We start from the raw sequence: 60,948 nt of genomic DNA, 5'->3' as shown, positions 1-60,948 counted from the left end.
TGATACCAATTGTTGCGGAAGCCAAATGTATATAGTGTGAATAAGTCACAACTACTATACCAAAAATTATGACAGCCACCAAATAATAAATAAGAAGACACAACCAAAATTTGTTATTGAGAGAAAATTGAAGATGTGGAATTTTGCCAAGGTGGAGATTTGTTGAAATTGGCAAAATGTTTGTCCCACATCGGTGGGAAAACAAAAGTTGGGGGGATTTTCCCCCTATAAAAGAAGGCTTAATGTTTAGGATTTAAACACACCTCTCATTTGCCTTCTCATCTGTTTAAGGCATTTGTATCTTCTCTCTTTAGTATTATTTCACTTGTATTTTTGGAGTGGAATAAAATATTGGTTGTGTCCGAGGAGTAGGCAAAATTAGCCGAACCTCGTAAATTCTGGTGTTCCCTTTATTGTTGCTTTATTGTCTTATTTATTATTTGGTGGCTGTCATAATTTTTGGTATAGTAGTTGTGACTTATTCACACTATATACATTTGGCTTCCGCAACAATTGGTATCAGAGCCAAGGTACTGTCTAAGTATGCTCTGTGGTTGCAGCATAGTCTGATCTTCCACATCAGAAAAGATTTATCTTGGTAACTGAGTCAAGGTTCTGTCTGAGTATGCTCTGTGGTTGCAGCTTAGTCTGATCTTCCACACCAGAAAGGAAATAATCTTGATTTGTGTCGTCAGCTATTAAATAATATTTGTGTCAAAGATGGGAGACAATAAACAAGAAGAATCTACATCAAGTGTCAACAATACGTCATCATTGGCATCTTCGCTTATGACAAGAATTGTGTCAAATGCGAAATTTGCGGTCGAAATATTTGACGGGTCCGGACATTTTGGGATGTGGCAAGGCGAGGTTCTAGATGTCCTTTTTCAACAAGGGCTAGATCTGGCCATTGAAGAAAAGAAACCAGATGTTATTGGAGAAGAAGATTGGAGAATTATCAACCGTGTTGCTTGCGGTACCATTCGATCCTACCTTGCTAGAGAGCAGAAATATCCATACACAAAGGAAACTTCTGCAAGTAAATTATGGAAAGCACTGGAGGATAAATTTTTGAAGAAAAACAGTCAAAATAAATTGTACATGAAGAAGAGACTGTTTCACTTCACCTATGTTCCTGGTACCACGATGAATGAACATATCACCAGTTTCAATAAGTTGGTCACAGATTTGCAAAAGAACCAACACAGGGATCAGAAGGAGTATCATTTTTCTCCAAGACTCATTCCAGTTCAGATCACATCATCAAATAAAATAAAAAATGAAAACCATGTCAGTTATCGATTTCCAAAATGCAATCTTTTGAATTGGGTATTTACTAGAACTATTACAAATCAATAAAGAATGTATAATTTTTTTTTTATGGACAGTGTCCAGCTTGCGCGCCCCTCAACTATTCCATCAGGTGTCTCGAACAGATACGAGATACCGAGCAACTTTGCCAACAAGGCTTAGGCAGATAAGAAGAAATCACATAATATTTTTTTGCTCTCTAGTGGGATTTGAATCTAAGATCTCATGGTTCTCCTCCGACTTTATTAACCACTAAGTCACGTCCTTGGGTGCATAACGAATGTATAAGTTTCCGGCTCATTGATAACATTTATAGTTCTTAACCTCTATGACTAAACCACATATCTTAAGAAAATCTACACTCATATGAATGAATGTAACTAGAACATCAAGAAAGTGATATGGGCAGGGCGAAACTAGAGTATAACTTACGGATTCGGCGGAACCCAGTAGTTTTAGTCCAAACTCTATATTTGTCTTAAGAAATCCATTGAGTATGTACAAATAACTACTTTAGAACCAATAATTTAAAAGAACAAGAATCCCGAACCCATAAACTTCAAATCCTGGCTCCGCCTTTGGATATTGTTCCTCGACGGTTGAAACCAGAGGGGAGTGAACCAGCAAGTCTACGGGGTTTGATATCAGCACAGCTTAATTCATAACAAAAATGCATTCTTTTGAACTGGGTATTACTAGAATCATTACAATTTACAAATGTAAAATGTGGATCTTAGCTCAACTAAACTAAGCAGAAAATGAAGATCATATATCAATTATCAATATCAAAACATGCTATTTTCAAGATTGGGTGTACAAATTAAAACTTATCACAAATGTAATACAAATGTATCAAAATACAATCTTTCTTAACGAACAATCAAGAAAATAAAGGGAGTGATTGTTAGGATTTGCACTGAATTTCTAATCTATTAGGACTCTCTTTCTTGAAGGACTAGAAAAATACTCCTAAAAGGATTAAATTTCCTTATTATGTCTTATCCTTTTCTTGGAATACAAGTTTTGCACATCTATAAATTAAGGATCTCTACTTCTCACAAGGGCACAACAAAAAATATCCACAATGTAATCATTAAAGAGTTTTGTTTAGGGGAAGATTTTTCTCTCGATAATTTTCTTCTTTTATATTAGTTTTATCATATGTAGATCAATTGACCAAACCATTATAAACTATTATGCTTAGTTTAGTATATTTTTCTTTTGTCGTTTGATTTATCGTCCACCAAACTTGTTATTGTTAGTTTCCGCATGCACCATGTTATTTCGATCCCACCAGTAGTGATAAGGGTATTGTACCTTAAATGCTGAAACCACAAGGGAGTCAACGAGCAAGTCTTAGGTAAGCTTTTCTATACTAGAAATATCAAATCTTTTGAAATGGGTATATCAAAAATCTGATCTTTGAATTGGGTGTAGTAAAAATATTGAAAATTAGTCTACTACAACAGCATATGAATTTTGTGGTTTAATGTTGGTTCAATGGCGTGAAATTACAAGAATGTACTACCGTGTCAAGAGAATAATGTGGTTACGTGGCAAGATGTGATTGGTGATCTCTTCTGTGAACCAGACGATTGTTATCGGCCCCCTCTGGACCCGTTGGATGAGTTTAGGACTAATGAAATATCTTGTTCTTTTTTCACGTAATCCTCTCTCATGGGATCTTTTATCTTTTTTTGGTCTAATAATCTTTTTTTGAATTTTTTATTGGATTAACACCCTAAAATTCCCTTAAGCTATTATATTTTTTTGTCAGTTTCCTACTAAAACGATTTGTTGTCCTCAAAATCTTCATGAATTATATTGCCCTTCATATTAAAAATCCATTGTTGATGACTTAGCGTAATGTGTGTAAATACTCGCTTGGGAGTGTGTGACGGCTGAAAAAATCCATCAAAATAGCCCACCTGACAAAAAATAATGGCTAATTAGCCTAACCATCTTTCAAATTTATTTTTTAAAAATAAATATTCTCCTTATTTCAATTATATCCACTTTTCTTCCTCATTTTTTCACCACTCTTCCTTATTTTTTTCACCTTTCTTCTTCTTTTTCACCTTCTTCATCATTTTTTAACTTTTTTTCTTCAGTTCTCCATATGAGTTTTCTCGATAAAATTTTTATCCCTCTCTTATTTCCTTTGAAATTGTTTATTCTCTTTCTTGTTTTAGTCTTGTTTCATGTTTTATACATATTATTGAAAGAATACTGATTTAAATCTTCTTATTAAACTCAATACATTGTCAAAGCCGGTTGAAGGGTAAGGCAACCCCAGCAATGGCTTTGGGACCCCAAATTCTGGGGGGTCCACTTTCTATTGGTAGTAATTATATATATATATATATATATATATTATTTAAAAAATAAAAAATTTAATACAAAAAGGAAAGAGAAAATTTTAATTTTTTACTGACATTGATTGTTGAGATTTGAATAATCTAAAGGGTATAAAGTAAATGCAACTTATAGTCGGATTTATCACAATAAATCTAACGTTCTACTTACAATAATCCATCGGATAAGAGTACGTTTTGTTCCTCTACTATCATAAATAGGCCTTATTTACCCACGGTTTAAATTTTTTATCGAAAATATCCCTACAGTTATACATTAGGTTCATATTTATCCTTTATATGTTAAAACGGGTTACATTTGCCCTTCGTTATATTTTAGGATCATATTTATTCATCTACTCTTCAAAAAGGGTTACATTTGCTCTTCGTTATACTTTCTTGACATATTTATCCTTACAATTATAATTTAAGATCATATTTGTCCCTCATCTGTTAGATCGTCATGTCTCACCTTTGTTTTCCTACATGACACCTATGTGGATTTCTTTTTCTTCCAATTTAAATATGGTCACCTATTTAAGATAATTTAATCCACCCACCTAATTTAAATAAGACTTCATTAACTTTATTATTGTGCAACTTCTCATAATTTACTTTGGTTACTGCAATAATTATGAGCTGTATTAGATTAGTGATTTTGAGTTCAAAGTTATTGTTTGTCGATATGTTGTCGATGCTATAACTATTGTATTTCGCACAATCTTCATAAATTCCGTATTAGGAAATTGCTTTTCGTGGATTAATCATGGTCAATTGACCCAGTTTAGACTTTACCGAGTTGTATCTCTACAAACACTTCAAAACATCATTGAGTGATTCATGTCTCTTAACTCCTAAGTATTAAGTGGAGACAAATTAACATAGACAAAGGTGAAATAATTAAATAAATCAATTAGAGATAACACTATAGTTTCGTTCACTCACTGTCCAAAATTTTCTCGCTCTCCGAAACATATGGAGCTGACCCGGAGGAGAGAGATGGACGGGTGGGTGGGTGGGCGTGGGGGGATTGGAAATTATGATTTCCATTTGGTTTAGTTAGTGTGTCTTATTTAAATTGGGTAAGCGGGTTAAATTATCTTAAATAGGTGACCATATTTAAATTGGAAGAAAAAGAAACCACATAGGCGCCATGTAGGAAAACAAAGGTGGGACATGGCGATCTAACAGATGAGGGGAAAATATGATACTAAAGTATAATTGTAAAGATAAATATGTCAATAAAGTATAACGAAGGGCAAATATAATCCATTTTGAAGAGTATCGGTCCTAAATTATAACAAAGGGAAAATGTAATCTTTTTAACGTGCAAGGGATAAATATGAACCTAATGTATTACGGTAAGGATATTTTTGTGATAAAAACATTAAACGGATGGTAAATAAGGCCTATTTATGATAGTAGAGTGCCAAATCAAACCCTTATCCGATAATCCATTTACTCCATTAAATTCCCAGTCATTTCTTTTAGAGAAAAGGGCAAAATATATCACTGTACTTTCAAAAAACATTTAAAATTTACCTTCGTTATACTATGAGTCCAAATATACCCCTACTGTTATACTTTGGGTGCAAATATATCCCCATTTAAACGGAGTGACACATGTCATCGTCCTTTTGGCCAATTCTGAGTATCCCCTAATTAACTAAAAGGGAAAAAGGCTAGATTTGTCCCTCTACTTTAGTAAATTATCCATGTTTGTCCCTAGTTTTACTATCCGTCCAAATACAGTCCTACCGTTAAAAAAGTAGACAAAATCGCCCCTAACCCTAAGAGAGATCCAATGTGGAACTGGGACCCTTTTCTTTGACTGCCAACTAGGCAAATTAAAAAACCCATACCCATTCAAATAACCCATTACCCGGTCAAACCCATTTTCCCTCTTAAAAACCGTCCACCCCACCCAAAACGGCCTCCAACTAGCATCACAATCCTAAAGCAAATGATTTTCCATCAATGTGAAGCTTCCTCAACAACTTCAATGCCTAGGCAAAATCGGGATTATTTCAGCCTTTGCGTTGAGGGAGTCTTTTATGATTTTTCCCTTCAACTGAAAGCCATCTCCGACAGACAAGAGAGAATTTTCTACGACACCGAAGGTGAAGGCGACGGCGGTGGCCGGGGGTGGGGGTTGGGTAGGCGTTGGTAGCTGCAACTTTTTATATAGTTCATCATTAGATATATAAATCTTCAAGTTCTTTATGTTCATATTTACAGATCTGAGATAAGGTACCTTAGGCTTTGATTTCTTTTCTTCTATTTATTCATTTTTCTGATCTTCAACTCTTCACAAAACTAAAAATAATTTTGCAGCTTAAAGGTTTGCGATTTTGAATCTCGCTTCATCTATTAAGAAGTTAAAATTTGTAAACACCACATTGTTAATTAGCACCCTTTATTTGGTAAATTGGCACTATTGAGTTGTAAAGGAACTTTAATATGATTCCATAACCATTTTTATTTCATAACAGTCCGAGGTATCAGTTTTTTTCAGATCCAGTTAAATCGGGTCATGAATAGGAGGGTCGAAGCGAGTTTTTTAAAATTGGGTTCAAAATTTGTCTAGTTGGCAGTTTAAGATAAGGCTCTCAGTGCCACGGTGGATTTGTGTTAAGCTTAGGAATGATTTTGTCTATTTTCTTAACGGTGGGGACGAATTTGGACGGATAGTAGAACTAGGGACAAACGTGAATAATTTACTAAAGTAGAGGAACAAATCTAGTCTTTTTCCCTAATTAAAAGACCCACACCAATTGTCCATACCCGAAAAACAGTTTTCTAAAGCAATTTTTTTTGTCAAAATTGAAAAAAAAACTGAAATTATTTTTACTAAAAGCTGAAAAAACGAAAATATTTTTTTTTCAATTAAAAATTACTTTTAAAAAAAATTGAAAAACTGAAAAATATTTTCTAAAGCAATCTATCTATACTATATTAAAAGCACGAAGGCCCTTAGCGAAATGTCGTTCGATTTTTTTACCCTTAAAAAATTAAGTTTATACTGGACAAAGTAGTAATTTAATTAATTTTTAATATTTAGGAATAGTAATTTAACTCATCCTAAAATTTAGGACTTCAAAATCAATTAAAGATTGCGTACCAAATCCTTTCTTATTTAAGCTGTGTAATGTAATATAACATATCTGTAAAAGATAATTGTACGTTTCGTTAACATGTAAAAATCTTTGGATGGAACACTTTCAATTCCTAAAGTCATAGGAGTATTAGGAAACGTATCAGCACTTTGGAATCCTTTTAGCTACAGGAGTCTCTTTTTTTTTTTTTAACACTAACCCATTATATTTCTATAAATATTTTAAGCAAAAGTTTAATTAAGTATTTATATATTTTTTAGGTTATAATCCATTATTTTCAATCATTTTACTTAGGAGTTTTATTAATATACTTTTGGCTAAAAGAAAGGGAGGATGAGGGTGTGAATCGGAAAAAGGAAAAAAAACATATACCAAATTATTTCTCTTAGGTAAAAACAATATATATATATATATATATATATATATATATATATATATATATATATATTCTATTACATTACATGGCCAGAAAATAGTAAATGTCTTCCGCCTTTTACCCTTTTTAACTTTTACGGAAAAGGGTTCAAAATGCCCCTAAACTATTAGAAAAGGTTTAAAAATACCCTTCATCCACCTATTTGGCTAAAAATACCCCTCCATCCACCTTTTTGGTTCACTTATGCCTTTTCACCGTTAGGTCAATGCTGAATTAAAAATAATTATTATTCTTTTTCTAAAATTTTAAAAAAAATATTTTACAAAATATTTTCGTTTTTTAAACTATTGCACCAGTAGTCCACTAATTTAGTAAAGTCCTCTTCTTCTTTTTTCTTTTTTTTTTCAGTTTTTACAAAAAACAATTCAGTTTTTACAAAAAATATTTTTTTACATTTTTTCAGTTCTTTTAAAGAATTCCTTTGTAAAAACTGATATTTTTTTTGTAAAAACAGAAAAAAATATTTCTATTAAAATATTTTCGTTTTTAAAAACTGGAAAAAAAATTTCAACAAAAAAATTGTTTTTGGAAAATATTCTTTTTTTCATTTTTCAGATTTTTAAAAAAATCAAAAATATTTTTTCTTTAAAAAAAATGAAAAACGAAAATAAAACTAAATGCTTTACAAATACTGAAAAAATGAAGAAAAAAAATATTTTTCAAAAACAAAAATATTTTGTTGAAAATATTTTTATCAGTTTTTAAAAACGAAAATATTTTATTAAAAACATTTTTTTCTATATTTACAAAAAAAAAATAGTTTTTACAAAAAAAAAAAAATTGAAAAAAATATTTTTTTGTAAAAACTGATTTTTTTTTTTGTAAAAATGAAAAAAAAAGTAGAAGAGTTTACTAAATTAGTGGACTATTGGTGCATTAGTTTAAAAAAATAAAAATATTTTGCTATTTTATTTTATGTTTTACAAAAAGAATAATAATTATTTTAATTTAGCATTGACCTAACGGTCAAAGGGCATAAGTGAACCAAAAAGGTGGATGATGGGGTATTTTTAGCCCAATAGGTAGATGAAGGGTATTTTTAAACCTTTTCCAATAGTTTAGGGGCATTTTGAACCATTTTCCATAACTTTTATAATGGACAAATTTGTAACTTCGGTTAGTTTCCTAATATTTAGGACTTTGAAATTAATTAAAATTTTGCATGTTAAATCTTTCCTTATTAAAATAGGTAGAAAATACTAATATTTAGGAGTTTAAAATTAATAAATAGTTTACCTTATGTAAATTGTACTAATGGACAATACATCCTTTGTGCAATGCGTATAAAATCAAGATGACAACAATGGCGACTTCAATTAATTTCTAATTAAAAATAAAAAAATGGAGATATAAAATTACATACATTAAATTAAAATTAAATTATTTAATACAATAACGTCTAACTAAAATTATTTCAGTGCATAATAATTAAATATGTATTCTAAGTATTCTTATTTAATCATATAAAGTAATTAATTCATGTTCAATTAAGCACCTAAATTATTATTTAATATCATACTTAATTATAACAAATTATACAAGCCTATTATCTATATTTATGTATGTCTATACTATATTAAAAGTATTAAGCCCCTATCGAAATGTCGTTCGCCTTTTTTACCCTTTAAAAGTTAATTTTATACCAGACAAAATAGTCATTTAATTATTTTTTTAATATTTAGGACTTCAAAATCAACTATTATTTTATTTAAGAAGATCCTAATATTTAGGTCTTCAAATTCAATTAAAATTTACATTATTAATTCTTTTCCTTATTTGACCAGTTTTTATAAATATTCTTTTGGAGTTTAGTACGTGGCCATTAAAATTTATTTTTTAATTCTTAGCCTCTAAAGTATATAGTAGTATTTTTCTCTCCAAATTACTAATAATTGATTACCTAAAAATATGAACTATCCATCAGCAACGTATGTTCGCTTTTTCCTGTTAAATTTTTAAGAGTTTTGATTTAATCTTAATTTTAAATTTCTAGAAGTCTGAACTAATATGGTGTTAATTTAGAAATAATTTAAGCTACAACCATACTATGTGAATTTGCAACTACAGTTAACTTTTTACTTCTAAGTTAAACTAATGTATTTGGAACTCTTGAAATAACTATAAATTGGTCATTTTCCCCTCGATAATTTTGAAAAATTGGCCTCAACATTATGAACTCTTGAAGTTTTAAAATTGTTATTAGAAGAGTGCATTCAGAGTGAGTTTAGGATAGTATTGACTTTTAATTGATATTGGATGAGCGTGCAAAGAAGAAAATTTAGAGTTAAATCAATAAGAATCTGGATAACTATTTCACACAAGAAGAGGTTCATTTGGCTATAATTTTGATTAACTTTGAATGGAGAAATATTTTTTTGCACAATGACATTATGAGCGTAGACTTTACAAAGAGATGCTGGATGAGATACAACACTATAGCATATTCGTATCTTATATAATAAAATATTTATAATGATAAATACTATAGAACTAATTACACTAAATTCATTCGGAAAATGTTGAATTCAGCTATATATTAGATTAATGTACTAATATCTTTTTCATCATTTAAACATATATTGCGTTTAGTTTTATCTCCATTGCTATTTTATTAATAATTTGTTTACGTTTTATATTGATTAACGTGATGCACACGTGCAACGCACGTGCACTAAAACTAGTATTTATAAAAACTGAAAAGCCTTTTTTTAAAATGAATTTTTTTTACTAAAAACTGAAAATAAAACGGAAAAGCAATAAGTTTAAAAAGACTGATTTTTTTTTACTAAAAACTGAAAAAAACGAAAATATTTTTTTCTTCAGTTTTTACGAAAGAATTGCTTTAAAAAAACTGGAACAAGTGAAAAATATTTTCTAAAAATAATGTTTTATTAAAGAATAAAAAAACCCGGAAAAGCAATTTTTTTTTAAAAAGCAGATATTTTTTACTAAAACTTTAAAAAACGAAAATATTTTTTTCAGTTTTTACAAAAGAATTGCCTTAAAAAACTTGATAACTGAAAAATGTTTTCTAAAACAATTTTAGGAAAAATAATTTCAAATTTTTCCAATTTTTACAAAAAGAAATTGCTTTAAAAATTGCTTTTCAGGCATGGGTAATGGGTATGCTTATGAACGAGCCTTTTTAATTAATTAGGAAATAATTAAAATTGACCAATAGAATGATAACATGTGGTACTCTGGTTAAATAAGGGGTATATTGAACCCAAAGTATAACGGCATGAATATATTTGGACTTATACTATAATATTTTTTATACATTTTTCGAAAGTACAAGGTATATTTAGCCCTTTCCATTTCTTTTACCATAGACGACGACAACCATTCAGATCCAATCTGAACCGTGGATCACACGACAAACGCGTCCAATCCAACGGTGAACATTCCATCACCAGTAATTCCTTAATCAAATCACATTTTCCAGTCTTTACCATTAGCTTCGTGTCTCGATCTTCTCGTTTGTTGTTACTCCCGACCTTTGACTGCGCACGCAGTTTAAGAAATATGAATACTTTTAAAATTTGTGGTTTTAAACAAGTAAAAAAGGGGCAGATTATTTATGTGATTATAAAAGTTTTAAGGGTAGAATTGTAAGTTTAAGCTAAATTGTTACCAAATTTAGTAAAGGTTTATTTTTTTTGGAACGGACCAAAAAGAAAATATATTTACAAAAGCTCCAAACAACTCTCTGTGTGTGTGGTGATTTAGAGAGAAGCTTCTAGAGAGAGAAAGAGGCGGAGTTTGTACTCTACGCTTTTGGATTCACTGTGTGTGTGTGTGTGTGGATCTATATCTCGGTGAGAGAAAGCTATGGAGGTAGCGAGACCTCAGTTGATTCACCGATGGATCTCGGTTTTGGTGCTGATATGTCTCTTCTCCTATGAAGCTCACTGTTTTTACCTCCCTGGTGTTGCTCCTCAGGATTTCCAGAAGGTGAATTTTCAGCTCTGTTCTCTCCAAATGTGTGTGCGTGTGTTTTTGTGTATGCGATATGTTGTAATTACATGATTCTGTAGTGAAAATCCGAGGTTAGAGCTAGCACGATAGACAGAATGATTTTCATTGTTGAATCTCGATGCTAATTTTTGTGCTATTCATTGCACACATATAGCGGTTATTTGTAAATCGGATACTTCTAATAGGAGTAGGTTATAATTGAGATGGTTTTTGGATGAATTGCTATTGTAGTACATGTGCTATTTGATGTTTGAGGTTTTGATTTGGATAATTGGCGGCTTATGTGTTGGATCTGGTATACATTAGCGATTTTGCTGATAAATCTATTAAATTTTCTGTTAGATCTATAAAAGCATCAAATGGATTTTATTGGTTTTGGTCGTTTAAGGACGGTACATTCTACTGTTTCCTCTGTTAGATTCAATGGGCTTGTTGTTGGTTGAATCTAACTTCCCTTTATACAAGTGGAACACATAAGCTTCGGACGTAAGATTGTAGTTATGGTTTAAGTGAGTGGCATCAACATTCAGTTCTGGAAAACAGTATACAAATGCTTGATCCCAGCATCCAACATTTGTTGAAATCAGGAGTTCATGGACAAAGGACACTCAGTTGCATATTGACTCGATACATTTGATTGTCTATGTCTACATATGGACCTATGGTTTTACTACAGTGCGAATGGTGCTTCATGTATTTTGTCTCTACCTTGCTTTCAGCTGATTACCGCTGTTTTCTTTTCAATGTTGTTTGTTTGTTTTACTTCTAGCCTTTGATTGATATATAAGATATCAAGTGTTTTGCTGTGTCCATAGAGGATTAGGAAATTCTTGAATATTTCAACTGAATAAAAGATAACACAAATTTCATAATCATAGAGTGTCAGTTGAATATTGGAATAACAAATCGAGCTAAATGGATTCTGAGGATTCATATAGCTGACCTCAGCTAGCTTGGAATTGAGGTGTATAAGCAGCTGTCCTTTCTTGAGACTTCTAGTTGTGGGTGCAGATATCTAGTTAGCATGCTTTGTTGTTGGAATATTCCAAGTGGTCCACAGATTATCAAAGACAGATCTTCACACAGTAGTGCAAAATATGCCTCTGATAGATTTATATTATGAAAAAAAGGAATCTTTTTAATAGCTCGTATTGTTGGTAGGAGCAATTTCAGAGCGAGACATTTTGGAGGACAGTGTTCAGTATAATGCTATAAAAGTATGAAATATATCTTGTGATTGTCCAAAGAAGTCTGGTACAAGTTTCCTGAAGTTAAACAGTGATTCTATCAACTTTTAAGAAGCTCCTTGGCACGCTAAATTTTCCACTTCAATCTGGCCAAAAATGTTATTTTGTCTGAATCAACTTCTTGTAAGATGACTTTTCACTTTTCTCTTTTTTGGGGCAGGGTGACCCTCTGATGGTGAAAGTGAACAAGTTGACCTCTACAAAAAATGCAGCTTCCTTATTCCTATTATTCCCTTGATCCCTTCCTTACTGCAAGCCGGAACAAATTGTTGACAGTGCAGAGAATCTTGGTGAAGTTCTTCGTGGTGACCATATTGAGAATTCCCCTTATGAGGTTAGTTTCTTTTCTCAGATTTGTTTTTTCCCTGATTGTTCTTTGTTCCTTTTTCTTCTTTTTTTTTGTGGGGGTGGGTTACTAGTGTGCTTTGTCTTATGCTTTGAATAAGGGGGAGTTGATTGACTGGACAATCTATTATGCAGTTCCATATGAGAGAACCACAGATGTGCAATGTTTATGTCGTACTGTTCTTAATGCAAAAACTGCAAAACAGCTGAAGGAGAAGATTGAAGATGAATATCGGGTCAACATGTGAGAGTTATCCTGTGATATCTTTGTATATTAAATTTGTTTCCTCTTTTCTGGTTGTATAATATTGCATCTAAAATGAGATGTGACGTTTTAACAGGATTTTGGATAATCTTCCTCTTGTTATGCCCATAAAAAGGCTTGGCCTGGACACTACAGTCTATCAGCATGTTTTTCATGTTGGTCTAAAGGGGCAATATGCTGGAGTATGTATCAGATTATTTCATCTTTTTCTCTGGTGGTTTGGTTTATAAATATTCTGGAGGCATCGTGAACTTATTTCCTCTGCATCTTTTCTATTCTTTAGAGCAAGGAGGAGAAGCATTTTATCCATAATCATTTGACATTCACTGTCAAGTTTCACAGGGATCCACAAACTGATGCTGCAAGCGTTGTAGGATTTGGAGACCATTCTGGTAGTTATGTGTAGTTCATATGTTTTGACTTCAATTATTGTTTCTTTGTTATGAATGTTGAATTGGATATTGTGTTTTCTTTTCCAGTGTGAAATATGAATACGATGGGGAATGGAATGACAAAAATCGGTTGACCACTTGTGATCCCCATGCCAAGTGTACTGTTACAAGTTAGGATTCTCCCCAAGAGGTTGAAGATAAAAAGGAAATCATCTTCACATATGATGTTGAATTTAAGGTAAAACACGTCTAATTATGGAGATCAGATTTTATTATCTTTCTAAGTGGCAGTTGATGTTTGAATCTACTACTGATAAAGTGCCTATTACTACAAGCTTAACTACCCTGATCAGCCATTATTTGTTATGCTCAAAATTACCTCCCATGTCCAATTAATAACTTTACCGGTGATACTACTTATTTTCTTGTTACACTCTACTTCCTATATTCTAGCCAATAGCACCTATTATTTAATGTTGAATTTCTCATGAAACTTTTTCAAGACAATATCTTAATTTTAAACAAGTTATATTTAATACGGAGTATTGAAGTTCTTTACAATGTAAAAATGCACATGCATGTGGGCTGGTTGTGATGAATTTGTATCCTTGTATCTGTTCTCCAACTCTCAGGAAAGTGATATCAATTGGGCATCGAGATGGGATACATACCTTTTAATGACCGATGATCAGATCCACTGGTTTTCAATTGTTAATTCATTGATGATTGGGCATGGTAGCAATGATCATGTCACGGACCCTCTACCGTGACATCTCCAAGTACAATCAGTTAGAGAGCCAGGAAGAGGCTCAAGAGGAAACAGGATGGAAATTGGTTCACGGGGATGTTTTTAGGCCTCCAATTAACCCAGATCTGTTGTGTGTTTATGTTGGGACTGGTGTTCAGTTCTTTGGAATGACAGTAGTTACAATGACGTTTGCTGTCCTGGGATTCTTGTCCCCTTCAAACAGGGGAGGATTGATGACCGCAATGTTGCTTCTCTGGGCATTCATGGGTGTTTTTGCTGGGTATGCTTCAGCCCGCCTTTACAAGATGTACAAAGGAACTGAGTGGAAGAAAATTACTCTCAAGACAGCACTCATGTTCCCCGGAGTTGTTTTTGTTCTTTTCTTTGTGTTGAATGCTCTAATTTGGGGAGAGAAATCATCTGGGGCAGTACCATTTGGAACCATGTTTGCATTAGTATTCTTGTGGTTTGGCATCGCAGTACCACTCGTTTTTGTTGGTAGTTATGTAGGTTTTAAGAAGTCAGCTATTCTTCATCCTCACCTCAATCTGGTTGCAGCAGTTCTATTACATATTCATTGTGCTCGTCATCCTTATCATTGCCTGTGCCGAGATCACAATTGTGCTCTGCTATTTCCAGCTATGCAGTGAGGACTACCTTTGGTGGTGGAGATCATACCTCACTTCAGGGTCATCGGCTCTCTACCTATTCCTTTATGCAGCATTCTATTTCTTTACAAAGCTCGAGATCACAAAGCCCGTATCTGGTATGCTGTACTTCGGCTACATGTTGATCGCATCATATGCTTTCTTTGTCTTGACTGGCACAATTGGGTTCTACGCATGCTTCTGGTTCGCGAGGCTCATCTACTCATCAGTGAAGATTGACTAGAAGTGTCGTGTTGCAGTTCCACGAGATTTTAGTTGACAATATGATTCTTGTACCAAAAGATTGAAAAGGATGTATTGTTTGTTAATTAGCCAGTTAATCCTCTTATTTACTTGAACTTTTATAGATGGAAATTTTGTTAATGAAGGTGTTTTAGAGATGGCAATGGGGCGGCCCGCCCCGCATAACAAAATCTTATGTTTTCAACCCGCTCCGCCCCGCCCCGCATAAACCCGCACCGCATAGTACAAAACTTTCTCTTTTCTTTTTAATTATTAATTTTAATGAGTAACTTTTCCCAAACATTTTTTTGTTAACTTGTACTAACAGAGCTAGTTGTTTTTATTTTTATTTTAGGGCTTTTAAAATCAAAAATCAAAAGCATTATTAGAAAGAAAGCAAACCCAGAAAATTGAAGGAGTAAAAGGTTTTGGTATGACGTCTCATTTTCAAATCTTCTTAGGATTAGTTTCTGGACAAATGTGAATTCAATAAAGTGAATTGGTCTTATAGTAATAATGATGATCTAAATGCATAACTGATTTGATAATGCAAACTAAATATAGCAATTTTTTTGTAATATATCAATTTAAGATGATGGAATAAACAACGGATATAATATGGTAAAGCCTAAAGGAATTGATAAGGAAGATTGATCAAAATTGCATGCTTAGCGGAAGAATTTTATAATCAGATTCTAGGAAAGATAAAATTATCCCAAAATCCGCAACCGCCCCGCAATCACGTTCATTTTCGTAAAAGAAATTCAACCTGCCCCGCGTCCATCTACCCCCGCCCCGCACCCGCCCCGCCCCGTTGCCATCCCTAAAGTGTTTGTTGTATTCACTAATTTTATATGATGTTAGCTCCAACCACCAAAAATGGAAGATGCTATCTTGATTCAGATAAAGAGCAGCAAAGTATGAGGTAGTTAAATTGGGCAATTGAGTATTCTTGAGGGGAGAAGACGGGCCAGATGCAGCAGAGCAACAACTAAGGAGCAAGTTCCTCCTATAAGGAGACCGCCGTCTCAAGGAGCATCACGACCCACATGCTAAAGGCAAAACGATTGGCTCTCTATAGCCCAATCCCCTCAGGGTTCCCCTCCTAAAAGAGTGCCAACTCAAGGCTCATCATGGCCGTTAGTTGGCCAACTTATCATGCTCTCATGATTGCAGGTTCCAATTCTGTCCCCCAAAGTCGTGAAACATTGTTCACGGAATAGAAAGCTGGCTCTAACCCTCTACAAAAGGTGATTAATGTTCAGTTTTGGTCCACCTCTTTGCAAGATGGCAACCCAATTGGCTCTATACCCCTGCAGACAATTCAATTGGCTATATACCTGAATCTAATTTACCCTTACCCCTGCTATATACCTGAATCTAATTTACCCTTAGCCCTGGGTCCTTTCTATTCCTTTATATGCTCACCATGGGAGCATAGGTAAAGTTCAATCAGGACATTATATAGGAATAATTTTTAAAAGGGGAGAGGTGGGAAGGGGTCAAAAGTTCATATCCGGACATTATGTAAATTATCATAAATAGACTTCCGCAAATTCATAGGAGGTCCAAAGTAGGTTTACACGCATGTAGAAATAGTCAAATTTTAATAAATTTGAGCAACTGTTAATGTTCCAAAATAGTTAGCACCCCTTCCCAGTCTTGTCTTATCCACAGTTGAGATATAATCCTAAAGAGTCGAAATAGGGACATACTAAACATATTTAATTACAGAAATACTGTTGCAATAACTCTCTAAACATAAATTATACATGGAAGCCTTTTGAAAACCTCACGAGACCAGTAAACAAGTCAAAACAAAAATCAAAATGAGCAGATATCTTTTTCAAGTAAAACTTCAATTTTTCTCATAAGATTATGATATTTTTTCAAGTAAAATGCATGTCCAAATATAATTTTTAGTTTTTAATATCCTTTTTAATTAACTTAACTCAAAATACTATTTTTTTCTTCTAAAACCTATACTTTTATGTCCAAATTGCAGTATTTTTTATCCATATGCTTAAAATTTAAATCCACCTAATTAAGGCATTGTTTATTTCACATATAAATCTGAGTAATTGTTAATTTGTTATAGCTCTATTAGGCGAATTAAGTACACATTTTTATGTAATATATGAGTTCTGTTATAAATATATTATATTATGGATGTTCATTTAGTACTCCATTGTAAATAAGCTTCCTGAAGAAGCTTATCCATATGGGACTCCACCGTAAATATGTTTATCTATTTAAGTACTCTATTGGAAATAAGCTTCCTGAAGAAGCTTATCACTTCGATACCCGGTTATGGATAAACATTACCCCCGGTAGAAGATTATCCATACCGGGTATAATAAGCTTATCCTTTCAGTACCCAGTTATGGATAAACATTACCCCCGGTAGAAGATTATCCATATCGGGTATAATAAGCTTATCCTTTCAGTACTCCGTTATGGATAAACATTGCTCTCAGTAGAAGATTATCCATATCTGGTATAGTAGCAGCTTACACAACAGCTTCCTTTCTTCTATAAATAGAAGAGATTTCAGTTCATTATGTACATCAGTTTGAATTCGAATAATATATCAGTTTCTCTTCTATACTTGTCTTTACTTTATAGTCTTTATTTTATAACACGTTATCAGCACGAGACTCTGCCATCTCGAGCAAATATTTTGAAAGTATCTGAGGTAAGAACTTTCTTTTCCTAAATAATGTCAAATCTTTCTAAACTTGAATTTGTAGCCCTGGATATATCGGGCAAAAGCTACATGTCTTGGGTGCTTGATGCTGAAATTCATCTTGATGCGATGGGTCTGGCAGACACCATCAAAGACAAAAATCAGGCATCAAACCAAGACCGTGCCAAAGCAATGATATTCCTACGCCATCACCTTGATGAGGGCCTGAAAATGGAATATCTTACTGTTAAAGATCCAGTCATACTGTGGAATAATTTGAAAGATAGATATGACCACCTGAAGATGGTCGTTCTTCCACAGGCACGATATGATTGGACTCATCTAAGGCTACAAGATTTTAAATCTATCAGTGAGTATAATTCTGCTATGTTCAGAATTATTTCCCAATTGAAGTTATGTGGTGATAATATTACTGATCATGATATGTTGGAGAAAACTTTCACCACTTTTCATGCCTCGAATATGCTCCTGCAGCAGCAATATCGAGAGATGGGATTTAAAAAGTATTCTGAACTTATCTCACATCTTCTTATAGCAGAGCAACATAATGGGCTATTAATGAAAAATCATGAAAGCCGACCTATTGGTTCTTGTCCATTCCCTGAAGTGAATGAGACGAACTTCCACCAAGCTAAACGTGGAAGAGGTCATGGCCCCAGTCGTGGTCATGGCCGTGGTCGGGAAAGAAACTTTAATCATGGTAATAATAATGCACCAAAGAACACTCCTCACCACCAGCAGTGGAAAAAGAAGGAACAAAAGCATGAAGCGGTGCAAACACCAAATTCAGAAAATGCATGCTATAGATGTGGAGAAAAAGGGCACTGATCACGTACCTGTCGTACGCCAAAGCACCTGGTTGAGCTTTATCAAGCCTCCCTAAAGAAGACAAAGAAAAATGCTGAAGCAAATTTTATTTCTGAAGATAATTTAGACTTCATGCATTTGGATGTAACTGATTACCTTGCACTCCCAGAAGGAGAAACAAGTCATGTAATCTGTGGTGAATATGTAGAAATGTAAATATTTTAATTTTTGTTATTTGTAATAGATAGTATGGTTATGTAATTGTTGTACATAAAGAAAAATTATGATTTGATAATGATGTTTACTATAATATATCTTGTTTATGTCATTTTGAAGAATATGGATAACATTATTAGATCAACTTAAACTCTAGCAGAGTTTGCAAGAAATATACAACCACAAGAAGTGGTTATATTTCGTATATCTCATTGTAATTATATTTTGTTAACTACCAGAAGTGGTATATGCCTATGATCACCAGAAGTGATAATTTAGGCTTTCTATGGTTACAATTGAAGATAAGCTACATAAATATTCTCTATATTAAATGCACGCCTCGATTTGCTCCTGAAGTAGTAAATATTTTAAAAGAGGTTGAGGCATCACAATTTGATGTGATTAATGCGCATTCAGATAATTATGTTCGATTTCCTGAAGGATGAGAACTTTTGATAATATTAATCCATTCCCTGAAGTGAATGTGACAATACTAATAAGTCGGGTAAATATGAACGCGCTCTTGATGTGAATACATTACAATTCACCTCCAGAAGAGTTAATATAATTGAGAGAATATATACTCAATATTTCGTATTTTAAATTTGCTCCTGAAGAAGTAACACAATTGAAATTGCCTCCTGAAGTGGAAAAATATTATGAAGAGGAGTTTTCGTGTGCTTAAACAATTGTTTTACATTGTTTATTTGATTGTGATTTTCTCTCATGACACCAGCAGTGTCTGAGCAATATTTGATAGTACAAAATGTATCAACAACTCCTGAAGAGCTAAATGTTTGCCTAAAGAATACATGACACCAGTAGTGCCAGATAAATATTAGATTGTGGATAATAAATGAAGGCTCTCGAAGAGCTTATATACAAATATGTCATTCATATTATATGATTATGGTCAAAACATATGTTGTAGTAAACCTGAAGTTTACTAATACAAATGACTATCATATTGAGACTACAAATGATTGGAAGATTGATAATCTTCATGTTTCCACAATCATAGGGGGTAAAATAATATGTATGTGAGAAGTTACCTGCCTTATTCTTTAATTTGTACTATATCATGTATCACAGTAAACCAGAAGTTTACTAAAGCAAAAGTTTATGCCATAGTAAACCAGAAGTTTACTAAGAGATAGCACATGACATGATAAACTTGAAGTTTTCATTTGCCATTTTTAAATGAGCTATTTGAGAATTCAGATAAGCATATACTAAAGAACTAGAAGATTCTTCAGGAATTCTCATGTGTTGCTTGTTCTCATAATGAATTGATTATACCAGCTAAAGTTGGGACTAAGACCCCTGATTCTGAAATATATAAAAGGTGAATATGGGCCCGTTCACCTATCATGTGAACCACTTATAGGTGCATATATGAGATGGTTACATGTGTAATTATTGTCAACCTGCAGTTTGGCATTTGGAATTGCTTTTCTCGATTAAGAGCATAATTTTCAGATTATGAAATCAAGACAGTTCATCTTGATAATGCTGGTTTATATCCAAGCTGGTTTAGCATTGAATACCTCCTATTAATGGCTAAACCATTGCTTATGAGAACAAAGCTTCATGTGTTGGTCTAAGATTTTCTAAATTGCATATAGCAGCACTTGTATGCATCAGATCAACAATATATGATAAGTCCTCCCTTCACAATTGGTTTAGGATCAGAAACCAAATATTTTTACTATCTTTTGTTGCGTGGTATATGATTAATTTCTCTACCATAATACACAAAGATATGTTTCCCAAAGATGATTGGGGATATATGTTAGTTTTTCTAACATTTGGGGGATGGAATAAACAGTTGAAAAATATGCTATATGAATCGAATTATCATGATCCTCACTTAGAAGATAATTCAAGTCGAATGCCAGAAGCATTTGCTGATCCAAAATTAAATATCATATTTCAGCTGCAAATGCTCCTATTAAAATTAAAGTCCCTGAAGGATAGAGTTTACTGTACGCATGAAGCGTGGTAGACCAATCGGTTCCAAAGGTAACAATCCTTGAAAAATAGTAGGAGCTAATGATCAAAATGATCATAATGAGGAGGAAATAAGCTCTAGAAGAGCCCACGACATAACATTTCATGAAACTCCCGAAAAAGTTCAGGTACCTGAAAATAAAGAAAGTGATGAGATCTCCACAAGTTATGTCGCTTCGGAACTGACACAAAATGATCGTCGACGATATATTTAATACAATATAGTGCACAATATTGTAAAAGATTGTGAGGATCGGACTAGCAGTCCAGACACTTGAAGATGTCATACCATTTAGATACAAGTCTTAACCTATATGACTTATTTGGCTAAATCTATATGAAGATCCTTGAAGGATTGAAAATGCCCGAAGCATATAATTCAAAGTCTTGAGAAATGTACTCGATCAAATTATAAAGATCTTTGTACGGTTTAAAGCAATCTGTGCGCGTGTGGTATAATCGCCTCAGTAAATATTTGCTGAAAGAAAGTTACATAAATTATGTTATTTGTCCATGTATTTTTATAAAGAAAATGTCATCAAAATTTGTTACACTTGTTGTTTATGTTGGTGACATAAATCTTATTGGAACTCCGGAAGAGCTCCAAGAGGGTTTTAAAAATATTTTTACATGGACAAAGTGTACCCATTAAGTACACCAATGAATATTCAATCACTTGAAGTGAATAAGGATCCGTTCCAACCTCTAGAAGAGGCTGAGGAGCTCCTTGGTCCTGAAATACTCTATCTCGGTATAGATGGTGCACTTATTTATCTTGCTAATGCTAACAAAAGTGGTGCAGATCGTATTGGTAATGCAGATGCAGGTTATTTATCCGATACCCATAAAGCTCGATTTCAAACCGGCAAGCAGGGAGTGCATATGATTGAGATCAGTGATTCATTCGAGAAACATGTGGGTTGGAATGTGATAAAAGACCCACAATATTATACGGAGACAATGTTTCATGCATAGCACTATTAAAGGGAGGATTTATAAAAGGAGATAGAACGAAGAACATTTCACCAGAATTATTCTACATACATGATCTTCAGGAAAATTGTGACATTGATGTGCATCAAATTAGTTCAAGTGACAATCCAACAGATTGTCTTTACCAACATCAATTTTTGAGAATATGGTATACAAGATTGGAATGCGGAGACTCAAATATTTGAAATAAGGTTTTCTTCAGGGGAAGTAAAATGTGCGTTGTACTCTTTTTCCCTTACTAAGGTTTTTCCCACAGGGTTTTCCTTATAAGGTTTTTAATGAGGCAACCAACAATGCGTATTACTAAATATGTGTACTCTTTTTCTTTCACTAGGATTTTTTTCCCACGTGGTTTTTCCTAGTAAGGTTTTAATGAGGCACGTTATCTTTTAATGAACATCCAAGGGGGAGTGTTATAAATATATTATATTATGAATGTTCATTTAGTACTCCGTTGTAAATAAGCTTCCTGAAGAAGCTTATCCATATGGGACTCCACCGTAAATATGTTTATCTATTTAAGTACTCTATTGGAAATAAGCTTCCTGAAGAAGCTTATCACTTCGATACCCGGTTATGGATAAACATTACCCCCGGTAGAAGATTATCCATACAAGGTATAATAAGCTTATCCTTTCAGTACCCAGTTATGGATAAATATTATCCCCGGTAGAAGATTATCCATACCGGGTATAATAAGCTTATCCTTTCAGTACCCAGTTATGAATAAACATTACCTCTGGTAGAAGATTATTCATACCGGGTATAATAAGTTTATCCTTTCAGTACCCAGTTATGGATAAACATTACCCCCGGTAGAAGATTATCCATATCGGGTATAATAAGCTTATCTTTTCAGTACTCCGTTATGGATAAACATTGCTCTCGATAGAAGATTATCCATAGCTGGTATAGTAGCAGCTTACACAACAGCTTCCTCTCTTCTATAAATAGAAGAGATTTCAGTCCATTATGTACGTCAGTTTGAATTCGAATAATATATCAGTTTCTCTCTATACTTGTCTTTACTTTATAGTCTTTATTTTATAACAAGTTCGGCCTTAGTTTTGAATAGATTGAAACAAAAGGAACAAAGAAAAGGCATGTACTCATGTAGGGGCGTAGTGGTCTTTCTACATAGCGGGGACCAAGACCAGACCTCACTCGCCGTTGGGTTATCAGTAACTTTTGTCATTTCTCTTCTGTGCAAAACTTCATTTCTTTACTGCTCCCAACTCTCACTGGTTTTATACCAACCTTCTCACTTCATTTTTTCATTGCATTTTTGTGCAAGAATATCTCTCCCTGTATATACATATTTTCTTAACGATCTCATTCACTAACTCTCTTCAGCTTCCACAGCATTTCTACATAACTCAGTGTCTTTAATTTCAGCATATACGACGATAGGTCTAAACAAAGCTTTCATTTTCTCTCTTACGATCTTCTTTTTATTTCTTACTTCAATCCTCAATCGTGCACGTGAATACTATCTCTAACTCTTTCTCTCTGTGTGTAAGTGTGTGTGTATAGACGGGAAGGGATATATGGCAGTTAGGGTTTCTTCATTTTTGATGCTGTAAGTGTTTTTCCAAAAAATAATCTTGTTTTTTTTTTCTCGGGAAAGAAAAATGGAGTACTCTAGGGTGTTCGAAATTGCAACCATTTCATGTGTTGATTCTCTTTAGTAAACTAAAATCTCCAAAACAAAACAAAAAGATCACTTCCTCTCTTTTTTTCATCTATGAATATCAAAGTTCATGAATCATGCATTTATTAGCGATTTCCGTAAGTTTACAGCCTTAGACTGATCAAGCAGCAGTTTAGTCAAAAAGCACTTGTATTTTTCACCTTTTTTATCAGTGCTTGCACTGCTTGTGTATGGATGAATATTATTATAAATATACAAATATTCAGTTGGCGTATACAGAAGAGCATGAGAGTGCTAGCAGTTTTTGTCTGTCCGTATGAGTGCTTTTGATCTTTTTGCTTTTCAGCCATTATCTTTAATGCATTGCTATTCACGGAACTGATCATTTCTGGGGAAAACAGCTCAACACCACTTCTCCACTTTTCTTTTGATTTCTGTTTTACCCAGATAGTCATTTTAAACTTTTAGAAATCTAACCCCAAAAAATCCAACTTTTTTTATGCAAATCTTTATCTTTAAGCACTCATATATAATTGTTCTTTGCTTACAGATTTTGCCAACAATGAAAGTGTACACCAGAAAAGCCAAGCTAGTAAGCAGAGGCGGATCCCTCTCTCTGTATATACGCTTTTTCTCTCTCTAAATAGGTGCACCACTTCAGGCATGGAGGTGGGTTTTTATCAGAAAAGCAGTATCTGAAAGTTTCCTTTTTTCTGTTATGCTACTCTTCGGTATGTTTATGCATATGTTAATATAATATTTTAAGTGATCATAGTGTATATAATAAACTCGTGTAGGCTGTAGAGTATATTTTGTGACATTTTTGAAGAAAAGAGAGAGAGAGAGAGTACGTGCATATATATTGTACTAGTCTGAAAGAAAGGATAATAATGGTGGCAGTGGGTGTTTGTCCTTGGTAATACAGCTTTATTTATATTATACGTACAGGAATCGGATTACCTGAAACAGAAAAAGCAAAGCAGTGTTGCCGCAGACAACCAACCTCTTCTGCCCACATCTCATCTCTGTACCCTAAAACGCAATGGTACTCACTCACTCTCTTTATGTAGTTGTACTGTATTTTAACCTCATATGAATTTCTTAAACCCCATTTCGGCAGTCTCCCCAAGAGCAAGGTGGGAAGTTTTTGGAGGGAAAGATGCGGGGGGTTTATTTGGAAACAACCTCTTTACCCCAGGTAGGGGTAAGGTCTACGTATACACTACCCTCCCCAGACCCCACTAAGTGGGATTATACTGAGTTGTTATTGTTGTCGTCGTCTTTGTGTATATATATATATATCTAATAAGTAAGCTTTTGGGTTTTCAAAAGTAGTGCGATACGCGCATAATTGGACTGGACAGAATATTAATCTTATCAAATTATGATTTAATATATCATATTATTTTAATAAATATTATTATTATTTATTATTTAATGCAGTGTACATAAATATAACAAAATTTATACAATTGGTTTATAATTCCACTTCTCTTAAAGTTGCAAGTAGTTTATTCGATTGGCTTCATCTGTAATGACTTCGTCACATAAAGCATGCACGCTATATTTTATATATTTTTATTTTTTTCGCTAATTTTCGTTTTGTTTTGTATGTGCAGAACCCGATACGAGTGCAAGTTCATCCCAACAATTAGAGTGGTTAACTATGATTACATGGAACGTTAATGCTAAATGTTCAAAAAGTGATGAGGACCAAAACAAATCTGCCCAAAAGAAGAGGTCTGGCAAACATAATGAAGAAAGCGAGGAAGAAAGTGATGAGGAGCAACACACATCTGCCCAAAAGAAGAAAAGGTCCAAACATAGTGAAGAAAGAGAGGAAGAAAGAAAGGGCAAAAGTTTAGCGATAAGAAATGTGTTGTCCCAATTTTCTCCACATATAATTATTCTACAAGAGACAAGTGAGACTCAAGGATGGGACAACACAAGATTTGAAGTTATGTCCCTAAGTGAAGGCGCCGGTATAGTTTTGTTGTGGGATAAACAACATCTCAAATGTATCGGCTAATGTCTGCAAAGTGGGAGCAAGGAAGATTTATGCCTAAGTGCAACATTTAGTTTAGTCACTAATCCAAGTGTCAAATTCAAATTTTATGGCGTGTATGGGGATTCGATACATGGCTTTCAATTTTATGGGGACAGTCTAGATTTGCATAAATGCACCGACCCTTGGATACTAATGGGTGATATTAATCTCACCAGTGATCTTGAACAAGATAAGCGGCAGGCAAAAAAGAAACACTGGAAAACTTTTCAAAAGTTCCTGGATCTACCACATGTTGTAGAACCGAAATAAATTTACACACAGAGATTTTCAGGAAGTGGAAAGACTATCTAAGATAGATTCCGTTATTTGCAGTAAAAAGTTTATTGAGCTTTTTAAGAGCTATCAAGTAGATACCTGTGCAACCAGTCTATCTGACCATAAGCCAGTAATAGCATTATGGAAATTTTAAAGTAAATAAATGTAATGGGCTAAGAGGTTTCTTCCTTAATGAAGATACGTTCAAGAAAGATTATGTTTGTGTTAGCTCTAGCTTTCCGCATTTATGTTTGCAAATAAATAAGTTTGTTTTTATGACCATTTGCATGATCGATTTTCATAATAATTTTTGTGTTTGTCGTCTTTAGTTGTGGATAAACTGGCTGAAAAGGAGGGGTGTGTAGATGGACAAGGTGTTTAGCCAAGGGGAAGAGGAGACACTATATATGTGGTAAGATCTTAATTAAGTAGAAGGGATGATTCCACATTAAATGCAGATCAAATTAAAGATAATTTGACCAAGTATATTAATCTTGTGATCTACTTTTTCTTTTTGAGATTTAATTGAAGTGAAAAAAAAAACAATTTAAGCATGCATATAATATAATTGTCATTCAACAAGAATTGGGATATGCATGTTTTATGAAACGTGTCAAACAAAGCACTTCTCTTTTTGTTTTTAGTATAATGGTTGAATCAATATATCAGCCTTTTTTGGGGTTTTAAGATTTAACCATGGAATAACTGAAACCCATGACTGATATTTACTCACCCCTATCTCTAAAGGGGCTTAGTTACACGTTTGGCCAAAAACATTTACATTTCCTAGTCATCATACATTTCTTATACATCACTTTATACAAAATATATACGTTCTTTGGCTGTAATTTTTCGCGGACGACTATTTAATTTAGTTCTGTTTCCTAATGCAGCAGATTTGTTGCAAGTTGAGGCGTTAGAGTCTTCAGTGTTTGCTCTTCCGTGGTCGTTACTTTTCAATGCCGCAGATTCAAGTTGCTACTTTTCTCTTCGGGGTCGTTTTGAAGACAAGTTATGCTGGAATTAGTTATATCGGGATTATAAGTTATTCTGCTATTATTTTTTATTGACTGTTTGGTATGTTGTATTAATCCTGCTTATCTTGAGATTGCTATTCCACCGTTTGGTAAGTATAAGTTATCCCGATACCATTTTTTATCTTGGGATAACTTATACCTGGATTAGTTCCAAACAAGGGATAAGGTGGTCTAAATTTTTATCCCAAGCAAATGACCCCCCAATTTTTTTTAATGTCTCAAATTGGATGCTGCTTATGATCTTGCTTTACTAACTTATTCATCTTGCTGCTGAAATTTAATTGATTCTTTTTACTGTGAAATAGAACATAACCTTTGAAGCACAAATGTAAATTTGCTGGAACATATGAGGCATAGTGTTAGATCTCAGATAAAGCTTGAGATGAAGGACCCTAGTAAAGGAAGAAGCATGAACATAGAGAGAATGAGTTGGAGAAGAAGAGAATGAGAGAAATATCTTTCGTATATCTTCAATGTAACAGTACAAGGTATTTATACATGTACAATTAATTAACAACTCTCTAACAGACTAGTGGTCCCTACAATATTCCTAATAACTTAATACAATATCTGTACACTAACTAACTAACTGCATCTCTCACTCTTTATCATGTTACTCCTACTGTTTCTACACTCTCCCTCAAGCTAGGTGGTATGAAAATATCAAGTAAACCTAGCTGGGACACTAAGTACTCATGTTGAGCTCTAGGCAGTCCTTTAGTTAGCACATCTGCCAACTGTTCTTTGGTTCCCACATACTTTGTCTTGATTAGCCCCTGCTGAATTTTTTGTCTTATGAAATGGAAATCAATCTCTATGTGTTTGGTCCTTTCATGAAAGACAGGGTTGACAGCTATTTGTATGGCTGCTTTACTGTCAGTGAAGATAGTAGCTGGCAATTCAAACACCACTCCAATGTCCTTGAGTAATCCAAATATTCATACTAGTTCAGCCACTATTGTTGCAATACTTCTGTACTCTGATTCTGCAGAGCTTCTAGAAATAGTGCTTTGCTTCTTTGACTTCCATGATATCAGTGAATTCCCATACTTTATGAAAAACCCAGACACATACTTCCTAGTCAATGGGCATGCTGCCTAATCAGCATCACAGAAAGCTGAGATTACTTTTCTCTTTTGGCTAGACAGAAGCACACATTGCCCAAGGTGATTCTTAACATACTTGACCACCCTGAGCGCTGTCTCCATACGAGATTTCTTAGGCTTTTGCATAAACTGACTGAGAATTTGAACACTAAATGCAATGTTTGGTCTTGTTACTGTCAGATATAGAAGTTTGCCCAGTAGCCTTTGATAGCTAGTAACATCTGGTAATAATGCATCATCTAATTAAGGTATTGATTGTGCATGTGTGTTCATTATACTCTTGAGTAGTGAGTTTCACATGTACTTCAAGAGGTGTAGTAGCAGGTTTTGCAGCACCTAAGCCAAGTTTAGAAACAAGTTCTAATGCATACTTTCTTTGATGCATTAGAATACCCTGTGATGATCTTGCAAATTCTATCCCAAGGAAGTATTTCAACTCCCCTAGGTTCTTCATCTTAAAAGTCTTCTGAAGTGTTGCTTTGGTTTCTTCTACTAAGCTCAAATCAGGTCCTGGGATGAGCATATCATCCACATAAACTAATATAACCACAATGCAACTCCTAGTCCCTTGTACAAACAAAGAGTGATCATGTTGACTTTGTATAAAGCCAAAACTAATCAGTGCCTCTGATAACTTTGCATTCCATTGCGTGAGTGCTTGTTTATAGACCATACAAGGATTTCAAGAGTCTGCAAGCTGACCTACTCTCCCTAAGGGTGTATTGTGGGCTCCCCGGTCTCGCGTGCCAAACAGGCCGGTTCAAACGGGCTGGTCCTTACCAAAAAGCCCGTGAGCCCGGGACCGGCAGGCGAGCTTGGGCCGGTTCAACTGGGCCCAACGGCTAATTTTTTAAAAAAAAAAAATTAAAAAAAAAAGGGACAACGGTCAGATATTTAAAATATAGCCATTGGACTGCATTTTTAGCCATTTGGCACTTTCAAAAATAGCCATTTGGCCCCCAAACTTTGTTTTAACCCCAAACTTTTTATAATTACACTTTTTCCCTATTCTCAACTATAAATACGTCCCCTTCTTTTATTTTTACTCACAAATTCATCAATCTCTCTCATTTCTCAAACTCAAATTGAAGTATTCAAGTCTTCACTCATCTCTCATTTCTCAAACTCCAATTCTTAATTCAAGTTAAATCATGGCCGGTGATTCTAGATTGCACCCATTTGTTTTGGAACACTTTAATGTGGTAGAAGAAAATGAAGAAGTTTACATAATAAAGTGCAAGAACTGCGTTCTCCAGACATTCGCATTTAAGATTTTAAGTTGATTTGAGATAATTTGTGTTATTTTAAAATTATTAGACGTATTATTCTTAATGTTCTAGTTTGTTAGATTAATTTAAAGTATTATGTTGAAGGTATTGAACTTTAATTTGAAGTATTAAATGTAAACTTTAATTTGCAGCTTTGATACTGAGTATTAAATGTAAACTTTAATTTGAACTATATCTATAGCTTATATATATATATATATATATATATATATATATATATATATATATATATATATATATATATTATATACTATATATATATCTATAATATATATATATATATATATAGTGCCTTATATATAGCTTATATGTATTAGATATATCTATAGCAAAGACAAGAAAATCCAAATAATGTACATGCCCAACAAAACAGTATGTGCTCTTGTATGAAAAATGAGATAATACACTAGAAAAGAATGCGTGTTTCGTTAATCTTCCCTTTTATTAAGAGGTAGAGGCCAAAACAGTTGATTCTTTCTTCATTCCCTGTTAAAGGTATCTGCACATTGTTTGCCAAAATGTGATTGAACAGTTACTGACAGAGTAATTAATTGTAGGAAAGAAGGAGAAAATAAAAGAAAGAAAGAAAAAAATAAGAGAGGAAATTTTATCTCTTTTATCTCAAATTTTTAAAAAAGTAATAATAATTCACCTATATCATTTATAATTGCGCGCGAAGCACGTCCAGTTTACTAGTACTAAATATAGTTAAGCATTCAAATACCAAATTTAACATACAATCTAATTCATTTCATAAACAACAACTAATCAATCTATTTCATAATCAATATCCAACTAATCAGAAAGTAGAACAAAACTCAAAATATCCAACATTCAACATTCAACATCTAGGTACCGTCCAAGACAAGCTAATAAAAGAAACTACTCCTTAATTATCATCAGGTGCCTGAGAACGGGGCACAGGAAATGCACCAGATGCTAAGAGGGAGTTTATCTGAGACTTGAGACTTTTAACATCACTAGTGACAAGTCTTAATGCATCGTCCTTTTGCCTCATTTCTTCCTTCCTTCGCCTTTCCTCTTCCCCTCTTCGCCTATCTTCTTCCTCCCTCCGCTTTGCCTCTTCTTCCCTTGCATCTCTTTCTTGAAGATACAACTCAGTAATTTTCGCTACTTTCCTATTCAATTCCTCAAACTCATCCAGATCAACCGAGCAATGTGAGGAAGAATAATAACCAGACAATCCAAAAGTACGACGACTGGAGACTAAACTCTGATCCAACCACATAGGAAATATTTGATGCAAGGAGATGATTTTCTAATGCAATATCCTAACTATTCTCTAGTGCTACTGCTTAAGGCACAGTGAACCCCAATATCCTTTTCATATCAATCTGCTGAATTTACGAAATTTTTGCTTACAATTATTTAAGATTATAACGTGGTGTTTGTATTGGGAAAAAACTGAGTTTATATTAAAGATGATGTGGCATGACACGTGGATTAGTTAAATGGTCAAAGCACAGCAATTGACTAAGAGGCACGGATGGAGACAGCCACGGGAAGAAGAATTTAAATAGGCACGAGACGACGTATAGATACGAGTCTCGTACCAATTTAAATTATTTATAGCCAACGGATTAGAAGGCATTGAAGGCAAATATCTGATGACAGAAAGGAGTCCAAATCCATTATTAAATACTTGATACGCTACAAAATTGGTATTTAATAGGAATGATTGTATAACGGCTTATTTAATGTCATTTATTACTCATGATTATATCATTAAAGCTGAGGCTTCATTCCTTTATCTAGAATTATCTATAAAAGGAAGAAGTATCATCATTTGTAAGGACACGGAATACTATTGAGAATTTATTGAAATACACATCTATTTGCTTTTTTACCATCGTTCTCAAAAGTATTTTATTTTTGTCTCCTGATTATCAGTAACCCGAATTTCTTTTTAGCTTTGACCAAAGACTCAGATTTTTGGTTAAACAAATTGGTTCCGTTACCGGGAATCTGATAATCTTTCCTTTTAAGCTATATCTTATCTATTGTCGTCACCATGTCAAACAACAACGCCGACAACAATAGTAATAACACATTGGGAAACCATGAGAATCAAATACATCAAAATCAAGATGACGTGGTTCCCTCTCCTCTAAATTCACCACGTCAATCTCGTGAAGGCACTCCTGTTACTGAATCCCGTGCTGATCAACAAGAGCAATCTGAACATTTTGAAGGAGTTACAACTGAAGCTTTGCAAAAGCTAATTGATGCACAGGTCGGCAAAGCTCTTCAGGCACTTGTTAGTCGATTGCCTGCTGCGCCACCTACACCAACTCCTAATAATAATACATTGGAGAACCCCCGTTCTGGTCTTGATAATTCTGGAAACGGAACAACCCCCAGTGAACCACAAGAAGGGGGACCAGGTAATTTAAATAATTCGTATTTGCAAAATTTAGTACTAACCTTGCAGAAACAGCTTAAGGAATAAAATGAGCGTATTGAACAAATCCCTGGAGTTCCGCCTGTAATAAAAGGAGTAGACATGGACAAATACTCACAACAACCATGGAAGCCTAGTGCTGCTCCCCTTCCAATTCCGAAAAAGTTCAAAATGCCTGACATCCCGAAATATGATGGTACTACAGACCCACGTGACCACGTGACTGCATTTACAACCGGCGTAAAAGGCAACGACTTGACCAAACAAGAAATTGAATCAGTATTGGTCAAGAAATTTGGAGAAACACTCACCAAGGGTGCATTAACCTGGTATTCTCTTTTATCTGAAAATTCTATTAATTCTTTTGCTGAGCTTGCAGATTCTTTTATTAAAGCACATTCGGGAGCACAAAAGGTTGAGAAAAGGATGGAAGATATTTTCAAAATCAAACAAGGGGATTCGGAGTTGCTTAGAAACTTCGTTGATAGATTCCAGCGTGAAAGAATGACTCTACCTCGTGTGCCTGACAATTGGGCTGCTATAGCTTTTGCAAGTAATTTAAATGACAAAAGTTCTGAAGCCACGAGACGACTCAAAGAAAGTCTTCGAGAATTTCCTGCAACCACATGGAATGATGTTTACAACAGGTATAGCACGAAGCTGCGAATCGAAGAAGATACCGTACCTAAGCTCCATCATGAAGAAAGGGGCGGTACCCGAAGGTCAGAAACCGAAAAAAGATCAGGTAAAAACAGGTACGATCCATATATGGGACCCGCAGGAAAGGACCCACGGTCGAAACAAGATAGCCAGCAATATGATCAAAAATCGAGGAACCGGGATTCTGGCTCTTCTTCAAAGTTCAGGAATGATCGGAACAGACAAGAATCACGAGATGATGACAGAAGTTTAAAGGCACGATTCGGTGGATATAATTTTAATGTCTCTACCTCCGAGCTCGTAGCTGTTTTAAGAAGCATGGGAAATAAGGTACGGTGGCCAAAAGAGATGCGGTCAAATCCAAGTAGACGCAATCCGGATCATTGGTGCGAATTTCACAACGATCACAGGCACAAAACTTCAGAATGTAGATTCCTGCAGAGTGAAGTGGATCATTTATTGAAGCAAGGGTACCTCACTGAGTTATTTAGTGAGAAAGGAAAACAAGCTTATATGAAAAACAGACAAGAGCCACCACAACCTCCTTCACCCAAGAGGACAGTGAATGTCATAAGCGGGGGAGAAGATATTCACGGCGTAACCTACACAGCCTCCAACAAGGTTTCAAAGGTAACGATTACACACGGCAAACGGGTGCGGCAGGTCCTTGAAAATGAAAGTATTTCGTTCGATGACGCAGATACCGAAGGAGTGACAACTCCACATAATGACGCACTGGTAATATCTTTACTTGTACATGATACTAATGTAAAACGAGTTTTGATTGATCCAGGGAGTTCTGTAAATATTATATTACTAAGGGTACTACGAGAAATGCAAGCTGAAGACAAAATGATACCCAAGGCGCACACCTTGTCAGGCTTCGACAATTCAAGTGTAGTAACAAAAGGTGAGGTATTTCTAACAACTTTTGCTATGGGTGTTGTGAAGGAAACTAAATTTCAGGTAGTTGATATGGAAATGGCCTACAATATGATCATGGGGAGACCATGGATACACGATATGGACGTTATCCCATTAACTTTACATCAGGTTATTAAATTCCCATCACCATGGGGAATTTTCCAAATTCGTGGGGATCAGCAGATGGCTAAAAGTGTCAACGTTGTAACAAGTACGAGCGCCGAAAATAAAGAAAAGTAGCAATTACAGGAAACAGTTGAAGGTAAAAAAGATCAAACTTCAACTGAACAGGAAAAGACGGATTTGGACTCAAGACCTGACACAATTCAAGAACCTGAAGAAAATGAAAGCATCAAAACGACAATTGAAGAGCTTGAGGCAGTGATGTTATTTGATCAATGGCCTGAACGGAAGGTTTATGTCGGGGCCAATTTAAGCACGAACATGCGAGGTATGATAATCGAATTTTTAAAAGCTAACTTAGACTGCTTTGCTTGGTCCCACGCTGATATGACAGGGATACCACCAAATGTGATGACTCACAAACTCAATGAGGACCCTTCTTTCACACCAATAAAGCAAAAGAAACGGAAACAAGGTGCTTTCAAGAACCAGGTGATTCAGGATGAAGTCCAAAAATTATTAAAAATCGGATCAATCCGTGAGGTAAAATATCCTACTTGGTTAGCTAACACGGTGGTTGTACCCAAGAAAAATGGTAAGTGGCGTGTTTGTGTAGATTATACCGATTTAAATAAAGCCTGTCCAAAAGATTCCTTTCCCTTACCGCATATAGACCAACTAATTGATGCAACCGCAGGTCATGAACTTTTAAGTTTTTTAGATGCATACTCGGGATATAATCAAATTAAAATGGATCCTGGTGATGAAGAAAAAACTTCTTTCATCACAGACAGGGGGACTTACTGTTATAAAGTAATGCCCTTTGGCCTCAAAAATGTTGGGGCAACCTATCAAAGGTTGGTCACCAAAATGTTCCAAGAACATTTAGGGAAAACAATGGAGGTATATATAGACGATATGCTCGTCAAAACCCAGCAATCTCATGACCATATTTCTCATCTATCTGTTACTTTTGAAATTTTGCGAAAATTTAATATGAAACTCAACCCAGAAAAATGTGCATTAGGAGTTGCATCAGGTAAGTTTTTGAGTTTTCTTGTTTCTAATCGTGGTATTGAAGTGAATCCTTCTCATATCAAAGCAATAGAAGAAATCCCGGATATCCTTACTAATAAAAAGGAAGTACAAAGATTAACGGGAAGAATTGCAGCTTTGGGGAGATTTATTTCCAAATCCTCAAAAAGGTGTTTTAAGTTTTTCTCTGCACTTAAAAAGCAAGATCATTTTGAATGGAATGAAGATTGTCAACAAGCCCTTAGAAAATTTGAAAGCTTATTTGTCAAAACCACCGTTGTTGGCAAAACCGAAGGTGGGGGAAAAACTTCTCATTTATCTGGTCGTATCTGAAGTCGCAGTAAGTGCTGTTTTAGTCCGCGAGGACCAAGGTAAACAATCTCTTATTTATTATGTAAGTAAGTCCTTATTGGAAGCTGAGACACGATACCCACAACTAGAAAAATTAGCATTAGCTTTGATCATGGCATCTAGAAAGTTAAGACCTTATTTTCAATGTCATCCCATTGTTGTAGTTACTGCTTTTCCGCTTCGAAATATTTTGCATAAACACGAACTTTCAGGAAGATTAGCAAAATGGGCTATAGAACTAAGTGAGTATGAAGTTATTTATCAACCCAGGACCGCTATAAAGTCTCAAGTACTAGCTGATTTCGTGGCTGATTTTAGCCAGGGGATGCATTTAGAAGCAGAAAAAGAATTACTAGTTTTTAATGGTGCGAACCCGGGGACTTGGGTTTTATACACTGACGGTTCATCTAATGTAAAAGGGGCAGGCCTAGGAATAGTCCTCGTACCACCTGCGGGTGAGACTATTAGACAGGCTATAAAATGTCATTCTATAACTAACAATGAAGCAGAGTATGAGGCTGTAATTGCAGGTTTAGAATTGGCACGAGAACTCGGCATAACACAGATTATAATCAAGAGTGATTCTCAACTCGTGGTTAATCAGATGCTGGGGACTTATACAGCCAGAGAGTCACGAATGCAAGAATACCTCGCAAAGGTACGGGAGTTAATAAAGCAATTCCAAACTTGGAAAGTAGTGCAGATCCCAAGAGATGAGAATGTAGAGGCAGATGCTTTAGCAAACCTTGCATCCGCAGCAGACGTGGCAAACAATACAGATGCTTCAGTCATACATCTATTTCATTCCGTTCTTGAATCTGATAAAAACGAGGTAAATTTTAATCATCTAACATGGGATTGGAGAAATGAAATTGTTGCCTTTTTACAGCACGGAACCGTGCCTAATGACAAAGGAAAGGCTTACGCGCTTCGCAAAAAAGCTGCACGATATTGTTTATATCAAGGAAATCTTTATCGAAAGATGTTCGGCGGACCACTAGCAAGGTGTCTCGGACCCTCTCAAACCGAATATGTCATGAGAGAAGTACATGAAGGACATTGTGGGAATCACGCAGGAGGACGGTCACTGGTAAGAACGTTAATTCGCACAGGATATTATTGGCCTAAGATGGAAGAAGAGGCAACCAGTTTCGTGTCCAAATGTGATAAATGTCAAAGGTACGGCAATAATATGCACAGACCAGCTGAGTTACTACATCCTGTTTTAGCCCCTTGGCCCTTTATGAAATGGGGAATGGATATCGTAGGTCCACTTCCACAAGCAAAAGGTCAGGTAAAATTTCTACTTGTACTTACAGATTATTTCACTAAATGGGTAGAAGCAGGGGCATTTAAACAGGTACGAGAAAAAGAAGTTAAAGACTTCATATGGCGAAATATAATATGCCGCTTTGGAGTACCAAAGGAGATCGTGTGTGACAATGGACCACAATTCATTGGAGCTCAAGTTACAGAATTTCTTCGAAGTTGGCAGATCAAAAGAATAATGTCTACGCCATATCATCCAGTAGGGAATGGACAAGCAGAATCAACTAACAAAGTTATTATCAATAACTTGAAAAAGAGGTTACAAGATTCAAAAGGTAATTGGCCTGAGGTGTTACCTGGAGTATTATGGGCTTATCGTACAACGACCAAAACAGGCACTGGAGAAACACCATTTTCAATGGTTTATGGTACGGAAGCCTTAATTCCAGTTGAAATAGGTGAGCCAAGCACACGATATGATCAGGCAACGGAGGAATCTAATAATGAAGAGATGCGGGTTAGCCTAGATTTACTTAAAGGAAGAAGAGAAGATGCTTTGATAAGGATGGCAGCACAAAAGCAAGTAATAGAACGATATTACAATAGGAAATCACGCCTAAGATTTTTCAAAATTGGGGACTTCGTGCTTAAAAAGGTGTTCCAATCTGTAAAAGCTGCTAACTCAGGAAAGCTAAGTCCAACATGGGAAGGACCATACAAAGTCCGTGGTATTGCGGGAAAAGGAGCATACCAGTTGGAAACAATGGATGGTAAAGTTTTACCCTCACATTGGAATGTTGTCCACTTAAAAAGATACTACTTTTGAGAAAGTACCTACGGTCAGGTATCATCGTGTTAAAATTTCTCTCTTGGTTTATTAATATTTTACTAACGATTTTAGATGCTAGGCAAAATATCCTAACTCGTGCCAAATGATGAGTCACAACCTGCAAGGCAAAATGGAGTATTCTTAAATTCCTAGCCCAGGGTTACAATTAATCTGATGGAAATACACACGAGTTAGGCGGTCTTCATCTATAATCGCACCTTCGGGTCCCGCATATCTTTCTGTTTCAGGAAAAAGGGCTAAAGTAAAAGAAATAAACAAGTGTTCGAGGCTTCATACTTCACCGCTCAAACACTTGGGGGACTACAATATTGTACACAGATACGTGTAGAAATGCAGATACGAATATCGAACGATAGAAGTCAGGTTTTGAGAAAACTTCAGCATTCATGAGAACAACGGAGTCATCTCTCAAACTCATAAACAAAGTCACCTCTCAAACCCTTCTTAATATGTAAAGATATGGTCATGACTATGTACTGAAACAGGTTATGAAGAAAAACCTTGTTTATTTTATGTTATTCACAAATCTGTTACAAGAAAAACAGTTACGAGAAAGTTGTAGATGTATTGTAATACATGTAACAGTCAAACACTTGTTAAAAGTTTATAAAAAAAACTTGCCAAAGTTGTTTCATACAAAACGTGTGTATTCCTATTTCTTTCATCGTATTATAACACCATTATGAAGTTGAGACGTCTTCTTCATTAAGTGTCGATAAAATAAAAGGGCCCTCTTTTATAAGCCTCATGTTAATAAGTCATGAGAAGAATCATAAAGCATTTTCAAAGGATAAAAATGCTAAACTACTCTATAAGTCCTAAATAAGTAAGGAAAAGGCAAGAATAGAACACATTGAAGTACTAACGAAACTTCTTAATATAATTAAAAAGACTAAGTAGAAACTTAGTCAATAAAGGTTTATACAAGTGCCCCATTATGATAACTGGGGACTTTCACCAAAAAATCCCTTAAAAACTAAGGGATAAAACCATCATCCAATTGAAGGGGTTAGCACATCCGAAGTTGCAATATTAATTTCACTTTCAGCCACAGGCACGGTGGCAACTTCTGAAGAAGCAGCAACATGAACGGTTTCAGCTGAAGCGGGAATTGTAATCCCAATTGCTGCAGTAGTCACTTCTTCATTTAAAAGTTCTTCTGTTCCAGGAACTTCAAGTGCAGGAGAAGGAGTATCAGTAGACTGTTGGCTTTTCTCGATGGTATCTACGACTTTGGCCAGTTCAGACTGCAAGTCAAAACCTTCTTGAGCAGCTTCCGTCAAAGCATCACGACGAGATTTCAGGAAAGCCCAACTCACCTCTATGTTAAAATTTTCCTCTAGAAGTCCATATTCCTTTTCCCACATAGCAAGATCGTTTTTTAAGATTTGATATTCAGCTAAATGGGAATCAAGGGAAGCTTCAAGAGAAGCATGAGAACTCTTCAAGGCATGAATCTCGTCAGAAGAAGTCTGTAAGTCAGCCTGAGCTTGAGTCAAGCTTTGCACTAACTCTCCTGCATATTCTTCCTTCCTAGCCAAAAGTGCCTTCAGCTCCCTAACTTCTTCACTAGCCCTGGATAATTGTTCTGACAAAGAGCATTCCAAAAGCTTTTTGTCTCTTTTCAATTGGCTTGAAGAGCCTTTGACAGTTGCCAGTTCAGAAGTTAAACCACGGTTTTGTTGCTCCAGGAGATTTTTATCTTCTTGCAACTCCTCTATAGTCCCTTGAGCATTCTCGAACTGCTCCTTCCAATTGGTTGCTTCAAGCTGGGCTCCCCTAGCTATTTCTTCGGCCTCGTGGACAGTCTTTTCAGACTCACGGGCTTTTTTTTCCAGTAGGGAAATTCTTCCCATTAATTCCGTGCCAATAAGGTTAGCCTACAGAGATAACTCATAGAAATGAGAGATTGAAGATAATTAAAAAAAAACTTGTTGGTAAAAATACCTTCAAAGTAGAATGAACTACGTCATTCATCAGAGTTAAGCAGCTATGGCTCTCCATCTTCTTCTTCTTCGATATCTCCAATTAGAGGTTCGAGCCAAACATCGGCTCTACCGGTCTTCCTCAAGAGGCTATGATTGGCAGGAACCTCCAAAGTAACACTTCTCATAGTCATACTTCCACTGCTAGAACCTGTCTCTGTATGATGAACAGAGGGAAGAGGAGCAATGGAAGGAATGGAAGGAAAAGATGTAGAAACCAACGCAGGAGCGAAAGCAGGTGCGGTAGAAACAGCCAAGGGAACGGATATATGAGCGGTAGAAACTCGCAAAAGAACGGAAGTCGTCAAAACTAGTAAAGAAATACTTACGGTTGGCAGAGGAATGGAGGAAATAGGAACAAATGAGAAAAGATGAGCTTCATCAAAAACAGGGTCGAGCTCGCCACTCCCGAAACCACTGTCAAAAAGATGCTGAATTGACTCATTATTATCTCTTGGTTCGGCGTCCTCGTCAGAATGAATCAAAACAGGCTCGGTGGTGGAGGTTCGAGCAGGAGTGTTTTCAATTTCATCATCAATGATTATTCGTCTCCTGACCCTTGGCCTGGTAATTAGGGAGGTACCCTCCTCTTCTTCTTCAGAACTTTCCTTTGTAGCTTTCCTTTTAGGCAGCAAGGCTCGAGCCTTATCCAAATCAAGAGCAGCATTCGCAGACATACGAATGGTCATAGCTACTTCAGCCGTCATTCCTCTAATGCCAAATCTTGGTTAAAGGATGGATATACATGATTAAAGTTGAGGAAAAAGTGCTTAACATGTAAAAAAAATTCATATAAAAAGGGGGATACCATGTGTTTTGACCTTCCAGCCATGTAAGGAAGAAATTGATTTCCAAGTTCTCTGCTCCCTAGAAGCAATCTTCAAAAGTGAGTCTACCCAACCACGGAAGTTGGGAATAGGTTCCACATCTCCCATGGTTGCTACAAAAAACCAAGAAGGGACCAGGTTAAAAACAAACTTTCTTTTGAAATTCTCAAAAGTAGGTACGGTAAATAAAAGGAAACCTACGTTCAAAATTCCACTTCTCAGGGAAGGGAATATTTGTTTCGCCAATCAAATCCACCGTACGAACAGCAACGTAACGGATATACCATCCACGATCTTTGTCATCCTCAGGATTTACCAAAACTTTTTGCTCCTTGCAGTTAAGGTAAAAAACCCATGGCGTATTAAGTTAGGATGGTATAGATGAATGAGGTGAGAAAAGGTGAAATTGACAATGGCCTTGGAGGATAAATATCTCAAACAAGCCACTGTTCTCCACACTAATAGACCAATTTGGGCCAAACAAATTGTAAAGAAACGACAAAAATCGAGAATAACTGGGTCAATCGGAGGATTAAAACCTAAAGTGAAGGGGTAAGTATAAACAGAAGAATACCCACTTCTAAAAGAGGAAATTCTTTGATTTGGGGAAGGAATTGACATTCGGAGACTATCCTTCCAGTTACAATCTCTTCTTATGGTGGGGATTGTAAGCTCGGTTACTATTGTTGGGTAAGTATCGGCTCTTTCTAAATTTTTAATTTGTTTTTGAAGAGACGTTTTGTCACTTTCAAAAGACAAATCGCTGGGAACTATATCATCAACTGAGGGTTCTTGAGAAGAATCAAGAATTTCCCTACTTTTAGAAGAAGGGGCTTTTGGGATAGAACTCCTTGAAGAAGAACCAGAGGAGCCGCCTCGCGTAGATTCTAACCCTGTTCGAAGCCTACCTCCTCCGCCTCTTCTGTGTCTAACAGGGGCGTTGGGGAATTGATCTAGAATTGGAACTTTTTTACGGTTAGGGTTTGAAGAAGACATTGTTAAGAAGGAAGTATGTGCTGAAGATTTGTGAAGAAGACAAAGGAAGAAAAAGTTATGTATAAAATGGGAACCGTTAACTTTAGAAGTGTAATGATGAAAAGCCTATAATAAAGGCAGTTATCACTTCATAAATAGTGAGAATGGAGAAGTCTCGAAAAAGGGTATGAATAGCGGAATCAATTAGAAAATGACACATGGGCAGAACATTAAATGGAAAAGACTGCCGAGACGTTAATACTGTCATGAGCATTAATTGTGGCAAAAATTCTTTTTACATGAAGATCCACTTCCCAATTATTTAATTGATAAAAAAATGGAAAGTAGGGGGACTATCTGTACTGGGAAAAAACTGAGTTTATATTAAAGATGATGTGGCATGACACGTGGATTAGTTAAATGGTCAAAACGCAGCAATTGACTAAGAGGCACGGACGGAGACAGCCACGGGAAGAAGAATTTAAATAGGCACGAGACGACGTATAGATACGAGTCTCGTACCAATTTAAATTATTTATAGTCAACGGATTAGAAGGCATTGAAGACAAAGATCTGATGACAGAAATGAGTCCGAATTCATTATTAAATACTTGATACGTTACAAAATTGGTATTTAATACGAATGATTGTATAACGGCTTATTTAATGTCATTTATTACTCATGATTATATCATTAAAGCTGAGGCTTCATTCCTTTATCTAGAATTATCTATAAAAGGAAGAAGTATCATCATTTGTAAGGACACGGAATACTATTGAGAATTTATTGAAATACACATCTATTTGCTTTTTTACCATCGTTCTCAAAAGTATTTTATTTTTGTCTCCTGATTATCAGTAACCCGAATTTCTTTTTAGCTTTGACCAAAGACTCAGATTTTTGGTTAAACAGTGTTCTTCTCTGTAACTACAATACAGAGAAGTACCCAAAAGCTAGAGTAAACATATTGAACCGACACACCTGTAGTAATTACAGCATATGTCTGAATGTGTCTGTGATGACTGACCAGAAAGGAGAAAAAAGGTATTTCTTTGATAATAATGTTGTCTTTTCCCATTTTACTATTTCCTTTAGATTAATCTTCAGGGCATACAGTCACATTAGCCGAAGCATGATCCACTGCTATCCTATTTAGAACCTTACAAGGAGAGGAAGATCTTTTTTGCTATTTCAAAAGTTCACTCGCGTTTTGCTTTGTACATCCTCCACACAAGACAAGTCAACTTCTTGCAGTTAGCATAAAAACAGAGGGAACTAATAACTACTCATATCTATTTTTTGCTAACTTTCCAACAATGTGGTAGTAGTTTCTTCAGCAAAATTAGCAAAAGAGGTAACAAGAACACAAGATTTAGAATTTTGTAGTAGACCTTATGTTCTTTGCCAACAATTTAGCAGTTGATGAAATATGAATATCTTAGGAGGTTAGATCCCCCCCCCCCCACACACACACACACACCCATACACATTCACTTTATATTATAACTTGGAAAGAGAAACATTCCAAAGATCTGTTAATACTCATTGAATTCCTGTAGGATATTGTTATCCACCAAAGAATACATGGGCTCCGAGCTATTAAATATCATAGCTTTTTAACTAGTATATATTATTTGAATGGATTGCTCTAATTTTGAACAATTGAAGGTAACTTTACAACATATTGTAGTAATTCTTGAACAGATTGTGAGGAGATTGCAGTAGCTAATCTTTTTGAGCTGCTCTTTCATTTCAACAACAATACCAACCAGAAAACAAGTTTGGCTAAATATTGAGAACAAAAGGTTTTGGTGCCTTCTTTTTAAGGAAATTAGGCCTGCAAGTATTTTGATTCTTCATCAGAATTAATTTGACATCCTGAACTATATAATGGGTTATAAAGAAATTAACTTCATGTCATAATTACGGCATCGGTTGCTCCATCGTCTGCTCAGTTAGCTAGAGGTGGGGGTCAGGAACCCAAAGGTAGTGGTTAGGGCATTACTGGTGGAGGCTAGCCATGGAAAGGCCGACCGAGAGACGAATGCCATACTGTTGGGGCTTAACTCCGTTTTTATGCATTCCTAGCTACACCCGAGGCAGAGTCATCTGGTGTGTTCGCCACAAGTATTATTCCGGCTTGACATAGAGATGTATCAGTTTTATTTGACCCGTCTCTAATTATTCATATGTGTCATCCTATTTTGCTTCATATTTAGATATGTCTCGTGATTATTTGAATGCTCCTGTTTATGTGTCTATGTCTATTTGGGATTCTATTGTGTAGAACTGGGTCTAACATGCTTGTTTGGTCACTATCGGGGGCTAGGAGACTAGGGTAGACCTTCTATTACTTGATATGGTTGATTTTGATGTGAAGGACATGGATTGGTTGTCGCTTTTATCATTCTATTTTTGGATTGTCACTCCAAGACTACTACATTAGTTATGTCGGGGTTGCCTCGATTGAATTGGGGAGAGACTCCTAGTCATTTCACTAGTAGGGTCATTTCATATGTGGAAGCTCGGCGTACGGTCGAAAAGGGGTGTCTGGCTTATTTGGTAGGGACGGCAAGTGGTGCGGTGCGGTTGCGGGACAAACCCGCATAAACCCGCGAAGATCTCAACCCGCCCTGCCCCGTATAGTATTTTCACCCGCGTACACCCGCACCCACACAGACCTGCGTCCACCCGCCCCGCATAATTTTTTTTCATTTTGTTTACTTATTTCCTTTTTATATTTTGGATGGAATTCAATTTAATCAACCAAAAAATTAAAAGTTTTTTTTTTTGTTTTTTAAGTACTGTAATACTATTTCTAATACTCTTATGAATGTATTTGCATCACAATTCAGTGCATCATTATCCAAACATTCACATTTATCGATAAAATAGTCATTTATACAACTGCATAAAATGTGTATAATCAGTATAATTGATAAAATAATCACTTACACATGATAACTCTCTACATTTCATTTCTGACATTAGTTTTTTTATGTAAATATGCTTTTTAAATTGGTATAAGGAAAAAGGCTACTTCAGAGGTATCGATTAAAGGTTACAGCGAGCCAATTGATGGCTCTAAGGGCGGTCTCAGAGACTATTCGGAATGCTCCCGTTGTCGGAAAAGGCCAGTCTCTCAACCGGATGCGGGAGCCGGAGCAATTTTTGAAGTGGGTTTTGCACAAATTCGGTAGAAGGAGAAGGAGATCGGAAATTTTAATGGGATAGGGGAAGAGAATGAGATGTATCAAAGTAGAGTGAGAGAAAGAAAATAGTGTAATTGATTAGCGTATATAGTGGCTTAGGGCTAGGAGGTAACTAAAATTAAATATTTTGCTATAAACCTTAAAATGTATCTATATAATATAATTTTTTTAAAATAAATAAAGTGTTAACCTGAGGTAAAAATTCTATTAAAGAACAGCCTTATCATTGGGTCGTGGGCCTTTATTGGTTAGTGGACTTTCACATTCCCAACCCACACAAAGACGATCCAAGCCCTTATAATTCTTCTTTAGGACTTTTACTGAAATATTTCAACTATTTTCTGCAATTGTTGCGTCAGTTGAGAGCAATTCAAAGGATCGAAGACAATGGCTTCTCAGATTGCGAGAAGACTTCTACGTAGCCGCGCTAATTCGTCGTTTAGGTATTTGGATCGGAGCTTCAGTTCGGAGTCCAATTCGAATTTGATTCGCGCTACTCTTTTCCCCGGCGATGGTATTGGCCCTGAGATCGCCGATTCCGTCAGGCAGGTCAGATTCGAAATTGTTCGATTTCCAATGGATCTGATGAATATCAACATATTTGCTTATAATCTGCTCGTTGACATGTAGTAACACACTTATTGCAATGAATAGACCAAAATTTGAACATATTTGGATGTGGTTTATAACCTGCTTCTTTTGGCTCTTTGTTAGTGCTTCATTAAATATCTATATATGTATAATTTTGTTTAACTGTAGTGTTCGGACCAGCTTTGGGATATTTTTACCTCCCGCCAACAAAACTCTGTCCACCAAGGCTTGGACAGATAGAGAAGTAATCACCTAGTGTGTGCGTCATTAAATATATGTTTCTTTTTATAACCGTGGTGTGTGGGCCATCTTTCAGCAGCTCGGCTAATTCCATGCTTGTTGCCTCGCACCAGCTGTCCACCAAGGCTTGGGCAGGAAGAAATCACTTTAGTGTATACTTCTTTAAATAGAGGTTTTTGTATTACTGTGGTGTGTGGCCAAGCTTGTGCGCATCTCGACTAATTACATTGGATACCTGTTGCCTCCCACGAGCAACAGGTACGATGTAACTCTATCTGCCAAGGCTGGGACAGAAGGGAAGAAATCACCTAGTGTTTACTTTTTTAAATAAATGGAGGAATAATTTTTTTAATATCTACAGGTTTTCAAGACTGCTGAGGTACCAATTGAATGGGAAGAACACTATGTGGGGAAGGAGATAGACCCTAGAACCAATAGTTTTCTAACATGGGAGAGTCTTGAATCAGTGAGAAGGAATAAGGTTGGTTTGAAAGGGCCAATGGCCACACCTATTGGGAAAGGTCATCGTTCCTTGAACCTTACATTGAGGAAGGAGTTAAATCTATATGCCAATGTTAGACCTTGCTACAGCCTACCTGGATACAAGACTCGCTATGATGATGTCAATCTCATCACTATCAGGGAAAATACTGAAGGAGAGTACAGTGGCCTTGAACATCAAGTAAGTCTCTCTTCTATACTACTCCCTATTATTTAACAGAAAAATAGCTTAAATTTTCTATTTCATTTGCATTTTGGTATCAGGTCGTAAGGGGTGTGGTCGAAAGTCTCAAGATCATCACTCGTCAAGCAAGCTTAAGGGTTGCGGAGTACGCATTTCACTATGCCAAGGCTCATGGAAGAGAGAGAGTGTCTGCAATTCACAAAGCGAACATCATGCAAAAGACTGATGGTCTTTTCCTTAAGTGTTGCCGAGAGGTAGCAGAGAAGTACCCTGAGATAAAATATGAGGAAGTTGTCATTGACAATTGTTGTATGATGGTACGACTAATCACTTCATTACCATTCTAGTCTTTACATCTTATTTAAATACCTAGAATAAGTTTTACAAGACTATTCAAATGACACCTCTTTTTAAATGTCCATTTCTATCTGGAAATCTCGTTGTGCATGACCTACTTCCCTTTTAATTTTTACAGCTAGTGAAAAATCCAGCACTTTTTGATGTTTTGGTGATGCCTAACCTTTATGGTGACATTATCAGCGACCTTTGTGCTGGTCTGATTGGTGGTTTGGGCTTAACTCCAAGGTATGTGCTTTTTTGACTTTGAATTCTAATGTCCCATTTGAGTTTTTGTTCGGTTTTTTCCTGAAGATGATTTTCCTCACAGTTGCAATATTGGTGAGGGAGGTATTGCTCTTGCTGAGGCTGTGCATGGTTCAGCACCTGATATTGCTGGAAAGGTTTGTATTGAAGTGGGATTTTTTTTCAGAATATTTCTTTTCCTTTCTGCATGCTGGGTCCCTATTTTCCCCCTATATAGCATTGAGCGTGAACAATGAAGACAACTGGAAAATATATTCAGGTATTGGCAGTATTAGTTAAAGCGAATGCTTCATCACTTAAGAAAGTGGTGTGAAGCAAGGGGTCATTTGCTTCTCATAGGTATAGTGAAGCTATGGTGTGTTTCAGAAGGCAAAGCGCAAAGCGATCTCTATCTTGTGTTTTCCCCTTCTTTGTTTATGAACTGTTTGTTAGGAGAATAAAAAATGATACTTGCAGGTAAAGCTAATTACTAGTACTGTTCCTAAAGCAATTAAATATGAAAGTTAGCATTGCAAATTGATCTTTCCTATGCTGATTAATTGAAAACTAAAATCAATTTTTCTATTTAAGTTATCTTGGGCTAGTGAAAGTTACATATTAATACTTAATTTGAGGAGTTGGGATGAATTTGTCTTTTTTGTATATTGGATGTTGAAATTAATGATGTTACTTGGAATTTGTCAAGTATCTTGGGGCTATTGTTCAAGGCAATGGGGAGATTGACGAGGATGTTACTCATCGTATTGGAGCAGGGTGGATGAGATGGAGGCTCGCCTCAGGGGTTTTGTGTGATAAGAATGTGCCACCTGGACTTAAGGGCAAGTTCTACAGAGTGGTGGTTAGAACGACTATGTTGTATGGGGTTGAGTGTTGGCCTATCAAGAAGTCTCATGTCCATAAGATGAAAGTAGCTGAAATGAGGATGGTGAGATGGATGTGTGGGCATTCCAGGAAGGACAGGATTAGGAATGAAGTTATTAAGGACAAGGTAGGTGTGGCATATGTGGAGGACAAGTTGCGGGAATCTAGGTTGAGATGGTTCGGGCATGTGAAGAGGAGAGACATAGATGCTCCGGTCAGGAGGTGTGAGGGGTTGTCCATGGCGGGTCTGCGAAGGGGAAGGGATAGGCCTAAGAGTTTTGGGGAGAGGTTAGTAGGACATGTCATTGCTTCAGCTTACCGATTATATGACCCACGATAGGAAGGTATGGAGGTCAAGAATTAGGGTTGTAGGTTGACAGCTAATAGTGTGTTCCTCCTAGGCTTACCGGTAGTACTAAGACTATTTTTACATTATCTTAGTCATGGTTCGTTATTATTACATGTTGTGTTCGTTGTTGTTGTGGTTGTTGTTGTGTCATTCACGCTCGTCACCATAATACATTGTTGTCATCTTTGTTTAATACTCGGTTGCTTTATCTTTATCTCTACTGTTCTTTAAGCCGAGGGTCTATCGGAAACAACCTCTCTATCTTTATAAGGTAGGGGTAAGGTCTGCGTACGCACTGCCATCCCCAGGCCCCCATTTTATGGGTTTACACTGGGTTTATTGTTGTTGTTATGTACTGAATTGCCATTTATATTTTAATAAGTTCTGGGCTTATATTAAATAAGTGTAGTGCTTCATTTCTTGCTTATAGCTCGAGAGACTTTTTGCTTTTTCCTTTGCGCTTTTCGCTTTTAAGCACACTGCATTGTGAATTGAGAGGGTCCTATTTCTAAATTGGTGTCAGTGACTAAGATGACATCCGATATAAATTGGACTATAAGAATGCAACCATTATGTGCTTGACACTCCTTCGACTATATAGTATGCTGCTAGAGATTCCTCTGCTAAATAGTTGCTTGGAAGATTTTAGATGCCAGTTGTTCATTGAGTTTTGTTCTAAATGTATTTCACTATTTGCGTCATCTGTTATGAGTTGGCATGCCATGCTTATATTTTCCTATTGAATGCTCTGCATTGACTAGACAAACAAACTTTTCTGTGTGCAGAACTTGGCAAATCCAACTGCTTTGCTTTTGAGTGCTGTAACCATGCTACGGCATTTGGAGCTTCATGATAAAGCTGATCGTATCCAAGGTGCTGTCCTAAACACAATTGCAGAGGGGAAGTACCGAACTGGTGATCTTGGTGGTACTTCATCAACTACCGACTTCACAAATGCCATCTGTGACCATCTTTAAACATGCTCGTGCATATGCACATTCAATTTTTGCAATGGTTTGACATAATTTATGTTTGTTCAAATATGCAATTGAAATAATTTATATTTGCTTCTGGTGACGCAAACAACATTACCTTGGGTTTCTCAGAAATATGCATATTAGGACTGGAATTCATTGTCAAAGAATAGCATCCACCACCTGTAATTGGTGACTCATTAGTTTGCAGGGAATAAGAGTTTAATCCTGTAATGCTTCTTGCTGTTCAATTCATAATTTCTTGCTTTTTCATTATCATATTTCTAAGTCTGGTTTTCTTCAGTATCTTGGGTGTGGTGGTGGTGGTGGTGGTGGTGGTCTTCAGTATCTGTAGGAAAATGGCATCTCTGATTGTTTTCGGTTTTTACTGTTGATGTTTCATTCATCGCTATTCATGATTTTCTGCCAACCGTTAGCATGCTTCCTTTTTGTGAAGTTAGTTTAAACATGTCAACTTCGCGCGCAGTTCACAGGAGACGTACTGCGATTTTAATACCAATGTCAGTATTGCAGAATGATAGATAGTCTTTGGTGTCTGAACCTCAGTCCATATGGGTTTACACTATACTTCTTGATTAATATAGATCTGATTTATCACTTGTGTATGGAAATTAGATTACAACATTGGAACATCCAATTAATAACACCGGAAATGTGATTAGAATTCTGTAAGGTCATTTCATCGCATACAAGGTGGGGAGTAGCGAAAGGCGAGGTTTTTTTAGAGTCAAGTTCGAGAACACCTAAGCTTCCTTTCCTTCGATCTGGAGTAGTTTTCCAGTATTTGCAGAAAATTGAATAACTCTTCTGTTTGATGTTAGATTGCAATAGAGTTTTTGTAAAGATAACGTAGTTAATTTTTTCCAAATTTTTAATCAAAGGTCACCCTCAATTTTTTCCTAGATATATCGCACTTTTATTTGGATAAGGAATTCAAACGTAGTTATCTCAAAAACGTCGACAATCATATGAAAATGCAACCAGATTGCATTGTTAAGCACTCATAAAGGCCATAAGAATAGAAGATTGCAAATATGTTCGTGCTTAACTTGAAGGTGCAAGTCAAAACAACACTAGCACCAAACTAAAAATTCTCAAACTGCAAGTAGAACAGGCATATCCATGTTCAAACTGACGACTGTAGAATTTAAGCTGATAAAACCAGCAATTTTAAGGCACTCAACTATGAAGAGAACCTACATGTCCCAGAAAGCACATATTTTGTCAATGCAATGCCATTAGACTTCTCTAACACAAATATGAATGATATAATGCTGGATAGAAGAAAACACATTAGACCACAAGACCAAGAAATTCACAAGGCAGCTTTTCGTTTGAAATATATCTCATAGTACCTATATACAATGACGATTGTTGACACAACTGCCCAGTAGTTTCAACATTAAGGGCCTATTTAGTATGAATGAATATGTTTTTCAATAACAATATTAACCTATGGCAATCATATGTTGACGACATCTTTTAGTATTAATGTCTGACAAATATATCAAATTGTTGAAGACAGGACTAAGAACTAAGATATTGTAGAGGATAATTTAGTTTCTAAAGCACTTCGAACACACAAACCTTAACCTTACACGTGAAAAAGTTCAACATACAAGACTAGTTACACTTTAATGATCAATACTATGAATTTCCATGCACAGGCTCCAATGCTAGAGATTGATCAACAAAGCTTAGTAAATCCAAAAATAGTCATTTACTACAGAAACTCTGCTGAAAATTAAGCTCCAATACTTTTACCAAAACATCAGTAGAAAACTCTACTTGATTTCATTTCAGTATAAGCTCCTAGTAAACAAAAATCAGAAACAACAAAATCTCAGAAAGTTTTCCACAAATGGTTGAACAAAACTCGAGCCCTCCACCTTAAAATCCTAACTTGGTACGCCTCCAGTGCCTGCGCTTCGCATTGTACCTGAAAAACACAACCACAGCATTTTAGCACAGTGAATTAAAATAAAATACAAAGGCTTAATAGCACTTTTAGTTCCTTGATGGCAAATTATAACTTTAATCCTAGTAACATCTGACCAAACAGATTTACCCTTCAATGAACTGAAATCTGAGCTTTTGATCCTTTTGCTTGTCAATATTCACAGATGTATTAGAAATATTAACCGCTTTGCTATTTAATTACTCATGTTTACTTTAAGTTAAGTACTTTTACTCCTTATTTAAGGGTTCTAAAATACTCTAACTACAGACAACAAAGGTAAATAGTGTTGTAAACTACAAGTACAATAGCAAAAATTGAGAAGCAATGAAGGAATGTCCAAATTCATACATGTTCGACAAATAATGGACAGTTACTACCTGCGGAACTAATGCAATTACAGGAAATATGAGGGTCTATAACTAGCTGTTAACATCCTGTGAGGTGTTAATGAAATCAAACAAACTAATTAAACAACACATGACAATCATTAAAACAGGCAGAGAGAGTATGGGAAGACGCGGATTTACCAAATCCAATGCTTCCTAACTTTTAGTCCTTGTGCTATCTAACTAAAAACTCCAATTAATTGAAATGCGAGCTTTCGATCCTTTTGCTTGTGAATAATCACAACCACATTCGAACTAAACCGTTCCTCCATTTAATAACTCATGTGGTAGGATATTGTAGTTCTAAAAATAGTCTAACTATAACATGTTTCCCCGCATATGAAGGGACCAGAAACACACATTTTAACGAGTAATTGAGAGTTAACTGTACACGAAAAGCAGAATTTACTGACAGACCAATAAAAAAAGGTATAAAAAAATTATGTGTGAATGTTCACAAATGCATTAGGATGAACTGTTCCACCAGTTAATTACTCATGCATTAGGATAATAGCGTTCTAAAAATATCTAACCATAACATGTTACCCAGACATAAAAGGGACCCAGAAACACACATTTTGACTAAGTAATTGAAAGTCAACTGTGCACGAAAAGCAGAATTCATCAACAGACAAAAAATGTTATTATTACACCACAAAAAGAAACAAATAAATTATATTGTGAATATTCACAAATGCAGCCGGATTTTTTAACAAGTCCAACATTTAATTACTCATGAGTGAAAGATAATAACAGTTCTAAAAAAGTCTGACCATAACATGTTTCCCACACATAAAGGGACCAGAAACACACATTTTTAAACTAATAATTGAAAGTCAAATGTGCAAGAAAAACAGAATTTACTGGCGGACCAAAAATGCAATTATTATACCACAAAAAAAAAGCAACAAATAAATAAGGGATTTTAACGCATTTGACCGCTCGACCAAAAATAGTTACAGCCCCTACGAGTGAGTGTGCGTGTGTGTGTATATATATATATGTCGGCTATTTTGTTCGGACGGAAGGCTATTTAAGCTAATTTCTCAATAAATTATATAAAACAAGACAGTAGATTTGTAAGATTATTAGCGCAAATGTATATACCTGATGGTGTTGTCAGTCCTCATGCGTATCCAATAAGGAATAGGCCTATTCTGCCTCTGCTTCTTCGCCAGCTTCTTCTTGATCATGAATGTCTTGTGTGACGGCTGCTCAAAATTATAAGAAAAGATCAAAATAAAATAAACAAAATCGGTAAATTAAACAAAGTTTTCGAGCTACTATGTTTATGCTGGAACTTATGGAAAAGGATCTCACCATTTTCACGGTAGGGGACTTCCTCCTCGGAGCTGGAGCTGGAGCTGCTGCTGCTGAAGCTGAAAGACGGACGACCGTATGAGGATTTGGAAAAAAACCCTAGTTTGTGGTTCTTTATAGTGTCTTGCTCGGAGGTGTTTGGGGCCAGTAATCTGGAAGCCCAATAAATGAATACGTTTTGGGCCAGAAATCTGTAAGCCCAATAAGGATGTTTCTGGGCAGCTCAAGCATAATGGAAGAATTAGCCTAAATAGTCACACACTCAGGCACTTAAATTAAAAAAGTCGGCGAACGTATGATTCACATATAATATATGTATAATTAATATTTATCTTATTGAAACTTATTTATCCTCAATATTGAAGTTTTAACTTAATTACAAATTTATATACAATTTATTAATTATATACAAAATAATGTATTAGATTCCAATTTGGGTGAGGAGGAAGAAGAAGTGTCATAGAGAAAACCACTCTTCTGCTCCCAAATTTCTTCTAATGTTCTTTCGTTCCTCTTTGATTTTCAGCGTGTTACCGCGATATCAGTTCATTTTAATGGAGTTGAGATCATTTTTATTATATTGGTGGAAAAAAGGTATGACATGTGGATCATCAGCAAAGTGACAAGTAGCAAATCCAGTTCAGTAAATTAAAAAAATTGAAAAGGCACGAGCGGAATACCCCCGATATTTTGCTATAAAAGCAACTAGACATGATAGCTGGAAGAGAAAAATTAGGTACGGGATGGATGAAAATCATAAAGAGGGAAGGTTCATGAAGCTGTTATAAATAAGGAAAGAAAATTGGCATTGATCGTGGTTATGAAGAATCCTCAATCATTAATGCCACTATTACAATTATATGTAGTAATGGGCAATCAAGACAATTAATGTCATTAACAAACCAGAATTAAGTATGGAAACCGTTGTAATTATGTACCATTATATAAGGACTCGATCATCATTTGTAAAAGCATCCAATTTTTTGTCAATATATGCAATTAGTCTTTTGCTTTATTCAAAAGGTTCAAACCGAAAGTATGGGGGAGATTAGCGATCTACTTTAAGTTCTCTTTCCTTGTATATTATTTCCATTACTCTTTTTATTATCAAGAAAATGAAATAATTTTGGGTATCAATAACCCGATTTCTTCTTGATATTAACTTTGACCGAAAAATCTATTTTTGGATTAAACAAATTGGTTCCGTTACCAGAAAACTGATAATATGTTCACTTTCCAAACTTTACTTTTTAGCAACAAAATATGTCTAGTGTTAACGAGAACAACCACCTGAATCAACAACGTGGAACTCCACCATATCACACACCCATAACTACCCCTCGGCACTCACGAGAAAGTTTACCTGAGAGGTCTGCTTCGCACATTGATAGACAACATGGAAGTGACCAGACCGTTGAGCAAGATGCTTTGAAGCAGTTGATTGCACAACACGTGAATGAAGCACTACATGTTTTTGCCAGAGGATTACCCAACACAGCACAAACTCCACCACTAGTAAATACCACCTTGAAAAATTCGCGTTCGGGACTCGGTAACTCTGGAAGTGGAGAGATGCCCAATGAATCTCGCAATAGAGGGTCAAGTACACTAAATAATTTCAATTTACAAAGTTTAGTACTAACTTTGCAGAAATAGTTGAAGGAGCAAAATGAGCGTATAGAACAAATAACTGCGTGCCTTCTGTGATCAAAAGCCATATTGATAAGTATTCACAACAACCCTAGAAGCCAAGTGCAACACCTTTTGTCAATTCCCAAAAAATTTAAAATGCTTGATATTCCTAAATACGACGGGACATCCACCCACGAGATCACCTTATTGCATTCACTACAGGCATGAAAGGCAATGATTTAACCAAGAAGGAGAAAGAATCAGTTTTGGTTAAGAAATTTGGCGAAACTCTTACAAAATGGGCATTAACATGGTACTCACTCTTACCTAAAAACTCTATTGATTCTTTTGCTGAGCTTGCAAATTCATTTATACAGGCGCATTTGGGGGCTCAAAAAGTTAGAAAAAAGGATGAAGAATATCTTTAAAGTTAAACAGGGGAGTACATAATTGCTCAAAGAATTCGTTGATAGATTCCAACGTGACAGAATAATGTTGTCGCGAGTACCTAATAACTGGGCGGCTATGGCATTTGCAAGCAACTTGAACGAGAAAAGTTCAGAAGCCACGAGGAGGCTAAAAGAAAGTTTGTGGGCGTTTTCTGCAATGACTTGGAACGATGTATACAATCAATACAGCACAAAGTTGCGGATAGAAGAAGATACCATTACATAACTAAGGGTAGATGAAACACCAGGTTCAAGACGCTCGAAATTAGAGAAGATCTGGTAAAAATAGGTACGAGCCTTACATGGGACATATGGGGCAAAATTCCCGACCTAAACAAGAGAATGCGCGATATGATTCAAGATCAAGCCAAAAAGAGGCAAGTTCTTCTTCCAGATTCAAAAAGGAGCGAGACGCACGAAGCAACGATTCCAGTACTCAAGCAAGAATAAGAGATTATAGCTTTAATGTCAGCATCTCTGAATTGGTGGCTATTCTAAGAGGAATGGGAGATAAGGTACGATGACCAAAAGAGATGAGATCAGATCAAAGCAAAAGGAACCCATATTTCTGGTGTGAGTTTCACAATAACCATGGCCATAGAACATCAAACTACAGGCTTTAGCAATGGGAAGTTGAATATCTACTGAAACAAAGTTATCTTACTAATTTGTTTAGTGAGAAAGGGAGACAATCATACATGAAAAATAGGCAAGAACTACTAAAGTCTCCATCACCAAGGAGAACGATAAACGTCATAACCGGAGGAGATGAAGTCAATAGGGTAATGTACACGACTGCAAAAAAGACATCAAAGGTCACTGTCAATGGGAAACGAGTTCACCAAGTCTTGGAAGGTGACAAGATAATGTTTAATGACGTAGATGTAGATGTCTTGATGATCCCTCACAACGATATACTGGTAATATTTTTACTTGTACACGATACTAATGTAAAACGAGTTTGATTGACCCAGGTAGCTCAGTAAATACCATTTTGCTAAGAATGGTAAATGAAATACAAGTTAATGATAAGGTCATACCAAAGGCATGGTTTTATCTAGCTTTGATAATTCAAGCATCATTACGAAAGGAGAAGTTGTATAGGCTACATTTGCAGAATTAGTCATCAAAGATACAAAGTTTCCGGTAATAGACATGGACATATCCTATAATATAATCTTGGAAGGCCATGAATTCATGATATGGATGATGTCCCGTCCACGTTACATCAAGTTATAAAATTCCCTTCATAGTGAGGGACCCGATAAATCTCGGGATATCAACAAGCTTCACAGAGTGTTAATTCAGTGGTGATTGCAAATACAACAGCCAATGATGTAGACGCAAAATAGCAATTAAATAATTTAGTTGGGGATGCTTCTATCTATACCTTAACTGAAAACACACAAGGCCAGATTGATGTGGATTCAAGACCTGATGTCATTCAAGAGCCAAAGGGAAATGAGAACATCAAAACAACCACAGAGGTGCTTGAAGATGTGATATTATTTGTCTGCTGGCCAGATAGAAAAGTTTACATCGAAGCAAATTTGAGCCCAATAATGAAAGGTAAGTTAATTGATTTTTTACGTGCAAACTCAGATTGTTTTGCTTGGTCGCATTCAGATATGACAAGTATACTACTAGAGGTGATGACTCATGGCATTTTGGAGTAGAGTTTCACGTGGATTGAGGTAAGTAACAGTTATAATTCTGGTCCTAAGGATATGAAACCCTAGATTTTGTATCGTGTGATTATTTTGGAGGTGACGCACATGCTAGGTGGAGGACGTGTGGGCGTGCATGGAAGGGATTGCGACTTGGTCCGTCCCGTGAGATTGTAATGTGGAATATCTTACTGTAAACTACGTGTTTCCTCTGTTTTATGGATAGTCAACTGAAATTCATGTTAGAAATCATGCTTAGGCCATATGATATCATTGTTGGGACCCGTTGGGGTCGTGTACTTGTTGAATTAGCTGCTATTTATTGTCTTGTACTCAGTCATGATTTTTACTTGCATACTATACCTCCATCTCTTCTTATTCCTTGTTGATACATGTTATTATCTCTGTTTGGGAAGATTTATATGATTTCAGAGAGCACGAGAGACTAGGGAGGTTGATGACTGAGTGGGGCTTTGGGTCTGATATTGAGATATTGTGACGACCCGGCCAGTCGTCTCATGAGTTACCACTCCATTTCCCCCATTTCTGCTTCTCATTGCTTTGTTTAGTTGTAGTTCATGTGATCGGGTTAGTTGGCTCGGGTTCGGAGAGGTTTTGGTAAGGTTTGAGACACTTAGTCTCTTTTGAGGAATCTTAAGTTGGAAAAGTCAATTGGATTTTGACTTATGAGTTAGAGGGCCCAGATGTGAGTTCTGATGGTTCGGATAGTTTTGGGAGGTGATTTGGGACTTAGGAGCATGATCGGAATGTGTTTTGCAGGTCCGGAGGCTTGAATTGGCGAAAATGGATTTTTGGAGTTTCCGGTTGATAGGTGAGATTTTGATATAGGGGTCAGAATGGAATTTCGAGAGTTGCAGTAGTTTTGTTGTGTCATTTGGGATGTGTGTGCAAAATTTCAGGTCATTCGGACTAATTTTAGTTGGGTTTTTGATCAAGGATAATTTAGAAGATTTTGAAAATTTAGGCTTGAATCTGATGTGTTTTGGTTAATTCGATGTTGTTTGAGGTGTTTTGAAGATTGTTATAAGTTTGAACAAGTTTATGGGATATGTTTGTGCTTTTGGTTGAGGTCCCGGGGGCCTCGGGTTATTTTCGGATGGTTGACGGAGAGTTGGAATTTTTGGTGAAGCTGCAGAATTTTCTGCCTCTGTTGTTTACGCACCTGCGGATTGGGGACTGCAGGTGCGATGCCGCAGATGCGAGGAAAGGACTGTAGAAGCGGTCAAGGAGGTGAAGGGCGCGCACCTGCGATGGTGCAGGTGCGGCTACTTGGTCGCAGGTGCGATTTTTGGACTTTTAAGTGAAAGCAACAGAAGCAGCTGATTAACCGCAAATGCGGTACCGTAGAAGCGGTATCTGAGCCATAATTCCGCTGGGCCAGAAGGTATATATTTTTTTCTTCGCGAAATTTTGATAAGTTCTCCATTTTTGAAGACGGGAAGCGAGCTAGGGCAATGATTTCAAGGGAAAATCGAAGGGAATCAGTTGGGTAAGTTCCCTAAGCTTCATTATTTGGGTTTATGATCATTTTTTCATTGTTTAATCATGGTATTAGTGGAGATTAAGGAAGAAAATTGGGGATTAGGGCTTGAGATTAAGAGACCTTAAAATGGAAATTTGAGGGGTCATTTGGACTCCGATTTCAGTGTTCTTGGTATGTATGAACTCGTGGGAGGATAAGGATACTATTGTTGTGATTTTTATCGAGTTCGAGACGTGGGCCCGGGGGTCGAGTTTGGCCAATTTTGGGATTTTTGGTATAATTTGATTTATTTCGCATGGGCTTCGTCTCTTTAGCCTATTATAATGTTATGATTTTGATTTTGGGTAGATTCGGCACGAGTTGAGACCGATGCAAGAGGAAAAGGCATCACGAAGTAGTATTTTCATCCGATTTGAGGTAAGTAACCATTGTAAATGTGGAACTGAGGGTACAAAACCCTTTTTGAATTGTTTTAATAAATGCGGTGATGCACATGCTAGGTGACGAGTGTGTGGGCGTGCACCGGTAGGGATTGTGACTTGGTCCGTCCCATAGCAACTATTAAGCCGCGTATTTGGTTTGAAATCTTAAAATATTCCGTACTTTAGACATTCACATTGTATTATGTCTTGTATGTTATGTTTGGGGCCTTGTGCTGACCTGTTGAGATCCTTAGGGGCATTTTTACTGTTTTCCTCACTCTATCTGTTTTAAAGCATATCCTCAGTCATGTTTCTACCTATTTATTGTTTAAAACTGGTTTTATCACTCTACTTCTTAAATGTGAGGACTGTTTGGACTGAGTTTCCCTAAATTCTACTGTTATGCCCGAGTGATTGTGAGGTTAATGACTGAGAGAGGTCGAGGACCTAATGGTGATTATATATATAAATTATGGATCGGGCTGCACGCCGCAACGATACTTATATGGATCGGCCTGCACGACGCAGAAATATATATATTGGATCGGGCTGCGCGCCACAGCGATATGATGCTTGGGCTGTAGGAGTCCCTCCGGAGTCTGTACACCCCCAGTGAGCATAGTCGACTATAAACTATGGATCGGGCTGCACGCCGCAACAGTTACTATGATTATTACTATTATGAGATAACAATGAGCCTGAGTGCTGAGAGTGAGTACTGAGTGACGAGAGCTGAGTCACGAGTGACGTAGAGGCTACCCAAAAGGCCATATTCTGAGTGATATCTTGCCCGAGGGGCCCACTTATGATATTTTTGTTGATTTCACTCTCCTTTTAAAATAAGCCTCTGCTGAAAATTGTTAAGTAGATGATTTCAAGTAATTCCAATTGAAACTGAAGATTTTATGACGAAACTGGTTTTAAACCGTGGAGTTTGATCGGCTATTATGTTGTTTACTCCTTTATATGAATTTATCTGTTCGTCACTACTTTCAGACCTTATTTACTTTAGTTACTTACTAAGTTGGCGTACTCACGTTACTCCCTTCACCGTGTGTGCAGATCCAGGTGCCCGAGCGGCAGAGTGAGGGTCCTCAGCATTATCAGAGATTTGCTAGAGATTTGCAAGGTAGCTGCATGGCATCCGCAACCCTACTTTCTTCCTTTATCCTTGTTTTCCGCATTTTAGACTTGTTTTGTATCAGACAATCAGATTTGTATATTTTGAGTCTCTAGACTCGTGATACCAAATGTGTGGGCTATGTTGGTTTACTGTTTTATTGATTTCCGCATATTTTAGTTGTTTTAAACATTTCTTATGAAAAAATTGAGATTTAAACTCGTGTTAGAAAATGGTTTTATAAAAGAAAAGGGCTATGATTAATGTTTGGGTTGGCTTGCCTAGTAATATGATACGCGTCATCACGACCGGGTTTTGGGGTCGTGACAAGTTGGTATCAGAGCCTAGGTTACATAGGTCTCGCGAGTCATGAGCCGGTTTAGTAGAGTCTCGCGGATCGGTATGGAGACGTTTGTACTTATCCTCGGGAGGGTGCAGAACCTTTAGGAAAAGTTTCATATTCTTGAAACTCTTGTCGTACGAATCTGTTGATCCGAGTACTAAATTTCTGTTATTCCATTCTCTCATAGATAGCGAGGACACATGCTACCAGCCAGGATGGACGACCACCAGTACCACTAGTTGTGGCCACTAGAGGTCGAGGATGTAGTCGAGGCCGTGGTAGGGGCAGAGCATCTAGGGCAGCACCTGCAGATCTACCAGCTGCCCTAGTTCAGGATCAGGTCCCAGTTGTGGATGTTACAGCAGCACCAGCTCAGGCACCAGTTGTGCCTATTGTGATTCCAAGCTTTCAGGAGGATTTAACAGTGTGTACCGGTTTGGCTCAGGCGGTCTCAGTTACTACGATCGCAGCTACTTTTTAGGCCGGGAGAGGCACCCAGACTCCCGTTGCTCGCACACCTAAGCAGGTTGTGCAGGGACTCCAGACACCGGGGGCACCTCCAACCCAGCTGGTTGTACCAGCTCAGGAGTACGTGGTACTAGTTATGTCGGACGACGAGCAGCGTCGATTAGAGAGGTTTGGTAGACTTCAGCCTCCGACTTTTAGTGGTGTAGAGGGCGAGGATGCCCAGGGTTTCTTGGATAAGTGCCAGAGGATGCTTCGTACAACGTGTATTCTAGAGAACAGTGGTGTAGCATTCACTACCTTTTAGTTTTCTGGAGCTGCCTTTACTTGGTGGGAGGCTTATGAGAGGCGTAGGCCTATTGGTGCAGCGCCCCTTACCTGGCAGCAATTCTCTGTTCTCTTTCTGGAGAATTATGTGCCACAGTCTCGCCGAGAGGTGCTGCACAGGCAGTTCGAGTAGTTTGTCAGGGAGAGATTACTATGACACAGTATGAGATGTGGTTCTCTAAGTTAGCTCGTCAGGCGGTCTGGTTGGTTCCCACAGATCGAGAGAGGATTAGGAGGTTCGTTGATGGCCTCACGTATCAGCTTCGGATTCTCAAGACTAGGGAGAAGGTGTAAAGTGCTACTTTTGAGAAGGTTGTCGACATCACTCATGAGATTGAGTCGGTTCGTTGCCAGGAGCGAGAAGAGAGGGAGGCCAAGAGGTCTTGGGGATCTGGTAGCTTTAGTAGTGCTCCTTCGAGGGGTCAGTTCCAGCACGACAAAGGGCCTTCCATTCAGGCAGGCTCAGTCAGCTCGCCCAGGTTATCGTTGGGCATCGTCGGGTTATGGATCTCACAGTTCTCATCAGGGCCATTAATCACTCAGTGCCATTCCATCCTAGAGTTCGTCCCGTGCTCTATCAGTTCAGGGTTCTTCCATGTTAGGTCCTTCTACTGGTCATTCGGTGCTAGGTTTTCCTTCCAGTCCCCATCTCCAGTACCAGGGAGTTGTTATGAGTGTGGAGAGTTTGGGCATATGAGGAGGCAGTATCCTCGTCTTCTTGATGGTCCGTCTCAGCAGAGGGGTCAGCCTTCGACTTCAGCTCTAGTTACTTTACCACCTGCCGAGGCAGCTAGGGGTGAGGGTCAGTCCGCTAGGGGTTGCCCTAGAGGGGGAGGTCGATCAGGTGGTGGTCAGGCTCGCTTCTATGCTCTCCCAAGTAGACCAGATACTGCCGCTTCAGATGCTGTGATTTCATGTATCGTTTCAGTGTGCCATAGAGATGCCTCTATATTATTTGATCCCGATTTTACCTTTTCTTATATGTCATCATACTTTGCCCGTTATTTGGATACGCCCCGTGAGTCTCTTGTTTCACCTATTCATGTATCTATTCCGGTGGGCAATACTGTTATTTTAGACCGTGTTTAGCGGTCATGTGTGGTGACTATTGGGGGTCTAGATACCCGAGCATATCTTTTATTATTGTGTATGGTGGATTTCGATGTCATTTTAG

The 60,948-nt window shown here is 36.4% G+C and overlaps 3 protein-coding genes and 1 pseudogene across 5 annotated transcripts; 3 read left to right on the top strand and 1 right to left on the bottom strand.

Annotated features, from left to right (window-relative positions):
• Window positions 1-10,946: 10,946 nt before the first annotated feature.
• LOC104219872 (transmembrane 9 superfamily member 8-like) lies at window positions 10,947-15,208 on the top strand (annotated as a pseudogene).
• Window positions 15,209-23,063: 7,855 nt separating this feature from the next.
• LOC104222049 (uncharacterized) lies at window positions 23,064-25,888 on the top strand. 3 transcript variants are annotated; one of them, XM_009773227.2, is made up of 5 exons: window positions 23,064-23,225; window positions 23,349-23,394; window positions 24,017-24,135; window positions 24,415-24,511; window positions 25,086-25,888. In XM_009773227.2, the coding sequence occupies exons 3-5, from the start codon at window positions 24,130-24,132 to the stop codon at window positions 25,493-25,495; spliced, it is 513 nt and encodes a 170-aa protein (XP_009771529.1). In that variant the 5' UTR covers window positions 23,064-23,225; window positions 23,349-23,394; window positions 24,017-24,129; the 3' UTR covers window positions 25,496-25,888. The 3 variants fall into 3 exon arrangements, with proteins under 3 accessions (XP_009771529.1, XP_009771528.1, XP_009771527.1); XM_009773226.2 differs by lacking the exon at window positions 23,349-23,394; XM_009773225.2 differs by having other exon boundaries at window positions 23,064-23,394.
• Window positions 25,889-44,098: 18,210 nt separating this feature from the next.
• On the top strand, window positions 44,099-48,434 carry LOC104234078 (3-isopropylmalate dehydrogenase, chloroplastic). The gene is made up of 6 exons (XM_009787573.2): window positions 44,099-44,404; window positions 45,048-45,368; window positions 45,452-45,688; window positions 45,847-45,956; window positions 46,039-46,111; window positions 47,970-48,434. The coding sequence occupies exons 1-6, from the start codon at window positions 44,243-44,245 to the stop codon at window positions 48,159-48,161; spliced, it is 1,095 nt and encodes a 364-aa protein (XP_009785875.1). The 5' UTR covers window positions 44,099-44,242; the 3' UTR covers window positions 48,162-48,434.
• A 1,321-nt stretch (window positions 48,435-49,755) lies between these two features.
• LOC104234077 (large ribosomal subunit protein eL39x) lies at window positions 49,756-51,929 on the bottom strand. Its single transcript, XM_009787572.2, has 3 exons — window positions 51,846-51,929; window positions 51,633-51,736; window positions 49,756-50,118 (listed from the first exon to the last, which is right to left on the bottom strand). The coding sequence occupies exons 1-3, from the start codon at window positions 51,846-51,848 to the stop codon at window positions 50,070-50,072; spliced, it is 156 nt and encodes a 51-aa protein (XP_009785874.1). The 5' UTR covers window positions 51,849-51,929; the 3' UTR covers window positions 49,756-50,069.
• Window positions 51,930-60,948: the final 9,019 nt, after the last annotated feature.

Source organism: Nicotiana sylvestris, chromosome 11 (assembly GCF_000393655.2).
Source record: "Nicotiana sylvestris chromosome 11, ASM39365v2, whole genome shotgun sequence".
In the NCBI taxonomy this organism is placed as follows: Eukaryota; Viridiplantae; Streptophyta; class Magnoliopsida; order Solanales; family Solanaceae; genus Nicotiana; species Nicotiana sylvestris.
The sequence above is the reverse complement of the archived record's forward strand: the minus strand, read 5'-3'. Positions and strand labels throughout refer to the sequence as shown.

Bases quoted from the DNA above. Each gene is read 5' to 3' on its own strand.
- LOC104234077 (XM_009787572.2), bottom strand. The intron at 50,119-51,632 runs GTATATACATTT...TGTGTTTTTCAG, and splicing joins AGGACTGACAACACCATCAG to GTACAATGCGAAGCGCAGGC.
- LOC104222049 (XM_009773226.2), top strand. The intron at 24,512-25,085 runs GTACTCACTCAC...TTGTATGTGCAG, and splicing joins CTGTACCCTAAAACGCAATG to AACCCGATACGAGTGCAAGT.
- LOC104234078 (XM_009787573.2), top strand. From the start codon at position 44,243: ATGGCTTCTCAGATTGCGAGAAGACTTCTACGTAGCCGCGCTAATTCG. The intron at 45,689-45,846 runs GTACGACTAATC...TAATTTTTACAG, and splicing joins TTGACAATTGTTGTATGATG to CTAGTGAAAAATCCAGCACT. The intron at 45,957-46,038 runs GTATGTGCTTTT...TTTTCCTCACAG, and splicing joins GGTTTGGGCTTAACTCCAAG to TTGCAATATTGGTGAGGGAG.